At 38.5% G+C, this 72089-nt stretch overlaps 1 protein-coding gene across 1 annotated transcript; it reads left to right on the top strand.

Annotated features, from left to right (window-relative positions):
• Nucleotides 1-32259: 32259 nt before the first annotated feature.
• Nucleotides 32260-44419, top strand: LOC133298488 (GDSL esterase/lipase EXL3-like). Its single transcript, XM_061497781.1, has 6 exons — nucleotides 32260-32279; nucleotides 40150-40436; nucleotides 42042-42172; nucleotides 42288-42521; nucleotides 43342-43597; nucleotides 44229-44419. Exons 1-6 carry the CDS (start codon nucleotides 32260-32262, stop codon nucleotides 44417-44419), a joined length of 1119 nt encoding a protein of 372 aa, XP_061353765.1.
• Nucleotides 44420-72089: the final 27670 nt, after the last annotated feature.

The raw sequence follows: 72089 nt of genomic DNA, 5'->3' as shown, positions 1-72089 counted from the left end.
TAATTATTAGGTTCAATTATAGAATCATTTCCTATTTTCTCATAATTAATTAGTTAAATTCTTTATCTAACGGTGCAGGTTCTTACAAGTTTACCTTAGGGTTTGTAAAATCTGAGAAAGAGGGATCCTTGGATAAATTTTGACCACACCCAAACTACACAAAAGAAGGTGCACAAAAATTAACTCCCAAAACTAGGTTCTTTCTCCATAAAGATGACACCTTGGTACACCACTGTGTGTGTAAATGACTCAAACACAAACTCACAACTTTGACGGTCTCTCACTCTTCAAAATTAGAGACCTCAAGGCCCAAAGAGTGTATTTTTCTCTCACAAAACACAAGCTTTCAATGATTCAAGGTTGTACCATGGAAGAGGGATGAAGAAATCATGGTTCTTGGTTAAGTTTCATGGAAAAAGGATGGACTTCCATGGAGTACTTGAGTGGGCAGCCATGGGGTGTGAGAGAGATGTCTCTTAGGGTTTTAGAAATATGAGGAATGACTAATAAGAAGAAGAAGAAGACTAGATCTAGGTCTTTTTAAGTGATTCACTTAAACTTATGAGGAATAAAAAAATTTATAACATTCAATAATTAATTTTAATAGATCCGTTCTTTTTTTCTATCAAATTTTATATTGTTAACCTAGATTTTTTTTATAGAAATTATTATATTTTTATAATAATTTTTTGAGTTACTTCACCGGTATGCATTTATACCGCGAAATACCCGGTATTTGCACTTTTCTTCTGAGAAATATTTTATTACTCAAAATATTCCTTTATAATTATTCCAAGTCACTTATGAAATATTTTCTCTAAATTCATAATCTTTTATTATTATATTTATTTATTTCATTAATTAGTGGCGTGAGTTCTTACATCTTACATTGACCCACTAAGATATAATGGGAGCCCAGCAGGACAATGTTAAATGAACCATGAGGTTATAGTCCCTGAAACATCAAATTATACGGCAAATTCTTCCTGTCAAGACCCAATTTCGGATCATGAGCGCTGCACAAATTAAACTTAACATATTACCATTATCCTAAAAAGCCTAACTATTACTACTATACAGTTAGGTTTACTAAAATTTATAATTAATATTGCTTATAGAAGTAATGAAGAACTCTAGATTGACAATTGTTTTGTTTTAGGGAATGAGATGTCTAGTCAAAGATACTAGGGTTATTAATCTTGGATCTATAAGAGCTCTCTTAGATATTAGTGGACTAGATACCTTTGAGTTTAGCAGATTACTGTACACTAGGGTTACACACGATAACTAAAGGGGTGATGTGTGTGTATAGTGACAACATAACAGTAAGAGAGAAAGTAGTACGTACTTGTGGGTTTTACCTTTTATTTATAAGCTTTACCTATAGGTATGAGCATCCTGAGCCTGCATTGGCTCTTTAGAGGGCCTATATCCATGCTCATTGTTGTCTTTGCTTATTATTGGGCTTTGAATAACATGGGCCTATTGTATGGTCCATAACAGTTGCCCCCCAGCCCGATAGTCTAGTGTCTGGGCTGCTAGGATGATAACTATAACTGGGACCGACTGAATATCCATGTTGTTGTTATCTACTGCTAAACATTGACATTCTCTTTCATTTGAATCCAGCTATTAATGATAGTTTCCCAATCCCACTATTTGCTTTGCCAAATGTTGGTTCCAAGAATTAACTTACTTTCGTGAGTCAACACTGGGATAGTAATCCGGGTATACAAGACTGTAACCTTATGTCTTGCTGACTTGAATTGGCAATTTCTTATTTACATCTGTTTCCCCCTAATTGTAGAGATGTTCATCGGTCATGCATGCCATCATTGTGCACTGTGCGCATTCAATGTTGCTGTTCGAATGTCACTTCAACCGTCTTGTGAGTAGGTGATTTGACATTTTTTCCCCCATCTTTTCATTTCTCGTATCCCACATTTTGATTTTTGCTTTGGCACCTTCTCATTTTCCTATTTCATTTCCCCTCATCATATTATTTCTTTGTTTTTAATTGTTCGTTTTCCTCCTCATAATTTTCATATTCTCTGTCCTCGATTACTCTCGAAGTTCATTAATCTTGGGTCTTCTTCTTTTTCTTTCTACAGGTATTAGTTTGAACCTTTATCATCTTCGGTTAATTTTAGTTCTTACTTCTCCTTATGCTTTTCTGGTATTTTATTCATTAAATGAAATATCATACTTGTATTCTCTGCATCATCTCTGGTAACTAGCATATAGTGTTTCTTGCTTCTCGTTGCTAAATTATTTCTAAGTTGATTGGGTATCTTTGTGAGTATTGTTGGGTGGTTTGCTGATGGTGGAAAATTATAAGTTCTGATAGGGGACGTTCCTCTGTTCTTGCAGAACACAAATTCGTTCCCTTAGTTCCTACTCAAGTGCGCAAGTGCACGCATCAAGTAATAAAGGGAGTATTAATGCCCAAATTATCGTTCCCACGAGGATAGAATCCTAATTATTATCTTACATTATTTTATAAAGAATGAAAATGAGAAGAAAAGTTAGTAAATGAACTGTCTGGTCAAATATTCCCTACTGTCTTGACAACGTTCCTCAGGAACAGTAGGTTCAATTTGCTGGCAAACAATTACTCGCTGTGTTATGTATGTAATCCTTCCTATTTAGAAGAAGGTGAGATAATAATCATTGGAGTTGATAGTTATAATTATATAAAGTAAAAAAAACTACTAAAGCAAAAATAACTATAATCAAGAGACAACAAGGTGATGTTTTATAACAGTTAAACAGAAGGAACGGATTCACTGACTCACTCTTAAATAGTTGTTTTCTCTGCTCAAGACTTAGCACTTCTTGGCTTTATCCCAGTTTCTTGTCTGCCAACTCTGATTCCTCAGCTCATGAACTAGATGGCTCACAAGTTTCCATATTTCTACGGCTCCCTTGACTCCAACAGGTACTTAGTACAGAACCTTAAAATGAACGAGTTGGCCCCTTATTCCTAAGGTGATCAGTAGTGTTTTTTCCATAACACTACCTTCACCCAATGGCTAAGCTGTCTGAAATCCCTTCCGTACGGAAGTTTCTTTCTCAGTATGTGCCCAATTTCCATTGGTACACAATGAATATAGCTCACTTAGCCAAAGAAATACAAAAAGCTTCAGTCAAGAGTTTTGAAAATAGTTCTTTAAGAGTTTCACAAATTACCCGTTCCATAGATAGTTCAGCTCATGGCTGATATTTTAAACATAATTATTCCCAACTGAAGTCCCATAGACCCGAGATTCAATTGAGAGATAACGAATGGAATGAAGAGAAAAACACTTATTTAATTTGAAAGACAGTTTACAGAAGAAACAGAAAATAGAGAAAAATTGGTTATTGCTCGTGAGGAGTCTTAATGGTTGATACAGAGAAGAGAAGAGGGGTTATCACTTAACTATAGTTACAACTTAAAATAAATCTAAGCTACTAACTAATACTACTACTAGCTGATCTCTTCCTTTCGGACTTCAAACCCTCCAGGATTCGATGATGTTTTTTGTGTGTGGGTCGTCCTATTTATAGATGGAAGAGGAGTGGCAGTCTTGTAAATCCTTTAGAGCAAGTTGCTTGAATGAGGGGACAGATGGTGGTAGCAGTGTGTGGAAACTGCGCAGATTGCTGGATGGAACAGGTTTTAGTGATGATTAGTCGTTGTTTGCAGTCTGCCCCATGCCTTGCTTTCTTTTTTAGCCAATGAGAACTCTTGATTCTCTGCTCTTCACGTTTCCAGCTGCTCAGTTGGTGCACCACCTTGCTTTTAGAAGACTTTAACTCCACGTTACCTGCAAAGTGTACAAAGGCATTAAATGAGTGAAGCAGGTTCATTAAATGCGTCTCAGTCCGTTCCCCTTTTAATATATTTTAAAGGAATACGTTACCATACGTTCCCCCAATGTGTCTTTGTCACAAATGTGTAAAACAAGTGATTTTCGTGCTAAAGTTGCTCATCAGATGAGGGAACGTGTGGTATTTTGCCATCAAAATGGGCTTAGATGGGAACGAATTTACGTCTCATCAAGTATTTTTCTTCATTTTGTTTGTTAAGATCTTTCGTTTCTAAGTAGATATTACCCATGATCCTTTCCCACAAAAAATTTCCTACACGAGTATTTGAGAGTTAAGTGAGAGTGGTCGAGGTAAACCAACATGCCCAAAGGGATTTGGCCGTTGTGACGAGGTGGAGGGGACAAAATAGAGTTTCTTAAAAGGGCTTCTTCTACGCTAAAATTCTGGTTCTGGGGGATATATCGAACTGAGGAGAAGAAACAAGCGTTAATGCTTGGTGGTTATCGTGGTGGAGCGATCAATAAAAGATCAGGATCTCATCCCCTAGCAACTGGGGTTGTGGCCGAGGTCAAGATCATAACTCTGAAACCGTTGGTCGAGATATAAGATCATTGCTTCCTACTTTCAATTTTAGAGCAGGAATGAGTCGAACTCTCTCAGGATCTAGTCAATTAGGTGTTTCCAACCTTATCGAGAATCAACTGGGGAGAACAGACATATCTTCGTCGGTTCCCATTTTGGGTCCAGAAAACTCAGCCATAAGGGGCAATTTAGGCTTTTGTTTTTCTTGTGTATACCTGAGTTCTCAGTTTATTGAGCATGGCATAATTCTATAGCCGAATCCATTTTAACTAGTTGTCGGCATCAAAAAGGCATTTCGAGACCTAGTGGTGCAAGTCATCCCCTTGATATCTCAGATGGTGTGTCAAGCTCATCTAGTAGTAGTTTATTTGATTCAGGTATGTGTATATTTTGTTTTAATCTTTCACTTCCCTTGATCTAAGTTTTCATGAAGTCACCTTCTGTAGAGGTAGAAATTGAGGGTGCCTCTATGGACTCTGGGCATCAACCGCCTAATGCCGAGCAGATAGCCCGATATCTTTAGGACACTCGTAAAGTTTTGAGCATAAAATCTGACATGAGTGTTGAAGATATAGCTGGGCTTTTTGCTGCTAACCTGGTTGGATACAATGTCTTTCCTCCTAATGAGGATGGACCCGTGTGCATAGGGAGAAACTCAGAAGAGCCTTCTTTTTTCTTCTTTTACCGTGATCTGATTACTAAGGCCGGTCTTTGATTTTCGTTCACCAAATTCCAGATAGAGCTGTTGAACCATCTCCATCTTGCCTTCTCAGATTCATCTAAACAGCTGGGCATATGTGTATACGTTCAAACTACTATGTTAGTTTCTAAATTTACAATGCACAATGCCTCTCTTTCTCCATTTCTTTAGTGTATATACATCCTATACCAGGTCTGAACCACCAAAGCTGAAGGTTAGACCAACATCCGGGGTCAGCACAAGAAAAAACTATTTTATGTGTTTAGCGACTTCTTCAAAAAATGTAAGAGTTTATTTTTCAAGGTAGTGGCCGAAGTCAGACAAAAACCTTGGTTCCCGAATTTTGAGGGAATCGAAGGCAATTCCCTTTATATTGGTCTCAGAACTATCACTTGCTTGGGTCATCCGCACTCCGACCTAAACTCTCTACAGAAGAAAAAGTCATAGCCACCAAATTACTAGATCATGCAGTCAATCATGGCCATATTAGCTCTACTTCTCTTGTATCCAAAGCCAAGGCCGAGTTAAATCTTCAATTAAGTATACTATTGTTTGCCATTTGGTTTGATCTGCATTTGCTTTATTTGCTTAAAACCTCGATGCGAATAAGTGTTATTTGTTCTTCTCTGTATGTAATCAATTTTCCATCTATGCTTTTGTAGACTCAAATATGGTTGGTTGTTGTGCAATTGTGTACCCTTTTATCAATCACATATTAGTACACGTGTCAACAAGTAATAAAGTGGGTGTGTGAGTCCAGATATCGTTCCCACGAAGAAAACTATAAAGTTGGGATCAATGTGAAGCAATAAAAGTAATAATATTTATAAAAATTTTGTGAATTAAGAACTAAGGACTAAAGTAATACTAACTACTGACTAATAACTAAAAGCAAAGTAAAAATCAACTAAGAGTGTACTCAAGAACAAAGAAGTCAAGTAACAAAGTAGATTGGGACAATTCCCCAATATTGCAATTTCATCATAATGTAGTAGCAATGCTATAGCAATTATGCAATCAGTAATCAGAACACTCATGCATGCATGGGCTCTGATCAACAATACATGTAGTTCCTATATCTCTATGGCCAACATAGTTATAAATCCATTAAGTGCAAGTTCCATGTGATTTTGTGGTTTGAATGATCTCTTTACCCACGATTAACCAATTAAATTAGTCAAACCACAATGCTTAATAACTTTATGAGTTCACATATATCTCTATAGCCCAAACCCTAAGTATCTTGCAACTCTCTCTCAACAAGTCAACAAGAATAGAGAAAAATAAGCACTTTATTAAATAACTAAAAGGACATTCATATAGCAAATTTTAGGCAAACTGATTACAACATAATAAAGGTACTCTATCATCCAATTCTAATAATTTAGCTCATACTTGAATGGAAAGAAAAAACAAAGAAGGATAAAGATTCCATAAAGATAAAATAAAATAAACAGGGGCATTGCTGTAGCTCTGCTCTCGCAGCAACCGTGGGCTCCACCACCACCCACCGTATCTTAGCCGTCGTAATAGTGCAGGGATCCACCAGATTTAATGATCTCTTTATCAAACCCTAGCATCACCCTTTGATCTGTTGGATCTCTCTCAACAAACCCTCAAAATCTCTCTCAGTGGTTCACGACTTGGATCTCCTCCAAAAGCGCACCTTTTCTCTAAAAGTGAGGCTGACCAGCCTCAAAGAGAGACTCTCCAACCTATTTGATGTGTGTAAGCTTCCTCTTTTTATAGATTCTGATGAATTAGGCTCTAATTAGCTCTTCAAATCCATTACAAATCATGTTCAAATCTTCTCTGTTTTGCTAGTGATATGATTGAAGATACAACTCTATTTTACTATAGCTACAACTTGCTTGATTTGTAGAAGATTCTTTCTTTATTTGCTGAAGATATGGTTGAAGATACAACTCTGTTTTGTTGCAACTATGATTGACGATACATCTCTTTTTTGTTGCAAATATGATCCAGGGATAGATTATAACACCTTGCATTTCTAAATTATATATTAATATGTTAAACATGGATTAAAGGGAAGGATTAGTGAAAATCCTGAAAATCAGGTCAAAATACAAAGGAAGGGTAAAACGGTAATTAGCCAAACACGCAACCCTAGGAAGGTAAAATTGAGTAGGAGATCTCAGATGATAAAAATAACCCTGGAAATGGATTCATAACGAAAAATTAAGTGGATAGCCAAGTTTCAGAAAATTCTGTGAACAGTGTTTTTACCGGGTAAAAACACCGCGGTACGATTGCACCGTAAAACATGCAGATTGAATTTTGAGCTCTAGGTTTTGAATACAAGTTATAAATGGTATATAGGACTAGGAAATATGATTTCTGATAAAAATTGATGGAAATTAGTAAGTTTGGGGAAGCGTACCTACGGCGCGTGCAACAGCTTAAAACTGCATTTTCTCCGTACGAACGGAAAACTCCAGATTCACCTGATCAAGGGTAATTAAAGGACAATGGTTAATGTTAAAAATTAGAGTTTCTAAATACGTTATGAATTTATGGACGTTTAGTGGAATCAGAGAGAAATTCGAATTAGTTTGAAATCGCGTGAGGTGGAGGTGGGGCCCACCTCACTTAAACCACTTAAGCCACATGTCCAAGGGACTATTCATCATCATTTCTTTCTTCTTCTCTCTCCTAGGACCGAGCTTCTCCATGGAAATCGCGGGGGGGGGGGGGGGTTCTTCAAATTTTAATTTGCTTCTAACTTCCTCTATACACCACCAAATCAACCAAAGTTTGTGAGCAAATTTGATGGAAACCACCACCCGAACCCATTCCAACAATTAGTTTCCCTTGAAATCCTCACTATTGTGAGAAAATAGGCAAAGACAGCCACGAAATTTAGGGAGAAAATTGGGGTTTTTGTAGTTGTTGCTCAAGCTTTGCTTAAGGATCAATTGGAGGAGCCTTGTGCCTTGATTGTGAGTAACTGACAACACCTTTCATGGATTGATTTGACAAATTCGATTTTTTGAAGCCTAGGTCTTGTATGCTTGATTCATGGAGTTACAGAGCTCAAATTGAGATTGTGTATGAGATGATTATGTCTTAGAATGATGTGTTAGAGCTATAAATGCAATAAAATTTATTGGTGAAAAATGAGTTTAAATCCCTTGGTTTGATGTTCGGGCATTACGGACTTCCACTAGATAGGTCTCTGAGAGGGAGTTCCAGTTGACCTGGGGTCGTGGTGTGTGATCCGGATAGGAGCACACTATGAAGTCTCGGGTGGATATGGATTGGGGGTGCCTTGGTTTGATGTTCTGGGAACACGCCTTGGTTGAGACCCGTAGGCTTATATGCCGAGGCCAATAGGCTGGACGTTGGATGGATTTGGCATTGACCATTCCAGCTTCGTCGTATTTTGTATCCCTATGCTCCCCTATTTCTCTAAATCCCTTGCTTTATCCCATTTTTGGATGTTATGTTATGTTATTTATATGCATCGAAGTGAGCCATTGGGCAGAGTATTCTCCAGAACCTCTGGGTTACTGAGGTATATTCGTATATCTCACCCTGTCTTTGGGACTTTATTTCAGGAGGTAGTAGTAGAGCCGGAGCGGCGGGCAAGAAGTCTGCAGGCTAGCTGGGGGATTTACATATGTTTTTGCATTTTGGTGGCCGTTGGGCCTAGGCTAGACTTAGGTCATGAACAATGCATATGATTAGGAGAGTTATTATCATTTTGTTCATGACGTATATTTTGTCTAAGTTTAGTCTTGTGTACCATGTTTATTTTGGGTTATGTATTATGTCATTTGAAGGTTATAATTTGTAAAGTGTAATATGTCATTTAGAAGAATTCTAATTTGTACATGAATTGATGTAATCATGAAGTATGTAATATGATGAAAGGGCAATAGGCCTATTCTAGGATTGATTTATGTTTTATGATGTAAAGAATGCATGCAAATGGATTATGGTGATTGAAAGATATTAAGTTTGAAAAAATAAGTAAAGTAATAGAAATTGAGTAATTTATATAAACTGTGATGGGTTGTAAGAGCGCCAAGGCATTACTGCTCCTTGTGTGTGCCACCCAATGATTATTAGGTACAATTTGAGGTCATAGATCACTTTTGCAAATTTGGAGATTATTGGAAAAACAAAGGAAACTCTAGCGAATTTTTTAGAAATTGACAGAATTTAGACGAACTTTGAGAGAGCATATCTCCCTCCACAGAGGTCCGATAGGGAAGTTCCATATTCCGTTTTGAAACTTGAGATGTCCCCTATCTCGTGTCAAAATTTGGGATTTTTCTGGTTTGGACGTTGGCCTATAGAAGGCAGTGAACACCGACTGCCCTGTTGGTCCCTGCACATGGGGCTGTTCTGGACCGAAATTGGGAAATTTATTCCCGCTTCTTTTCTTGGTTAAATTAGGTGTATGATATATCAAATTGAATATTGAGGTGTCTAGTTAATTATATAAAATTTTTGGAGCAATTGGTTGAGTAGATTTTCTGCAGTAATTGTTCTAGTGAAGGATGTTTGGAGCTGTTTTGGGATTGACTGACAGAATTGTTTGTCCAACTTCAAACGGCGATATCTGGAGCAAACGAGAACTTTATGACTCGTACGATATCTTCCTAGAAAGGTAATTAAGTCTAGAACAATATACTAAAAGATGGGAGGCTTGTAGAATGCGGTTTGTCCGCAGAAAATTAATGATCGAACCATGTTTGGGTAGGTGGAAAACGTAAAAGTGAGATTTTAGCTAAGTGGGTTTATGGGAACCCCTTAGTGACTTGAGAGATGTAATATAAGTTATAAAAGTAGTTTAAATAATTATTCTGCAAAGAGTTTACAGTTACGATCACAAATTTTATTTATTACGCTTTTTATTGTTTTAAACACTCGCGTAATAAACGAAAAAAGTTTACTCGCATTTTTATAAATGAACTGCTGTAATTGTAACTGCCCTTAATATCATAATTAATGTTAACAATATCGGTGTACAACGGGCTATTACACAGAGCCTGATGCTGCTGCATATCTTCTCCAAATCTTTCCAAATATACTTCAGATTTGATTTGGATTTCTGGATTCTAATTTGTTGAAGATTTGATTAGGATTTGTTCAAGATTTGATTAGGATTTGTTCAAGATCTATGAGTGATCATTTAGGTAAGAACACTTTCATGTGCGCTAAGAACCTTCCCTCCATTAAGTTGGGCTTGGGTCCACAGCTTGCTGGTGATGATATCACCCAAACGCACTGCTTACCTCAACTTCAATGCTATAGCTCTGCTTTCCAATGCTACAGCATCCGACCTGCAATAAAAGAGCAAAGGTAATAAATGGTTCCAACACTCAAATTATCTTCAAATATCCACACTTAATATATTTCTCATTCAAATCATGAAAATATAGAATTCATACATTAATCATATAAAATCAAGAGAATTATGCATATTTATGGCACCAAAACAATACATATAAGCCTAAAAATAACTCCACCAGAGAGTTATCATTGGTCCTGGTTATTTTGTGGCCTTAAACAGGTTTAGAGCGGCTTCTACTTCTGACCCAAAAGCCAAGAAGCAAGAGACTTCGGATTCCCAAACCAAAAGGCAAGGGCACACCCGCTTCTTAACATACTTTTGGTGGTACCTCTTCTAAGGCGATTGTACTTCTAGGAAAGGTAACTTCTTCAGCCCCACCCCCATCTCCTGCTGGACTTAAGAGAGGGGTTCTTTGGGAGTCTGGGGTAACGCTCGAGCTTAGGGGTGTTACCTGTCTCCCTCATTCTTAGTATGCTGCAGAATTTTTAACTGAAGGTGAAGTTGATGAACTTCAAAAAATGGATTATTATACAATGAAGGCATCTTCCTTGTTGAAGTCATATTCCCAAATATGGGAAAAATATGTCGAGTTATTCTCCGAACTATCTGATCTGTGTGCTGAAAGGGATAAAGCGATAGAAGACCGCCAAACGTTGGTTGATTCTTCTCGCACTCTTGAAACTGTTTTGATGCAAGCCAAAGAATACTTAAAATCTATTGCTCATTCTTTAGGTTACGCGGCCGACATAGAATATGTTATTCATTCTATCGAGGATAAGGCTAATATTCTTCATGAGAAGGAGGCTACATTAGAGAAGTTACAGGCTGATCACAAAAAACTATAGAAGCATTATGACTTCTCTTAATATGAGCTTGAGAATACGGATGAAGATGTGTTCAAAAATGCTATTGAATAGGTGATGTTCTTTAACCCGGATCTTCCAATCAAAATAGAGAACCCACATCATATCAGATATATAGATGATGGAGAGTTTGTTCCTCCTGAAAGTAGAATTGGCCTTGAAGGCCAAAACATGCGTGAGGGAAAAACAAAATTTTTCGCAAGCGGAACACACATGCATATCAAGATACATACTTTAAGACGTATGTTATACCTTGTTCGTGAAAACTCAAGATGATCAAGGTAGGTTTGAAGGGTTCAGACCCTGTAACATTGATCCACACCACCCGCGTCTAGATACAGGAACTCCTTCCAGTAAGACCGCCGATTAATCACCACAATAAGGCTTGCTATGCGCTTAGTGTGTGATGCAGGAGGCTAGGTAAAAGTGTTTAGAAGAGTGAAATGTTCTAAGAGAAAACCTCACAAGGGGCGCATAGATGAGTAGAAAAAGGCTTGGCTTTTTCACAAAAACCTAAGGAGGAACTAACTACTACTTAAGCACACAAGAGGAGCCTTTTAAGTTTCAAAAACAAATCAGATTTTTCTCCCTAAAATCTGATCAAAGTGGCGCCCTTGGGGAGAGAATAAGTGGAGTTGTTGCATTTCAAAAATTGCCAACAACATCCCAGAATATTCTCATGAGACTAAGTTCAAAACCTAGTCAGAAATCTGATCATGAATCATCATATAATCAGCTATATGGTGCGCCTCATATAGCCTAAAAGGTGACCAGATACATTTGAGTTAGTTGCATTTCAAACTTAAATCAACTCACTCAAATATTCTCCCAACAGACCGTATCTTTTAGAGCTGATTTTGATGATCAAATCTAGCCAAAATTAGCACCTTATTATCCTTGGATTATGTCCAAAAGATCTCTTCCTGATATGTTCTAATAAGATCTCATCTTATCCTTTTGTTATGAAACAACTTTTCATAGCCAATTCAAATTCGAATTTCAAACATTTGAATTCAAACTTTCAAACACTTAAATTTTAAATTCAAATTCAAATTCTAAATTCAAATTCAAATTTCAAAATTCAAAATTCAAAATTCAAAATTCAAATTCAAAATTCAAAATTCAAAATTCAAAATTCAAAATTCAAATTCAAAATTCAAAATTCAAATTCAAATTTCAAATTTCAAAATTCAAAATTCAAATTTCAATTTCAAAATTACAAGGTTCAGACCCTGTAACGTTGATCCACACCACCCGCGTCTAGATACAGGAACTCCTTCCAGTAAGACCGCCGATTAATCACCACAATAAGGCTTGCTATGCGCTTAGTGTGTGATGCAGGAGGCTAGGTAAGAGTGTTTAAAAGAGTGAAGTGTTCTAAGAGAAAACCTCACAAGGGGCGCATAGATGAGTAGAGAAATGCTTGGCTTTTTCACAAAAACCTAAGGAGGAACTAACTACTACTTAAGCACACAAGAGGAGCCTTTTAAGTTTCAAAAACAAATCAGATTTTTCTCCCTAAAATCTGATCAAAGTGGCGCCCTGTGGAAGAGAATAAGTGGAGTTGTTGCATTTCAAAAATTGCCAACAACATCCCAGAATATTCTCATGAGACTAAGTTCAAAACCTAGTCAGAAATCTGATCATGAATCATCATATAATCAGCTATATGGTGCGCCCCATATAGCCTAAAAGGTGACCAGATACATTTGAGTTAGTTGCATTTCAAACTTAAATCAACTCACTCAAATATTCTCCCAACAGACCGTATCTTCTGGAGCTGATTTTGATTATCAAATCTAGCCAAAATTAGCACCCCATTATCCTTGGATTATGTCCAAAAGATCTCCTCTTGATATGTTCTAATAAGATCTCATCTTATCCTTTTGTTATGAAACAACTTTTCATAGCCAATTCAAATTCGAATTTCAAACATTTGAATTCAAACTTTCAAACACTTAAATTTTAAATTCAAATTCAAATTCAAAATTCAAATTCAAATTTCAAAATTCAAATTTCAAAATTCAAAATTCAAATTCAAAATTCAAACTTCAAAATTCAAAATTCAAATTTCAAATTTCAAATTCAAAATTCAAAATTCGAATTTCAAAATTCAAATTCAAATTTCAAATATCAAAATTCAAATTTCAAATTTCAAATTCAAAATTCAAAATTTAAACATTTGATAATTAATTTAACTAATTAAATTAATTAGTAATGTCTTGGACTATCCAAGCCCATTACTTTGATCCATGCGCCCTCCACCCTATCTGTGGAGTTCCAAACTACTTCTTGGGCTAATAACAATTGTTAGGCCCAATACCTTTAATGCTAGAGCATCTAGACAATTAGGTGTTAGTGTGTGACCCATTAGGTCCAACATAGCCACTAACATAAATGGGCTTGGGCCCAATAAGACCACAACCCATCTAATGACAACACAGAGCACTAGCAATGCTTTGTTGCCCCAGAACTAGTTAGATTAATGACGTGATCATCCTATTACACATATTTGGTTGCCGTATATATTTCCTTTCTTCTCGGTTACCTTCCCATAAAACCTAGGGTAAGGAAGCGTATCAACCCCTGCGGTTTAGGGTAAGCTTTATTCGAAATAGGGAATCTTCAATTTACAGACTCTAAAGGCATATCATCTCATGATCTCTTTTACTATGCATAGATTCCCGAGTCCCTGTAAATGTCATCCCGATTTCTCCGGTTTACAGATAACCTAATCTCTCACAGAGATTTGACGAATTCCTTCAGCTTATCACCCTACCCCTGTGTTCTTTCAGGACAAGCCCAACAGTATACCTATGAGTCTCCATGTTTCAGGCAGACGAGGTGCACAATCAAAGCATGCCTTCTAGAACACAGTCTAGGTAATAACTTCTGGTCTTAGGAAAGACATACCCAAATATAAAGAGACTACTCTAATGATACTCTCTGTGAGAGTTCCTCATAGAGTCTCTTTGTGGGTCTGTTCAATGTGAGCTATACCCTTATAGGTCCACCCACGACTTTAGCTAAGACATCTCCATATCTGTAGCTCATGAGGTCTTTACCTTACATCCAAATACAAGTAGATAAGTCGTGCTAGTCTTACCCGAGATCACTGATCCCCATTCTCAGTGTCTCTAGACTAGGAACATAAAATTAGGAAAAAACATGTAGTATCTTTGAATCCTTATGATCGTGATCTCATCACAGATACTCAAGAGATACCTATTTTATTCCAATGGGTTTATCCAGTTACTCATATAAATATTAATAGTAATATTGAGACAAAATATGAAACAGGATAAATAGTGCTTTTATTTGCGACAATATAAAAGGTCTACATATGTCCTAATCTAATCAAAAGATTGTCTCTAGGACATCCATATACTAACAAGCTCCCACTTGGCCTAGAGTCAATCAGACCTAAGTCGTATACCCAAAACCTCATAATGACTATCATGTTTTCTCTGAGAAACAGCCTTTGTCAGAGAGTCGGTCAGGTTATCATCTGTGGGAACATAATCCATCTTTACATCCATCCTATCAATGATTTCTCTAATCAGGTGATATCTGCGGAGCACGTGCTTAGATCTTTGATGAGACCTAGGTTCCTTTGACTGCGCAATGGCTCCAGTGTTGTCGCACAACAACTGTATGGGCTCATCCACGCTTGGAACCACCCTAAGTTCAGATATGAACTTCTTGATCCACACGGCCTCCTTAGCCGCTTCTGAAGCAGCTATATATTCAGCTTCTGTCGTTGAATCTGCTGTTGTCTCCTGCTTGGAACTCTTCCAAGATACTGCCCCACCATTTAAGGTGAATACGAACCCTGACTGTGACTTGCAGTCATCTTTGTCACTATGAAAGCTGGCATCAGTGAACCCTTTCACTGTTAGCTCATCAACCCCACCATAGACCAGAAACACATCCTTAGTTCTTCTTAAGTACTTAAGGATGGTCTTGACTGCCGTCCAGTGACCCTCTTCAGGGTCCGACTGGTATCTGCTCGTAATGCTTAAAGCATATGAGACATCTGGTCTCGTACATATCATGACATACATGATGGATCCAATAGCCGAAGCGTATGGAATTCCACTCATGCGATCCTTCTCAGCCTGTGACTTAGGACACATGGCCTTTGAAAGATGTACCTCATGACTGACGGGAAGAAAACCCTTTTTCGACCCTTCCATGCTAAACCTCTTTAGCATCTTGTCAATATACGTGGGTTGAGATAAACCCAGCAGCCTGTTTGATCTATCTCTATAGATTTTTATACCAAGTATAAAGGCTGCCTCTCCCAAATCCTTCATGGTGAAGCCTTTTGAAAGCCACTCTTTCGTTGTTTGTAATGCGGGGATGTCATTTCCTATTAACAATATGTGATCTACATAAAGTACTAGGAAGACGACATTACTCCCACTAATCTTCTTATAAACACAAGGTTCATCCTCGTTCTTGATAAAACCGTTACTCTTAACGACTTCATCAAAACGAATATTTCAACTCCTTGATGCTTGCTTTAGCCCATATATCGACCTTTGAAGTTTGCATACCCATATGCTCCTGATCTTTGATTTCAAAGCCTTCAGGTTGTGTCATGTACACATCCCTCCTTCAAGAACCCATTCAAAAAGGCGGTCTTGACATCCATTTGCCAAATTTCATAGTCGTGATATGCCGCTATTGCAAGTATGATCCTAATAGCTTTGATCATGGCAACAGGTGAGAAAGTCTCATCGTAGTCAACTCCTTGTCTTTGACGATACCCTTTCGCAACCAACCTAGCTTTGTAGGTCTGAACGTTGCCATCTGCATCAGTCTTTCTTTTAAAGACCCATTTGTTACCAATAGGAACTATTCCTTGCGGTTTAGGAACCAAGGTCCATACCTTTTTTTGATACATCGAATCCATTTCAGATTCCATGGCTTCAAGCCATCTAGAAGAGTCAACATCCTTGACTGCCTCTTCGTAGTTACTTGGTTCATCATCCTCGACGGTTTGCTGATTCTCAATCACAAACCCATACCTCTCAGGTGGATGGATGCCCCTCGTTGACCTACGGAGTTGTGTGTTTACTTCTCCATTGGAGAACGTCGCCTGCGGAGCAGACTTGGGTTCCTCAATCTGTTCATATGGTTCTTGAACTTCTTCAAGATCAATCTTACTCCAACTGGCTCCTTGAGAGATCAAATCCTTCTCAAGGAACTCAGCATTCTTTGACACAAACACTTTGTGTTCATCCATGGAGTAAAAGTAGTATCCCTTAGTACCTTTGGGATACCCCACAAATAGACATTTATTACTCTTAGCACTAAGCTTGTCTGATGCCAATGCTTTGACATAAGCTGGCGATCCCCATACCCTGAGGTAACTTAGGTTGGGTCTCTTACCATTCCATATCTCATATGGTGTGGTCTGAACAGATTTAGACTATACCCTATTTAGAAGGTATGCCGCTGTGTCTAGGGCATATCCCCAAAACGATGTTGGAAGTTGAGTCTCACTCATCATAGACCTGACCATGTCTAACAAGGTCCTGTTTCTCCTTTTGGATACACCATTTTGGTGTGGTGTGTAAGGTTCAGTAAACTGCGAGAGAATTACATTTTCTCTCAGATAATCCTGAAACTCGTGGCTCAGATATTCACCACCACTATCTGATAGTAATGTCTTAATCATCTTGCCACGTTGTTTCTCTACTTCATTCCTAAACTCCTTGAACTTTTCAAAGGCTTCGGATTTATATCTCATTAGGTACACGTACCCAAATCTTGATTTGTCATCAGTAAAGGTAATGAAATAGGAGTATCCTCCTCCAACCTCTATAGACATTGGCCCACAAACATCAGTGTGAATGAGTTCTAATAACTCACTAGCCCTATGACTCTCAAGCCCCTTGGGCTTGTGACAAGTCATTTTCCCCGCTAGACAAGATTCACATTGTCCATAGGATTCCAAATCCATGGAATCTAGGTATCCATCTGCATGCATCCTAGACAATCTTGTTTCGTTTATGTGCCCTAGTCTACAATGCCAAAGATAAGATTGATTATCTATCCTAGGTCATTTCACAGCTACATTGAGCACTTCAGTTCCCATTTCCAGAACATACAATCCATTTATTAATGAAACAGTACCATAAACAATATCATTCAAAATGATAGAAAATGTACCATTCTTAATACTAAAAGTAAAACCATCTTGTTTTAAACAAGAAATAGAAATAATGTTTCTAGAAATGATCAGAACATAAAGACAATTATTCAAATGCAATAAAAGGACCGTAGGCAAAATAAGGTCGGCATCTCCAACAGAATGAGCAGCAACCCTTGCTCCATTGCCAACACGAAGATCCACCTCGTTTCTCTCCAATCTCCTTGGGCTCCTAAGCACCTGCAACATATTGCAGATATGAGAACCACAACCGGTATCCAATACCCATGAAGTCGGATTAGCACAAGAATAATTTATCTCAATCATGAAAGTACCCGAGGCAGAAGCATCACCATGCTTCTTGTCCTTCACACTCTTCAGGTAGTCTGGATAATTCCTCTTCCAATGGCCTTTCTTGCCACAATGGAAGCACTCAGCATCGCCTTTGTCCTTGGATGCTTTCTTACCCTTCTTGTTGACCTTCTTCTTCTTGGATTTTCCTTTGGGCTTAAGGGAGTCACCTTTAGCAGGCTCCTTACCTTTACCCTTACCCTTGGCCTTGCTAGGCCCACCAATCAGAAGAGCTTGTGTCATATCCTTCTTGATAGACACTTCAGCAGTTGTTAACATACTTAACAATTCAGGCAAGCTCACAAGCATCCCATGCATGTTATAATTCATTATGAATTGACTGAAGGAAGATGGAAGTAAGGCAAGGACTAAGTCATTACTCAGTTCGGCATCCATCAAGAAGCCTAGATTTCCTAGCTTCTCAATCAGCTCGATTATCTTAAGAACATGACTACTAACAGACATGTTCTCAGACATCCTGCAAGAGAACAGTTCACTAGAGGCCTCATACCTCTCATGCCTGCCTTTAATGTCATACAACTCCTTGAGATGTAAGACAATGGAGGGAGCATCCATATGCTCATGCTGCTTTTGCGGTTCAGGTGACATGGATGCCAACATGATGCATACTGCCATCGTATTGTCATCCATGTGTTGTTTGTGGGCCTCGAAATCATATTCCGCGAACCCATCTTCCCTTTCCCTAGGAGCTACGGGTAATGCACCATCAAGAACGTAGGCAATCTTTTCGGCCCTAAGAACAATTCTCAGGTTCCGATACCAGTCCATAAAGTTTGAACCAGTTAGTTTATTCGTATCAAGTATTGAGCGCAGTGACAGTGGATTAGTCATACTAAAAACTGAAAAAAAAATGTAAAGAAAGATTAATTAATATATTGTCATGTTACAATTTATTAAAGACTTTAAATAAATTGCCCCTCCCACTATTTTATCTAAGTCAATGACCCTTACCATTTGACTTAGGGTTAATCTACTTTTAGATTTTACCTTAGTGAGATTAAGAGTGCAATTATTTATTTTAACCCTCGTCTGAGACCGCAAGATTAATTTAAATAATGGGTTGATCCTAATCAACAGTATCTCATACCCTCTCTTAACATTAGGTTGACAACTCCTTGTCACTTAGTGGTGCATCTCATGCAACCAACCTAGCATTATTATCCTAAGCCCATAAGCCCGGCTGGGCCTGCAACTTATGCCTCAGTTAAGCATTAACCAGCACCCTAAGTGTCTAACACTTCTAATACTACTCTTACTCAACGAAACAGTGGGTCCCAACTGAGTTGTGGAGCACCACTATGTAGAGGAGGTTCGAGTAATATTGGTGGTGGGAGGTAATCATATGCTTAATAATTTATTCCTTTTAAGGGTTCCTTTTATTTAGGGATTTTTTTTTTTTTTTTGATAACAATTTAGGGATTTTATTAGGTCTCATCAAACACATTAATATATTATCATGCTAGTCGTAACCTATGTCATACATCTATCGGTTTAGACTAGTCGAAATTGGACGTGCATAATAATCATACAAACGCGATTTGTCCAATTCATGCATACTAGACGTCATAAGCAATAAAGCATACATATCGTGATGCACTATCTCATGCATGCTAGTCATACAAAACATACATGCAAATAAAATAATTTATTTTGAGATAGTCATGGTGCTCGATCTTTTGTCTATCTTGCTTCTCAAGCCACGGCTTCTTGTCGTCTATACGCCATTAGCCTAAATTATCTAATTACAATTAAAGAAACTCCAAAACATTTTGGAGGGACAAAATTTAAAATACAAAATTTAAAAATCAAATTACAACTCTAATTTAAAGAGCAAAAATTACACATTAATTTTAAAATTCGAAATTTAAACTTCGGGCACCATGACCATCCCCTTCCTCTTTTGCACCTGAAATGTTAGACAACTCACAAGTACAAAATATTATCATATAAAATGTTTTTCACATATGTCTTGATATTTAACAATTAAACATCAAAACAAAAAATTAAAATTAAAATTTTCTTAGATTTCTCAATTGGCCGAATTATATACAACCATTAATATAACTCAAATTTTATTGACTCTTTCTCAAAGAACAAAAAATTTAAATCATGCATGTAGCCATCTACACTTGATGGCCGAACCATATAATAATGTATATGAGATTAATTTTCGAAAAATTTTATTACATGCTTTGCTCATGAAACAATTCATGAAAAATAAGAAAACAATCAAGGTGTTCAAAACACCTTTCATGGTCGAACTCCACCTTTCAAAAAGGTGTTTCCTTTTAAAAATTTCATAAAGAAAAGAATGATAACCATGAATACATATGGATATATGAACACAGCAATCAAATTAAGATGTTCATAAAAAAACAAAAACAAAACTTTAACCGTTTAAAGTATTGTAAATTAAAATCCATACATAAAAATGGAATCTTTAACTCTTTAAAGAAATTTTAACCGTGAGAAACAGGTTCACAAACAAGGTACCATCACCCGTTTATGGTAAAGTAACCCGGCTCTGGAACCAATTGAAAGTAGAATTGGCCTTGAAGGCCAAAACATGCGTGAGGGAAAAACAAAATTTTTCGCAAGCGGAACACACATGCATATCAAGATACATATTTTAAGACGTATGTCATACCTTGTCCGTGAAAACTCAAGATGATCAAGGTAGGTCTGAAGGGTTGAGACCCTCTAACGTTGATCCACACCACCCGCGTCTAGATACAGGAACTCCTTCCAGTAAGACCGCCGATTGATCACCACAATAAGGCTTGTTATGCGCTCAGTGTGTGATGCAGGAGGCTAGGTAAAAGTGTTTAGAAGAATGAAGTGTTCTAAGAGAAAACCTCACAAGAGGCGCATAGATGAGTAGAGAAAGGCTTGGCTTTCTCACAAAAACCTAAGGAGGAACTAACTACTACTTAAGCACACAAGAGGAGCCTTTTAAGTTTCAAAAACAAATCATATTTTTCTCCCTAAAAATATGATCAAAGTGGCGCCCTTGGGGAGAGAATAAGTGGAGTTGTTGCATTTCAAAAATTGCCAACAACATCCCAGAATATTCTCATGAGACTAAGTTCAAAACCTAGTCAGAAATATGATCATGAATCATCATATAATCAGCTATATGGTGCGCCCCATATAGCCTAAAAGGTGACCAGATACATTTGAGTTAGTTGCATTTCAAACTTAAATCAACTCACTTAAATATTCTCCCAACAGACCGTATCTCCTGGAGCTGATTTTGATTATCAAATCTAGCCAAAATCAGCACCCCATTATCCTTGGATTATGTCCAAAAGATCTCCTCCTGATATGTTCCAACAAGATCTCATCTTATACTTTTGTTACGAAACAACTTTTCATAGCCAATTCAAATTCAAATTTCAAACATTTGAATTCAAACTTTCAAACACTTAAATTTTAAATTCAAATTCAAATTCTAAATTCAAACTCAAATTTCAAAATTCAAATTTCAAATTCAAAATTCAAATTTCAAGATTCCAAATTCAAAATTCAAATTCAAAATTCGAATTTCAAAATTCAAATTCAAAATTCAAATTTCAAATTTCAAATTCAAAATTCAAAATTTAAACATTTGATAATTAATTTAACTAATTAAATTAATTAGTAATGTCTTGGACTATCCAAGCCCATTTCTTTGATCCATGCGCCCTCCACCCTATTTGTGGAGTTCCAAACTACTTCTTGGCCTAATAATAATTGTTAGGCCCAATACCTTTAATGCTAGAGCATCTAGACAATTAGGTGGTAGTGTGTGACCCATTAGGTCCAACATAGCCACTAACATAAATGGGCTTGGGCCCAATAAGCCCACAACCCATCTAATGAGAACACAGAGCACTAGCAATGCTTTGTTGCCCCAGAACTAGTTAGATTAATGACTTGATCATCCTATTACACATATTTGGTTGTCGTATATATTTCATTTCTTCTCGGTTACCTTCCCATAAAACCTAGGGTAAGGAAGTGTATCAACCCCTGCGGTTTAGGGTAAGCTTTATTCGAAATATGGAATCTTCAATTTACAGACTCTAAAGGCAGATCATCTCATGATCTCTTTTACTATGCATAGATTCTCGAGTCCCTGTAAATGTCATCCTGCTTTCTCCGGTTTACAGATAACCTAATCTCTCACAGAGATTTGACGAATTCCTTCAGCTTATCACCCTACCCCTGTGTTCTTTCAGGACAAGCCCAACAGTATACCTATGAGTCTCCATGTTTCAGGCAGACGAGGTGCACAATCAAAGCATGCCTTCTAGAACACAGTCTAGGTAATAACTTCTGGTCTTAGGAAAGACATACCCAAATATAAAGAGACTACTATAATGATTCTCTCTGTGAGAGTTCTTCATAGAGTCTCTTTGTGGGTCTGTTCAGTGCGAGCTATACCCTTATAGGTCCACCCACGACTTTAGCTAAGACATCTCCATATCTGTAGCTCATGAGGTCTTTACCTTGCATCCAAATACAAGTAGATAAGTCGTGCTAGTCTTACCCGAGATCACTGATCCCCATTCTCAGTGTCTCTAGACTAGGAACATAAAATTAGGAAAAAACATGCAGTATCCTTGAATCCTCATGATCGTGATCTCATCACAGATACTCAAGAGATACCTATTTTATTCCAAGGGGTTTATCCAGTTACTCATATAAATATTAATAGTAATATTGAGACAAAATATGAAACAGGATAAATAGTGCTTTTATTTGCGACAATATAAAAGGTCTACATATGTCCTAATCTAATCAAAAGATTGTCTCTAGGACATCCATATACTAACACCTCCAACGCCAGCCCCAGATATGGATATCAGTGATATAGAAATTCGAGATTTAGTAAACCAAGTTAACAGAATTCTCGAGGAGCCTGAGAATATCCCTTTTTTTGAGTGAAGAGCTGGGATGCCAGTGTCATTTTGTAATACTTCTTTCAATTTGGGGGCCATTGAGCCCTCTTTGGTTTTGTACTGAATATTGCCGGGTCTGTTCTTGGTCTTTTAACTTTTTGACTTGCATGGTTATTTTGAACATATATTTTCTTCAAAACTTAAGGTTTAAACCATTAAGGCTTTACCCTTAAGTACTTATATGAGGGTTCAAGTGCATGCATACCAGATTTTTATTCAAAACTTAAGGTTTTAACCCATAATGATTTTACCCTTAAGTATTAACTTGAGTTTTTAATCTTTTAGGCTTTACCCCCAAGTATAAACTATCAACCTAGTATATCACACCGTGGCTTTATTTCGACCTGGCCGAGATACTATTTGTACACGAATTTTGCGATTTTATATTAACTCGATCTAATTTACAATGGCTTATTTCTTTGAACTCAGCATATAAGTAGAGTTATATTCTTGAAGGTGGTTATTTATTCGTTCCTTCTATAACCTGGTTTTTTATACTGTGGTTATATCCTTTTTAGGCTTAGTTCATCTAGATCAAAGTGATTTCATCTTCTGCATAAACCCGGGTATGCCGTGGTTTTCACAGGATTTGACTTGATCAGAGTCATTTTGACAAAATGCACCACCAAATCTTGTTGGACGCGCCAAATTACTTTAGGTAATATTGCTATGGTAATCTTCAATAAATATTTCCTCGTCTTATCCATAAACAAAAATTTTCTTACATGAATTTGTTGATGTAGTCAACTTTAAATTATACCTACACAGAGCAAAATTCACCTAAGAATTGAAAAATAATAGCAGCAACCTTTCATGGAACTCAGATTCTAGTTGTAGTGTTGCTTCAACTTATTGCATTCTAAGTTCGTTTGATAGGCTTTTCCCCCAAATTTTCTAAGATGTAGCTCCTTTGTCGAGCATTTCTTTCACCTGAGAAGGGCCTTCCCAATTCGCTGCTAACTTTCCATCTCGCATTTTTATTTTCAATATCCGCTCTTTTGTTATATTTGGCCGCAGTTAACTGCTTTGTGGCCACATCTCGGTAATGTACCATTACTCATGTTTCATCTATCAAGTCTAGTTTCATAGTTAATGCCTTGCTATTATTTTCTTCTTATTCTCTAAGGGTCTTCATCCTTCTCCAAGATGGGTCACCTAACTCAACCGGGATAATAGCCTCACATCCACAAGTAAGTCCGAACGGAGTCTCTCACGTAGCAGTTTGAATAGTTGTCATGTATCCACATAAGACAAAATATAGTTTCAAAATCCAATTTGCTTTGGCATCATCTAGCCATTTTTGAAGCCCGTCTATAATTAGTTTATTTGCGGCCTCTGTGTGACCATTTGACTAGGGGTGTTCTACTAAGGCAAAATGGTGTTTAATATAGAAGTCAACCATCAACTCTCGACACTTCTTATCCATAACTATCTCTACTGGGATGCCAAACCTGGATAGATGTTCCTTTCTAAGAATCTCTGCACCCTTGCCGAGGTGATGGTTGTTACCGGTTCAGCTTGTATCCACTTTGTAAAATAATCAATAGCTACGATTAACCATCGTAATTGTCCTTCTGCCACTTTAAATGGGTCGAGCAAATTCATGCCTCATTTGTAAAATGGCCATGGAGCCGTGATGGAAGTTAGTTCTTCTGGTTAAACCAAAATCATCTTCGCATATTTCTTACAATTGTCACATCTTTTAACATTCTCCTTTGCATCTGCTTCTATTGTGGGCAAGTAATACCCGGGTCGAAGTGCTTTTCGGGCTAGGGCTTTTTTGCCCATATGTTGACCGTTGATCCCTTCTTGGATCTTGGACATAACGTATTGTCCTCTTCAGCCTTTAAACATGTCAACATTGGGGAATGCAAACCCTTTCTGTACAACTAATCCTCCACCACAACGTACATGACTACGTTATAGACCAATTTCTTAGCCTCTCCGAAGTCTTCTGGCATAATTCCTTTTTCCAAATAGGTAACAATTGGACGTCTCCAATCTTCCGCAGTTATGATAACCATGGTGCAAGTTGGCCTACAATACTCTACTGCACCTTTGTTTTGTGATTTCCCAGATTATTTGTACTTGCCAGTTTGGATAAAATATCTGCCCTACTATTTTCGCTTCAGGGAATGTGGCTGATAGTGGATTCATCAAATTCGGATATGATTTATCTTATTTTGTTTAAGTATTTGATTAACAATGGTCCCTTACCTTAGTATTTTCCCTCAATTTGTGAGGTGACAAGCAGTGAATCACTAAAAACTTTGTTCTCCGGGCTCCGTGTTCCTTGGCCTGTATCAATCCAGCTATTAAAGCCTCATACTCTACCTGGTTGTTTGAGGTAGGGAAGTTCAAATGTAGGGAATGCTCCACTAATATCCTTTCTGGACTTTCTAGGATCATCCCAGTGCAATTTCCCTTTGTATTAGATGAACCATCAACAAAAATCTTCCATATATTTCATTGATGATTTTCTTCGATGGACAAAGTGAGTTCCATCATAAAGTTGACCAATGCCTGAGATTCGATGGATTGCGGAGCTTCAAAATAATATCAAACTAGGAGAGCTCGATTGCCCAATTAGTTATCCGCCCTGCTATATTCGGCTTATGCAATACTTGTCGGATTGACTGGTTGGTTCTCACAATGATTTGGTGCCCCTGGAAATATGGATGGAGTCTCATTTTCATGTTAAGTAAGGCAAATTCCACCTTCTCCAATTTATGATATCTCAGTTTGGTTCACTGGAGTGCCTTATTCCCTAAATAAATCGGCATCTGACCACATTTTGTATCCTATACCAACAAGGCGTTTACCGCCTCTTCTCCAACGACTAGATATAGTACCAAAGTTTCTTCAAGTTTTGGTTTTGATAAAATTGGTGGTGCAACTAAACATTTTTTTATCTCGTCAAATGCTGCTTCACATTCTGAGTTCCATCTAGATCTAAATTTTGCTTATTTCTTCAAAAGCCTGAAGAATGTGAGTGTTTTCTCCGCTGATCGCGGCAAAAATCTTGTAATGGCTGCGAGCCATCCCATCAACTGTTATACTTCTTTTTTGTTTTTGGAATTCTTCATCTCATTCATAGCTTTGCATTTATCTGGGTTCACCTCGATCCCCATATGAGTGAGCATGAATTCTAAGAATTTTTCTGTTGGAACTCCAAATACGCATTTTGCTGGGTTCAGCCGTATCTTATGGATTCGAAGCTTATGGAAAGATTTCTCCAAGTCTTGCATATGTGTTCAGGGTTCTGCCATCTTGACGATCATGTCATAAATATAAACTTCAACATTCTTGTCGATCTGGTCTCCAAAGACTTGATTCATCATTCTCTGATACGTTGCCCCTGCATTCTTTAATCCAAATGGCATAACTTTGTAACAATAATTTTCCTTCTTCGAGATGAAGGGAATATTTTTGGTCATCCGGGTGTAATGGAATCTGGTTGTATGCAGAATATGCATCCATAAAGGATAACAAACGAAACCCGGATGAATTTTCCACCAATTGATCTATACTTGACATTGGGAGTGAGTCTTTAGGACACACCTTGTTAAGATCAGTGTAATATGTACAGACTCTCCATTTTCTATTTGGTTTCTTGACCATAAATACATTTTCCAACCATGTAGTATATTGGATTTCCTTAATGAATCTAGCTTTCAACAGTTCTTTCACATGGTCTTCCAGCGCCTGTCTTCTTTCGGGTCCCATCTTTCTTTTCTTTTGTGCCACCGGGTTGGATCATGCATATATAGACAGTTTATGGCAGCAAAACTTTGGATCAATCATGGGTATTTCAGACGAATTCCAAGCGAAAATATCTCTGTTGTTCTTTAAGAACTCTAACAACTCGACTTTTACATCTGGATCCAAAGACTTGTCGAATTTGGTGAATTATCTGGGTTCTTCTCCTAAGACAAAATCTTCCAACTCCCTATCTGGTTCTAGCCTCGGCATCAATGTTTCTTATCATATATCTAGTTCCACCATATTTATTGGTTTACCTTGAAGGTGAGTTACACTCTTTTTTCCTACTTTATCTCCTTGTTGAATCCTTAGTAGGGAGGATGGTCTACCTTAAATTTCCTTCATAACCTCGAAATAACATTCCCATGATTCCTTCTGATCTCTCTTAATGGTGACCACTTCATCCTTACTACTCACCATCTTCAGCTTTTGGTTCTTGGTGGACACCAACATATCCTATTTGTGAATGGTTGGCCTCCCTAAAATTATGTTGTACGAGGATGGAAAGTCGGCTATAATAAATGTCACTCATTTCGACTTAAAGGCTTCATTTGTTCGCATAGTCAACCTGAGATCTATGTATCCTCTTGGTTGGGTATTTTCTCCATTAAGGGCTATCAATGTCGTCTTGTATGACTTTAAGTCTTCCTCATCTAGATTCATCTTCTTAAATCCCTCTCACTGGATGATATCTGCATAGCTGCCGGGGTCTACAAATATCATTTTGACCCGATAATTCACTATTGTGCCAATGATCACTAACCCATCTTCATATCCTGGCACCACGTCCTTTAGTTCTTTTGTGAAAAAGAGAAGTGGGAGTTTCGGTTTGGAAGAATATTCCTTAAACTTTGGTTGGTCTCAGATTGAAAGTGTAACATCCTGAGCGCTGACGAGGACGGGGAGTGATCGTCGATGCGAAAAGGCATGGACAAGGAGAGGCTCCTGACAGGTTTTCAGCAGGGGGTTACATGAATGAATCAAATCGACACCCCAAAGAGAGAAATTCCAAAGAATGTGCAGGTATGAGCCTGCAGAGTTTGGGATAGCTTATAAGAATTAATTGGTACTACCTATACTAACAAGATGCATATACTTTTCGGTAGCCCGGAACGAAAGAACTCCATAGTTAAGCGTGTTTGACTTGCAGTAATTTTGGGATCGGTGACCTAGGAAGTGTACGAGTGAGGAAAAAGTAGACTGAAAAGTCTTGTGTTAGTATGTGGGGATAGTCATTGATTCATGAAGTAGTCGGAAGTTACAGAAAGTACCTCCCTGAGGTACTTCTTCCTAGCACTTCTTGTGTCTCGTCCACCATCCAAAGCTCTACTTATAAAGTTACATCCGAACTCAATTTCAGGGAACTCTTCATTATTTCTATCTTTCTTTTTGTCATCATCTTTCTTCTTCTTGTTCTTTGGTGAGCTTTGACTACGACCTTTTTGCTTTATTTTTTCGCCCTTCCTCCCTTGTGTCTTGATCACCTACTGTTGTAGTTTACCATCTCTGATGTATTTTTCAATTGCATCTTTTAGGTCTTAACAATGGTCAGTGGTGTGTCCAGGGCCATCATGGAATGCACAATATTTGGATTAATCCAACCCGAATTTTTGGGATCGAGGTATGTAACACCACGTGTATACCCGATTTGTTATCATATCATCGTATTAAGCGTTGCTTAATTAAAATGCGGAATTTACTTTTTCTTTTCAATTATGACGTCATTAACATTAACCAAGTTGATTACTTAATTCTTTTTCAAAACATTGTCTGTATGTAAATTGCAAATAAACAGCTATCTACACTGAATAACCTCATATATAAATAAGTGAGTATCTAAATCACGGAACTACAATACGTAGTCCGAACCATAATCCTGATACATTGCACAACTTGAAACTAAATCGCCAAAGTAAAGTCAATGTGGCATTGACAACCCCCTTGCTCACCAAATAAGGCAACAAAGCCCAACAGAGTCTCACATCAAATAACATGGTAATAAATGTAAAGCATGTCAGAATCCAGCACATCATCATAAAAGCATAAATCTCAACTCAGCTCCGGTCTCCTGCCGCCCGAGTTATCTGAACCTGAAAATGTGCCCTAAACGTGGGGTGAGATCTCTAAACAGAAATCTCAGTAAGGCAAAGGATCCTCAAGGATTTCTCCACCCAAGCTCACTTACATGTGCAATATAAGTTCTAAAAGCAGTAAAACAGTATAAGTTCCAAAATCAGTGCAATGCGGCAGAATAATCATGTCATATGTGTCAAAATATTCTACTGGCCAGAGATATGTAGGATTTACATACGTCTATTACCTACAATCAGTGCAAGACACCACTTGCTCCCACCCACAGAATCACCCTATTGTATGTCTCCTACATACTCAGGGGCTTACTGTCTAGGTGGAACAACACATGCATATCATAAGGCACTTGCACATAAAAGCTCAACAGCATTTCAAATATCAATACATGAAAACACATCATGCATATAAACCATTCCCCCATGGGGTATAGTGGAACACCAGAAGGTGAAGATAGAACACCAGAAGCCGTCTGGTAAGCTTCAACTTCTAGAGATTCCAGAATGGAAGTGGGAGAGCATTTCCATGGACTTCGTGGTGGGTTTGCCGAAGACTCAGGTTGGCTGCGACTCTATCTGGGTCCTTATGGACAGACTGACGTAGTCTGCCTATTTTCTTCCAGTGAAGGTGAGCTTCACTACTGAGAAGACAACCAAACTTTATGTTCGCGAGATTGTGAGACTTCACGGGGTGCCCGAGAGTATCATCAGTGATAGGGACCCGAAGTTCACATCTCGGTTCTGGGAGGCGCTGCAAAAGGCTTTTGGTATGCAGTTGAGACTGAGTACAGCCTATCACCCTCAGACTGATGGACAGACTGAGCAGACCATCCAGACATTGGAGGACATGTTGAGGGCTTGCACTTTGGAGCAGGGTTCAGCATGGGATAGGTACCTGCCATTGGTTGAGTTTTCATACAACAACAGTTTCCATGCTAGCCTGGGCATAGCACCCTACGAGGCGTTGTATGGTAGGAAATGTCGGACTCCTACTTACTGGTCTGAGGTTGGAGATAAGGAGCTGTTTGGCTTGGACTTTGTCCAAGATACTACCCTGCAGATCCAGTTGATCAGGGAAAAGCTGAAGCAGGCGCAGAATCGCCAGAAGAGTTACTACGATGTCTAGCATCGTCCACTGAAGTTCAGTGAGGGTGAGCACGTGTTGGTGAGACTATCACCTGTCACCGGTGTTGGTCGTGCACTCGGAGTGAGGAAGCTGAGCCCGCGATTCTTTGGGCCATACCAGTTACTTGGTAGAGTAGGACCTGTTGCCTTGCCTCCGAACTTGGCCAACACCCACGACGTGTTTGACGTGTCTCAACTTCGCAAGTTTGTAGCGGATCCTGCGCACGTGATGCAACCGGATGTTGTGGAAGTTCAGGAGAACCTAAAGACTTGCGTTGGACTACTGAAGATTCTCGATCGTGGCGAGAAGCAGCTGAGGAGCGAGACCATTCCGATGGTCAAAGCGCAATGGACGGGAAGAATTCCTGAAGGGTATTTCTGGGAGCGAGACGACGAACTTCTCCGGCAGTATCCCGAGCTTCGAGACAGGTATGTTTTCTGATTTTGAGGGCAAAATCCTAAAAAGGTGGGGTGAATGTAAGAACCTGCACCGTTAATTAAGGAAAATAATTAATTAAATGTGTGAAATTAGGAAATAATTCCATAATTGACCTTAATAATTATGAGAAGGCTTAAATAAATATAGAAAGTGATTAAGAATGCTGAAAGTCGCTTTTCGGACGAAAAGTGCAGATACCGATTCTGCTACTCGGTATAAATGTGTACCGATGAAGTATCCCGAAAAATTATGAAAAATGTGTTTATGTCACTAGAATAATATATAGGACTTGTAAAACAAGTTTCAAGTTAAAATAATGAGAACTGGTGCCAGAACTGATATTGGCTATGGAAAAGCGCGTACTGGAAAGGTGCTGCGAAAAATATAAGAAAAATATGACAAATCTTAGAAAAATGAGTAGGTTCAGAATCCTAAGTTTGAGATTAAAATGCTAAGCGTAGCTATTAGCACTAATATAGTGCGTTTAAAATTTAAGTGGCCTATATAAGGCCGCACATGATCCTAGGTCTATTTTGGTGCCTCCTTCGTAGGAATTTTTTGAGTTTGAGCTCTCCTTGCTGCCTTCCTCTTCCTTGCTTGGGAACTCACCAAAGAAACTACCTTTCTTCCATTTCTCTTCACCTAAACACCTAGGGTGTGTGTGAACAATCATTGTGGGTGGGAAAATGGCTTCTTTTCTGAGTGTGGTTGCTGTCTTGTGAGGGTGAGTGTGCTGCCTTCTGGTTTTGGTGAGGAGGGAGCCTTTATCTTGGTTATTGTAGCTCCAAGAAGCTACCTTTGTGAAGAAAGGACCCATATTTGTTTGCCATTTTTTTGCACCTTGGGAAGTCAGACTTGAGGAGCTGTTGGTGAGCTCCAAGAGCACCTTCTTGCTCTGTTTTGAGCTTGGGTAAGTGCCACCCACCTTGATCATGAGTTTTAATGGTTAAAAGTGGAACCTTGATGCATGTAATGAATTAAAGTTAATAACTTGGGGTTGGGTAAGCTTAAACACACCTAGAAATGCATGATTAAGCTTCTGTAATCTGTAAAAGTCGAACCTTTGGATTGATATCTCGCGAAATGCAGAATTTGAGTCCTGCCGCGAAATATCCGGATATGGATATCTGGATATGGATATCCAGATATGGGGTTCTGAATATCCGGATATTGATATCGGGATATTGCAAAATAGATATCCGGATATGCCCCAGACAAATATCTAGATATTCTGGGTTTTCGAGAATAGTAACGGTATTGTTCATACAGAATTGTGTTATGGGTTTATGGACCCTAGTTTGATGAAGTGGGACTTCTGTATTAATTAATCTAAGTCTGAATCAAAGTGATTTAGGGCTTATGGCTTTGTGAGAAGCCTTAAGACATGAAACGTAAAGGAAAGGCGTTGTCTTTATGTCATATGTTTGTAGAGTATGAATATTGATGTTATGATTGGTCCAAACAGATTGTGATTGTGCTGTGTGTGGACTTTGAGCTTGGTTGGACTCTTGGCTTGGATAGTTAGCTTGTAAGGTAAGCTTTTGTGTCCTCGGTTTAGCCATTGTTGGTTCCACCATGTCCCATGGGGGGATTGTTTATATGCATGATGTGTTTTCATATATTGTTTTATTGAAATGCTATTGAGCTGTTAAGTCCAAATGCCTTATGATATGTATGTGGTGTTCGCCTAGACGGGCTGTAACCCTGTGGGCAGGTACGGCTTGGGGCGCGTACTATGTGGGTAATAGACGTATTCCTGTACTTCTCTGATCAGTAGAATAGCTATAACACACATGACATGATTATCTGTTGCATTGCACTGGTTTGTAACTTATATTGAATGACTGCTTTTAGAACTTATATTGCACATGTAAGTGAGCTTGGGGTGGAAGATCCTTAAAGACCCCCTGTCTTACTGAGATTTCTGTTTAGAGATCTCACCCCATGTTTGGGGCACATATTTCAGGTTCAGGTAATGCGGGGGTTGAGACCTCTAGCGGCAGGAGGCCGGAGCTTAGCTGATATTGCTGTTTATATGATGATTATGCTTGGATGCTGGATTATGCTTGTTGCTACTTGTTGTTAGCTTTATGATTATATTGCTATTGTTGTTGAGACCTTGTTTGGCTATATTGCCTTATTTGGTGAGCATGGGGATTGTCCATGCCACATTGATTGACTATGTCTTAGTTAGATTTGAGTTGTAATAATGTATCAGGATTATGTCTTGACTACGTGTTGTAGTTTCGTGATTTTAGATACTCACTGTTAATTATATATTGAGGTATTTCAGTTAGCTGTCTTTTGCAATTTACATACAGACAATATTTTGAAAGAGGATTTTAATAATCAACTTGGCTAATGATAATGACGTCATAATTGAAAAGAAAAAGATATTCCGCATTTTTAATTAAGCGTGGCTTAATACGATGACATGTTAACAAACCGGGTATACATGGGGTGTTACAACTTACGTCACCATCCGTTCCCCACTGTGTTTTTGTCAAAAAGATATTAAACATGTGCTTTTAGTGCTAAAGTTGCTCGTCAGGTGAGGGAACTGATCAAAATGGGCTTAGATGGGCACGAATTTTCGTCCCATCAGACCTCTTGTCTTACTGAGATTTCTGTTTAGAGATCTCACATAACGTTTGGTGCACATATTTCAGGTTCAGGTAACTCGGGAGTTGAGACCTTGGGCGGCAGGAGGCCGGAGCTGAGTTAGTTATATGCTGATTACGATGATATGCTTGGATGCTAATATGCTATTTATTTATTATCATGTTGTTTGATTTGAGACTCTGTTGGGATTTGTTGCCTTATTTGGTAAGCATGGGGGTTGTCCATCCCACATTGATTTCTGTTATGTTTGAGTTTATCTGAGTTGTATAATGTATCAGGATATGGTCCGGACTACGTGTTGTAGTTTCGTGATTTAGATACTCACTTATTTATATTATGAGGTTATTCAATGTAGTTAGCTGTTTATTTGCAATTACATACAGGCAACATTTTGAAAGCGATTAAGTAATCAACTTGGTTAATAATGATGACGTCATAATTGAAAAAAAAGTTATTCCGCATTTTTAATTAAGCAACGCTTCATACGATGACATGTTAACAAATTGGGTATACATGGGGTGTTACACATTTATACCGTGAGGCAGAATCGGTATCTGCACTTTTCGTAAAAAAACGACTTTTAACATTATTAATCACTTACCATAATTATTTAAGCCTTCTCATAATTATTAGGGTCAATTATGGAATTATTTTCTAAAATCACACTTAATTAATTTAAATTCCTAAATTAACGGTGCGGGTTCTTACAAGGTACGTTCAATGTGGCATATTTATCGTATCTTACCACATGGAATTTATCATCCGAGTTTTTACCTCGGAAGTCTGGTTGCCTTTGCCCTCCATGTTGCTCTTTTTCTTTCTTGGCCGGATTCCTTCTTTGTAGACTTTGGCCCCTATTTTCTTTACTCGGGACATTTGCTATCTCCATATGTTCCAACTCTAGATACTTCTGTGATCGGGCTCTAAACTCGGCCAGCATTTTATTAGGGTCCTTGTAAATTGATTTTGCCAATTTGGATAAGCCATCCAATCCAGATACAATAAGGTGCACGTGAACATTCTTATGTAATCCCAAAACTTGTAATGCTTCAGACGTGAAACGATCTAAATATTTTTGAAGCATCTTGCATGGTTGCTATTTAATCTTTCTAAGAGCGAACTTGGGCTTTGGATGCTTATTTCTTGTAGCGAAGTTCAATAGAAACTTATCTTCAATTTCCTCGAATGACCCAATTGAGTTTGCCGGCAATGTGGAGAACCACATTTGCCCGGCTCTGGTCAGAGTTGTTGCGAATATGCGGGAAATAAGAGGCTTATCAATTTCCCTTATATACATATCCGTGTCAAAAGTGTCTATTTGAACCTGTGAGTCCTGACTTCCATCGTACTTCGGCATATGTTCCAAACCAAATTCTTTTGGGAAATGCAAGTTTACGATCTCGTTCGAGAAAGGACTATTGTTGTAGTATCCCTTGCTGTACTTTCTTTTATATGTACCCGCTTTAGCACGACCTTGAACATGGATATCTCGGTTTTATTCTATATTTTCGGCTCTTTCATCAATGTGATATCTTCCTATATTCACCATTTGGTTTTGATCACCTGAACCTCGGCCTCGATTACCTCCAAGTCTGATATGGTCATTCGCCGCATTAGCATTTATGGCCTCGTACTGAACATTGTTGTTGGCATCTCGGGTATAATCTTTGTAAGAACCTGTACCGCTAAATAATTAATTAAATAATATTATCGATGCTGGTGCATGGATTTGATAAAGATTATGCATAATTATGATAAGATAATTATTTAGAAGGTTAAATAATGCTTAAATCGTTTTTCTGATGAAAAGTGCAGATACCGGCTTTACTTCGCAGTATAAACGCGTACCAATGGAGTGTTCCAAATATATTATAATAAAAATATGATAATTCCTAGAAAAATATCTAGGTTAAGAATATGAAGTTTGGAAGAAAAATAATTAGTAGAACTATTAGAACAAATACCGATGGATTAAGTGAGTGCACCTATAAATAGAAAATGTGCACAAGACCCTAGGTCAGATTTTGTCATTCTACGTAGGTGCATTCCTTGGTCTCGTGGCTGCCACCTTCTCCCACATAATTCCATAGCCTTCTATGCAAGGAAAACCCTAAAGACACCATTTTTACTCTTGATTCTTCCTTTTCCACCTTGTGAACACTTGAGAGTAACCCACTGTTTTGAGAGGTTAGTTGGCTGACTTCTTGGGTTAGTGGTGTGGAAGCCATTTTCCTTGCATTTGATGCTTCAAGAAACCATTTTGTGGAGGAAAGAACCTTTCTTGTGAACCAAATTCATGGCCTTATGGTGATAAAGTTGTAGGATGGTGTAGAGAGCTCTAAGACAACTCCTTTTCTCTGTCTTGATCATTGGATCTGTGACCTTGCTGGACACTGCTATTACTTGTGACCTTTTGGACACCAAGTCGTGAGGGAGGGTGTAGCTTGACAGGTAAGCTTTGGGTCCTCGGATTGATCTGTTGCTTGTTCTACCGACCTCCATGGGAGGGTGGTTTACGTGCATGGTATGCTTTAATGAAAATGATGTGTGCATTGTTATTTATCTGAGATATGTGGATATTCATGTTGATGTAATGTATGGATGTGATGTTGAGTACTCACACGAACATGCAGCGACCTTGGTGTGTAAGGCATGAGGCAGCGACCCTCATATTTACGTAGGTCGTAGACGTGTGTAAATTCTATCCTGTTCTTTGGCCAGTTGAACCACACTTGCATACATCACATGAGATATGAACTATGGTACATGATTTTATGAGGATTTAGATATATTTTCTCAATTATATTGCTTTAACATGAACATGCATTGTATTTAGTGTTTATAACTTATTATATATATTTGTAAGTGAGCTTGGGGTGGAAGAGTCTTTGAGGATCGCTTGTCTTAGTGAGATATCTGTTAGAGATCTCACCGCGTGTGGGGCACATTTTTAGGTACAGGTACTTATGAGGTTGAGACTTCTGGTGGTATGAGGTCAGAGTTGAGCTGATATTATGCATGCTTCCTTGTTTCTATAGATAGATATCATTATGCCTTGTTATTTATATATGGCTATTGTACTTAAGACATGATTTGACTATATCATTTTATTTGGTGAGCATGAGGGTTGTCCATGCCACATTTGAATAATTTGTGTTTATTGGTTCTGGAGTTGTATTATTGCATCTGGATTTGTCTGGTCTACGTGTTGTAGTTCCATGACTTGATACACTATTTATGGTATGAGGTTATTCAGTTTAGTTATTTATTACAATTTACATACATGCAGTTTTTGAAAAAGATTCACTGAGTTAATATGATAAAATTCATAATTAAAATTTTTAGCTTCCGCATTTATCAGAGTTGTGCCTATTACTATTTATATGTTTAATACACCAGATGCACACAGGGCGTTACAATCTCGGATCTGATTCTGGCGCAATCGCTCTTCTAACTCCTGGATCCTCCTAGCATGCAGCTGATCTTCAAGTTCTAAGATCCTTCGAGCATCCTCCTATCTCTGGAGATTATTGCAGTTTTCCATTTCATCCATTTGTCGTAAGATCGCATTGAGAGTAGTATACGCGATGTGGTTATCTGTATCCTCTATGGTAGGTTGTTGACCTGGAGGTAGAAAAGAGATAGGGGCAGGCTGACCTGGAGCCTAGTAACCCAAATCTAGCTATCGCTGCAGTTTAGGGGTGTGGATGCAATGTCTGAAACAGCCTCGTCGACATGCACTGCATTATGATCGATTGTATTATTACCAACTGGGTAGTTGGGAGGCTGGTCTATATCCATCAAAGCGGGATTTGCAGGCGGTGGCAAGTGGCTGTTACTTCTTGTATTCACCATATCTGGCTCCAATGTTCTATCTTAGGGACTGAGATGTCTAGTTAAAGAGACTGCGATTATTAATCTTGGATCTATATTGGCTTTCTTGAATATCAATGGACTAGATACCTTTCACTGTATATTAAGGTTACCAGCGATAACCAAAGGGGTAATGTGTATATACAGTGACAACATAACAGTAAGAGAGAAAGTAGTACCTTCCTATGAGTTTTACCTCTTATTTATAGGTTTTACCTATAGTATGAGCATCCTGGGCCTGCATTGGCTCTTTAGAGGGCCCATATCTATGCTCATTACTATCATTTCTTATTATTGGGCTTTATATAACATGGGCCTATTGTATGATCCATAAACAACATATAAGTCTTCTAAACAATTTAAAATATAAATATTGCCCACGCAAAATGATATGTCGGGCTCACGCATAATAACCAACCAAAAACCTTAAATGAAAACGAAGAAGTAAAATCAGAAATTAACTTTTTACTTGTACCTGCAAAAAAAATATTAAAGCAAATAATGAAAACTATATAATCGAACTTGACAATATATAAGAAGGAAAATCTACTTCTCCTTTCATTGCACAATTTTTTTTCTGCAGCAACTAATTTTAAGTATGTACTACAGGTAGTACATAGTTATAATGGTAAAATTATTTTTCTCTCTCCGTCACGTCAGCCGACAATGTGTAGGAAGAGAGAAAAAATAACTTTATTATTATAACTATGTATTATGCATAGTACGTAGTTGTAATCGATTCTTGCAACAACAAAAAATTTACATCAACAATAGAAAAAACGCACCCATATACAAATTGAGAATGTGGCGATTGATATCAAAAAATAAAGGTTAAAGATCAAGCCATTGCAATAGAGGTAGGTAGGGTTTCATTTGGTTTATGCTCTTCAATGATCCAATATGATAAATATGATAGTCTTCTCCATAAATTTTAGCATTTAAAATCTATCAATTGGTATTAAAGTCACTTTATATTAAGTCATATTGGGGAATTGTTTTTATTTAAGGTTTATACGTTCAATTCAGTTGCATGCGACACTCGTATAATCAAGTTCTTTTGAGCAAGTTCTTTTTCTTCCCTCATCATTTCGAATTAGACCCACTTAAGATGCAAATAAATTTAAATGTGTTGATTGTCCTTCAACGTTTTTTCTTTTCTTAGATAATTTTGTGTAAATGACAAGAAGGAGAAGTAATATTTATATAATAAAGATATGTGATGGAAAATTGATCTAAAATAGTCTACAACTAATAGTTGTAAAATATGTTGTACAATAGCTCAAGGATCATATTATACCCGCGTATATTGATAAATAAAGCAAAATTTTTTAAATATTATTCTCAAAATAATAAATTACGAAAACGTAGCAATTTGAAACCAATTTACGAATTTATAGCATCCAGCGCGACTGGTCACGCCTCAAATAGGACGCAACTGGTGCTGGGTCGCGCCTCATTTTGGGAGCGACCAGTTTTGGGCGCGACCCAGCACCAGTTGTACCCTGCTGAAGGCATTACCACTCCCCTTACTTGTCCAATTTTGAACGCGATTGGCTTAGTTGTCCCCTATTTAAACCCCTATCCTCTCCACACTCTTCACATCTCATGTTCATCATAAACCCATACTCGTAGATACATTATGACTTCCTTATTCATACTCTCTTTTGCATTTTTTGTTTATATATTTATAAATGAGTTCGCATTCTGATTATTTTCATATTGTTCTATATTATAATGGTAGGAAAGTAGAAGGCTGACGTGATGTAGTTTTTGAAGGCGAGAAAATATCAACACGTATCAAACACAACTCAACAATTGACGAACTGCATCAGAAAATCTGTCAAAAATTAGGTCTCGAAGGTAAGCAATCTATCACTCTGGTCACGGCAAGATTATGGTCCAAAGAACAATACATTAGTTTGCAAGTTGTGGATGATGAAGACGTGGATATGGTAATGGAAGAATTCTTTAACCAGTTAAGGAAAGATTTCATAGAGTTGTTCTAGTAGAATGGTCAAGGAAGAATATGTGTGGTGGGATCGGTAGGCTCAAGCTCATGCTCAGATAAAGACCGAGGAGACTCAGATGAAGATGACTTAGCCATAATAAATTTACAAACATATTGTTATAATTTATTTGATTGCATATAATTTACATGTCTAATACAAGATTTAAAAATATATTAAATTACAAATAAAATAGGCATACAAAATTTATTATTTTTAATGCAAAATCACTATGCATAATAAATTTGTTATGTATGTCCTAAATCACTACACAGAATAAATTAGATTAACTAAGATCAAAATTAATAGGCATCTTAAAAGTATCTATGCATAATATAAATTATTAAGTGTGAATAAAATTCCTACGCATATATTATTATTCACTATAATTGTCCTAAGTCATTAGTCATAATTTAAGTCACTAATCATGTTTAAAGCCACTAAATATGTTATAAGTCACTAACCATGTCGCAGAAGTATATCCTAGGTCACTATTCATACAATAAGTCTCTAACAATTTTCTAGGTTACTAACAATTTCCTAAATAATTAGTATACATATCTATTGTTGTAATACTAATATATTCACATGTATAAATTTTTACGTATAAATCCTGTGCATTCATCCATATTTCATATTTTTCATCTCTAGCTTCTATTTTCATTTCTTTCCTCAACATAATGAAGCCAGGGTTAGGTAGATGAGAAACTTTTGCATGAACACAATGTTTAGGAGCACATCACTGCTCACAATGGGAGACCTACTTCAAGACATATATATTTGTTAGTATACTTATTGGTTATGTCCCCGTGAACAAAAATTCCTTATATATATATATATATATATATATATATATATATATATATATATTCTTGGTAACCTAATTTACTTTACCGAACAACAAGAATTTTAAATCTTATATTATGATTTGAGATTTTTTTTTTATCAAATACTAATAATATCCTAAAAATCAAATGAAAAATCATTTTTTACCGTACATTCATTTATGTTTTAAGAAAAAAACTACTCTTATGTTACATGTGATAACTTTCTCTCCTACACACCCTTCGATAATTGTGCCACTTTTTTATTTTTATTTATTTTTTAGATGATAAAATTCACAAATTTATTTCTATGACATGAAATAACTTATCTTCTATAACGTGAGATTAATAATATCGTAACTTTTAACAAATCATACGTACAGTAAACCATGGTGCTAAGATCCTTTTAGTAGTGCTTTTACAGTCTTTATTTGAATTGACTTGTCAATACACTCACAAGTCGGTGGTGGAATCGTTTGCAATAAATGAGGATTCGTACGCTCTGATATTTTGGTATAGCTCTCGAATGCCGAGCTGATTACATATAAGATCTGAATGAATCACATATCGTTCACATTCCAGAAAAGGAAGAAGCACAACCAAAAAGCTAAACAAACTAGAGCAGTTTAGATATTATGAATCACATCTCTTTTAGGAAGCTCCCTTCTTTTTCTTCTCCTTACTTTCTTCCTTCTTTATTGCTTCGTTTCATATTATTATTATTATTTGTTTCGTGCAAAACAAAGGCTGTGGTGAAATTGCCACCAAATGTTTCAGTCCCAGCAGTGTTAGTGTTTGGAGATTCGATCATGGATACGGGCAACAACAACAACAACTTGCTAACAACTGCTCGGTGCAACTTCCCACCATATGGTCAAGATTTTGAAGGAGGGATCCCAACTGGTCGATTTGGAAACGGAAAGGTTCCATCAGACCTTATAGGTATGCTCTTTTTCTTAATTACCCGTGTCCTAATATGCTACCTAAGACGAATGGGAAGTGTGGAACTAAGTGGGACTTCAATTTTAAAAAAAAAGGGAGCTCATGGCAATACCAATAAAATAAGAAGTTTGTATTTATCATTTAATCGTCACACAACAAATTTTTCTACACACACAATATTTTGTGGAGTCCACACTTTTTGAAGAAAAAAAAATTACAGCACGCAAAACGAATCTCTATAACATTACACAATCATTTTTCCTACAACATAACTCTTATAAAATTCATAAAATAATAGTGAAATAAATGCAGTTATACGAGGAATATTTTTCTATTGTTAATGGGTGAGTGCTAAGTTCTATGAAAAAAATTTCATCCAATTGAATCTTACAAAGTTGTTACTATAAGAGAACAAAAGTGATAAGTTTTTTTTTACTATTAACTTTTAAATACACTTTTCCCCCTATTTACAGTTATTTCACTAAATCTTTGGGTCTACTAGTAACTAGTTCTACATAAAGTGCCTTTTCATGTTAACAAAAAAGAGTTTAATTGGCAATTTTAAGCTTCAGTTTTTACTTTTATACAAATATTTAATCATTTATTTGTACGTAGGTATAACTGATGTAATTTAATGGGCCTAGGCCTGTTTATGTTGCCAAAAGAATTAATGTGATTTGAAGTTGCTTTTTTCTTTGGTCAAATGAAATTAAAGTCATATCAACGGTATTATTAAATTCGACTCCGTCTACGTAGTCAGTGTATCATTAGTTTAATTTGTGGGTCATTAATTGAATTGCATGATCCACATAAAAATATATAAATTTATATTTTATATTTAAAATTCCTTCGTAGTAATTTCTATATTGTCTAACAAAATCTATAATTATGTCTATTTAGAATTATCCAAAATTATGTCTAGCAACAAATACAAGGATTAATTTGAGAAATCAGGCCTTGGGCATGGAAGATCATCTTATCATCTTCAACTAGGCTCCTCCTCAAACTATTAATTTATTGAATGAGAATTTATTTGTTTTTCATAATTATAGAACTCTTGTATTTTTGTAATTTATTTTTCGGGCTTAAACTCTCCCTAAATACAGAAAAAACGAATTATCTATAGGGTCATTATTAAAAAATAAAATTAATATCACTTTTCAAATATCAAATTAGCTCTCCTTCTTGTCTTCTATGCTTTCAAATTTCAATCCAACTTACATAGTATTTTCATTTTTCATTTCAATTTCATTTTTCTTAACTTTAAATGTTTAATCGTGTTTTGTTTTTGGTGTGATTGACATGTGCATTTGTGAATTGAAAATGGTGCACTGCAACTTAGAGATTTTGCATTTGGTCATTGCTTAATAAAATCAGAATGGATCATCAATTTTGATAAAAACCAACGGAGTCAAATGTGTTCTCACATGGTCAGTTGTATGACCGATCCGTTGGCTAACCCAAACCAATTAGGTCATCGATTCACTGATTTTCAGATCAACCCGGTCGGGTCGGGTCGGGTCGAGTCAGATTTAATAACACCGCATACAAATGGGGTCATCTATTAGCTTTAATTAGTATAATTCAATTTTTGTGTTGTATCAGTTGAAGAATTAGGCATCAAGGAGCTTCTACCAGCATACTTGGATCCAAATCTTAAATCTAGTGATTTGGCCACTGGTGTGTGCTTTGCGTCCGGTGGCGCCGGATACGATCCTTTGACATCACAATTAGCGGTACATATTTTCAAACTTCAAATTTAATTTCTCCAAAAGTATGGTAATATTTTGTATTTTATTTTTTTCATTTTAGCATTCCTTTTTTGTAACTTTGTTACATTGTTATAATCAGTCGGCTATACCTTTATCCGGTCAACTAGACCTGTTCAAAGAATACATAGGGAAGTTAAAAGGACTTGTTGGAGAGGACAGAACAAACTTCATCTTAGCCAACAGTCTTTTTTTTTTGGTATTAGGCAGCAACGACATTTCCAACACCTACTTCTTGTCTCGTGTTAGACAACTGCAATATGATGTTCCTTCTTACACTGACCTTATGGTCAGATCAGCTTCTAATTTCTTGAAGGTATGGTTAAGCTTCATCTCTCACCAGCACATTTTTATATTTTCAATATTCCTATAATATGGTAATGTATTATTTAACGTTAGAGATATATAAAATTATTAATGTAGCATCACTCATTAGCTTAAGCTTTTGGATTGAATTGATTCTTTACATGATATCAGAGTCTCGGTGTCACGGGTTCGATCCTCACTGCCTTCCACTTTCTCTTGTGAAATTTCTGTGTATTATCCACCCTTCAAGTTCAGTGAACTCTCGTGTGAGGGGCGTACTCGAGAAGTAAAGATATATAAAACTATTAATGTAACCTAACTCATTGGCTTAAGTTTTTGGGCTGAATTAGTTCTTTATACTTAAAATAAAAAATAAATAGGAGTCGGGTAATATTAACCTTAAAGCAAATGATAAAATAAATATTAATAGGTGGATTATTATTATTATTTTTAAATTTTAATAAGTGATATATCGAGCCTTCAGTATTAATATTTAGTATTACGGAGTACTAAATATATTTTCATAAATCTTAACCCTTAGCCTTGATTTAACTCCTTAATCACAAGTTAATAGGGGATATTTTATTAGCCATTTATTAAACATACTTAACTTATAAATACCTATAGAGTTAACCAATAAATTTAAAATACACTGTGTCATGAATTTACAGCTTAAATTGGTTAATTACATTATATCAAGTCTGTGTAAAAACTTATCTGTGCAACTATATTTTTCTCGTCACAAAACAAGCAAATTCACGTTTCTATAGTTCTAATGATTAATTACCTTATATGTATTTTTTTTTTTTCCTTTTCAATGCAATCGAAAGGAAATTTATCAATTAGGGGCACGAAGGATTGGAGTGTTCAGTGCTCCACCAATTGGGTGTGTGCCATTTCAGAGAACCGCGGCTGGAGGAATAGAAAGAAAATGCGTAGCACAGTACAACGACGCAATAGAATTATTTAACAGCAAATTGTCAAATGAGCTGGATTCTCTTAACCAAAATTTTCCCAACAGCAGGATTGTTTACATTGATGTTTACAACCCTCTCCTTGATATCATTGTAAACTACCAAAACTATGGTAATTCCAAGTTTCAATTCTCTTTGCTGATAGCAATTAGGCTTTTATATATATATATATATATATAGTGTTTAACAAAGTACACTTATTTTTTATTTAATTTTCATATGTGTAAATATTGTCATTGTCATTCCTACTATTCATTACTGTTATAATACTGTGTCATAAGCATAAATTATTATAAAATATAGGAAGTAATTTAAAAATTTAAGTGAATAGTATTTTTTTTATTTCTATATACTTATTTTTTATAACTTATTATAGTATAACTTTAATGAATAACACAGTGATAGCACTAGATGGCGAAAATTAAATTAAAAACGATTGTACGTATAAAGATTAAATTAAAAAAATATTACACAACATTTAAATTAAAAATAAGTATCAATATAAAAATTGAAAATGTATTTTGACCTAATAGTTACCATTTATTCTCGAGCATTTGTTAAAAAATTAGTTTTGACAAAGTTACTAGGTCAAACTTACGAGTGAATTACCATTTCTAATACTTTCCGTTGGTTTCAAGCATGTCATAAATGTTTTGACGCTTAGTCATATTCGTCACTTCAACTGTTGCATTTTTTAAAAAGTTCCTTATATAAACTTGTAAAATGTTTCCTTGTCACTGCAGGCTATAAAGTCGGAAACAGAGGGTGTTGTGGCACGGGCACAGTAGAGGTAGTATTCTTATGCAACCTTTTGGTTCCCCGGTGTCCAAATGTTTTGGAGTATGTGTTTTGGGACAGTTTTCATCCTTCGGAAAGCGTTTACAGAAAGCTCGTAGCTCCTATTCTTCGAAAATATATGTACGATTTCATATGAGCATAATGACTGTTTCAGTCTTTATAAATGTATAATTGCATATCATGATAGACTTAAAACATTGTAAAATAACTTATGTGGTGTCTATTTAATATAAGTTTTTCTAGCTAAAAAGTTAAGTATGTCTTGATGTTTTAAGTTCATTGTAAGTTCTAACTGATAGGATAGATTATCATATATGATTTTTATCCATTGTTTGGTGAACCAACAAAATATAATAAATTTATTCTATTGGCTTATTTCATCATGTCCGCGATTGGACATGATATCCATCTCATCCCAATTATAGCACTTTGCTCTTCTCTTATGAGCTTTACAAGACACATGAGGGTCAGCCCTGCCATCGTCATTGGCCCCATCGATCATCTCTACCACTCGTTGCTATCACCATTAGCCATTACACACCCACTTTCATCGCTATCGGCCATCACCATGAGCTACCACTCACCATCCTAATCACCAATGCCCTTAAAATTGCCACCAACCACCATCGACGTCTCCACAATCCCCATAGGCCACCACCACCACCATCGTCGTTGTCACTATTCGTCACCGCCTACCACCACCACCTCGAGTCCCCGCCATTTCCAACCACAGGCACCATTCATTATCGCCATTGCCATCCACACTAGCCACCATAATTGTAATTGGTAATCATCGACATCGTCACCACCACCTATTGCTATCAGCCACCACCATCAACCATTATCAATAGCAATGACCATAAATATTGACAATCAATTTTAAACTTACTTTTTAAAAATTTATTTGGTAGGGATATAATTTTTTTATTTTGAAAAATTTTGTTAGTTATTTATGTATTTTAATATTTCTTATTTAAAATTGTGATTTTCAAAATTATTTAAATATTTAAAATAAGAAGTAATGTGTGGATAAGTGTAAGAACCTGCACCGTTAATTAAGGAAGTTAATTAATTAATTATGAGAAATTAGGAAATAATTTCATAATTGACCCTAATAATTATTATGATGCTTAAATAATATTGGTAAGTGGTTAATAATGCTGAAAGTCGCTTTTCTAACGAAAAGTGCAGATATCGGCTCTGCTACTCGGTATAAACGCGTACTGATGAAGTATTCTGGAAAATTATGAAAAGTGTGTATATGTCACTAGAATAATATATAGGACTTGTAAAACGAGTTTCAACTTAAAATAATGAGAACTAATGCCAGAACTGATACTGGCTATGGAAAAGCGCGTATCAGAAAGGTGATGCGAAAAATAAAATAAAAATATGATAAATCTTAGAAAAATGAGTAGGTCCAGAATCCTAAGTTTGGGATTAAAATGCTAAGCGTAGCAATTAGTGCTAATAGTGTGTGTTTAATTCTTAAAACACTATATATACAACTTTTGGCACATAACCCTAGGCATGCTCAGTTTCTCTACGTGAGATTTTCTGAAGTTTGAACAGCCACCTTGCCACCTTCATCCTCCCTTCACCTTTGGAGCCAAGAGACCTCATTTTTTCTTGGTTCTTTCTCTAAAACTCATTGTGTGAGTGTGCATTGGCTTAAGAGAGTGTAAGGTGCTCCCTTTTCTGAGTTTAAGGTGCTGTTTTCTTGTGTTTGGGGTGCTGACTTGTTGGGTTGGGTTGTGAGAGCCTTTGTTCCTTGCTTGTTGAGCTTCAAGGAGCCACCTTTTTTGGGAAAGGACCTTGCTTTGTAGTTATTTTCGTTTCCTTACGAAGTCAGAACTGTGGGAGCTGTTTGGTGAGTTCCAAGAGCCATTATTGCTCTGTTTTAACCTTGGGTAAGTGTTAACAACATTGATCATGAGTTTTAATGGTTAAAAGTGGAACCTTGATGCATGTAAGGAATTAAAGTTAATAACTTGTGGTTGGGTAAGCTTGAACACACCTTAAAATGCATTTTAAGCCTCTCGAATCGTAAAATGAACCACCTTTAGAGTGATATCTTCGCGAAAATGCAGAACTACATTCTGTCACGAAATATCCGGATATTGATATCCGAATATGGGATCTTATGATATCCGATATGGATATCCGGATATAATATTCGGATATCATATCCGGATATGCATATTGCATATCCGGATATGATATCCGGATATGCCCCCGACGACTATCCGGATATTCTGGGTTTTCGAGAACAGTAACAGTACTGTTAATACAGAACTGAGTTATGGGTTTATGGACCCTAGATTGTGGAAGTTGAACTTCTGTAATGATTAAGTTAAGTCAGAATCAAGGGATTAAGGGCTTGTGGCTTTGTGAGAAGCCTTAAGACTGTTAGTATATGGATGTCCTAGAGACAATCTTTTGATTAGATTAGGACATATATGTACCTTTTATATTGTCGCAAATAAATTATAAGCACTCTTTATCTTGTTTCATATTTTGTCTCGATATAATTATTAATATATTATATGAGTAACTAGATAAACCCCTTGGAATATAATATGTATCACTTGAGTATCTGTGATGAGATCACGATCATGAGAATTCAAGGATACCGGATGTTTATTCCTAATTATATGTTCCTAGTCTAGAGACACTGAAAATGGGGTTCAGTAATCTCGGGTAAGACTAGCATTGCTTATCTACTTGTATATGTCTTAGCTAAAGTCGTGGGTGGATCTATAAGGGTATAGCTCGCACTGAACAGACCCGGAAAAGAGACTCTATGAGGAAATCTCACAGATAGTGTCATTAGAGCAGTCTCTTGTTATTTGGGTGTGTCTTTTCTTAGACTAGAAGTTTTCGCCTAGACTACGTTCTATAAGGCATGTTTTGATTGTATACCTCGTCTGCCTGAAACATGGAGATACATAGGTATACCTTTGGGCATGTCCTAAAAGAACACAAGCCTAGGGTGATAAGCTGAAGGAATTCGACAAATCTATGTGAGAGATTAGGTTATCTGTAAACCAGAGAAATCGGGATGACATTTACGGGACTCGGGAATCTATGCATAGTAAAAGAGATCATGAGATGATCTGCCTTTAGAGTCAGTAAATTGAAGATTCCCTATTTCGAATTAAAGCTTACCCTAAACCGCAAGGGTTGATACATCTCCTCACCCCAGGTTTAATGGGAAGGTAATCGAGACGAAAGGAAATACATACGGTAACCAAATACATTTAATAGGATGATCATGTCATTAACCTAACTAGCTCTGGGGCAACAAAACATTGCTAGTGCTCTGTGTTGTCATTAAATGAGTTGTGGTCTTGTTGAGCCCAAGCTCATTTATGTCGGTGGCTATGTTGGGCCTAATGGGTACACACTAACACCTTATTGTCTTGACATTATAGCATTAAAGGTTTTGGGCCTAATAATGGTTGTTAGCCCAAGAAGAAGTTTGGAAGCCTACCTAAGAAGGTAGGGGGCACATGGATGGTGATAATGGGCTTGATAGTCCAAGACATTATTAATTAATTTAAATAGTTAAATTAATATTTAATTTCATAATTTAAATTTTGAATTTAAATATTTGAATTTGAATTGACTATAGTAGTTTTGTTTCATAACAAAAAGGAGAAGATAAGAGCTAGATTTGAATTTGAATTCAATTAGCATCTTATCATAATCATGTCCTTTATTTTATGAGAGAATTTTATGGCTGAATGGGGCGTTCAAATAGGCTAGCCATATGATGGTTGTTAGACCAATAAATTGACTTGGTTGTTAGCCTTATTTTTCTCCATGATTTGTGCGCTTCATGATTTGATTTTGGAATGATTTTATGACTCAAAATCAGCATGATTTGTGCGCTCCATGATTTTTGAATTTTAAATTTTGTACATTCTTTTGTCCCTCCAAAGATGTATTGGAGTTTCTTTAATTATTTTGTAATTAGAGAATTAGGCTAGTGGCGTTTAGACGAGAAAGAGTCGTGGCCTAAGGAGCAAGATGGAAGAATGTGCGAGCACCATGACCGTCTCAAATAAAACTGTTTTGTTTATGCTTGTATGTTTTAAAACGACTTGTATGCATGAGATAGTGTATCGCGGATGTATACTTTTATGGCTTAAAACGACTAGTATGCATCAATTGGACAAATCGCGTTTGTATGCTTTATTATGCACGTCCAATTACGACTAGTGTAATCCGATAGATGTTTGACATAGGTTACGACTAGCATGATAATAATACATATGCGTTTGATGAGACTTAGTAAACCCTAAATAAAAGGAACCCTTAAAGGAATCAATTATTAAGCGCATGATTACCTCCCACCACCAATATTACTCAAACCTCCTCTAAATAGTGGTGCTCTACAACTCAGTTGGGACCCACTGTTTCGTTGAGTGAGGGAAGTATTAGAAGTATAAGACACTTAGGGTGCCGGTTAGTGCTTAACTAAGTACATGAGTTGCAGGCTCAGTCGGGCTTATGTGCTTAGGGTAATAGTTCTAGGTTGGTTGCATGAGATGCACCACTAAGTGACAAGGAGTTGTCAACCTAATGTTAAGAGAAGGTATGAGATACTATTGATAAGGATCAACCCATTATTTAATTTAATCTTGCGGTCTCAGACGAGGGTTAAAAATAAATAATCGTACTCTTAAAATCCCACTAAGGTAAAATCTAAAAGTAGAATAACCCTAAGTCAGATTTTAAGGGTCATTGACTTAGATAAAATAGTGGGAGGGGCATATTATTTAAAGTCTTTAACAATTTGTTCTTATTTCATGACAATATATATTAATTAATTTATCTTTACATATTTTTTAGTTTTAGTATGACTAATCCACTATCACTGCGCTTTATACTCGATACGAACAAACTGACCGGTTCAAATTTTATGGACTGGTATCGAAACCTGAGAATTGTTCTTAGGGCCGAGAAAATTGCGTATGTCCTAGAAGGTGACTTACCTATAGCTCCTAAGGAAGGGGAAGCTGATTATGAAAGTTTCGATTTCGAAGCTCATAAACAGCACATGGGTAGCAGTCTGCATTATGTTGGCATCCATGTCGTCTGAACTGCAAAAGCAGCATGAGCATATGGATGCTCCTTCTATTATCTTGCATCTCAAGGAGTTGTATGATATTAAAGGCAGGCATGAGAGGTATGAGGCCTCTAGAGAATTGTTCTCATGCAGGATGTCTGAGAGCATGTCTGTGAGCAGTCATGTTCTTAAGATGATCGGGCTCATTGAGAAGCTAGGAAATCTAGGCTTCGTGATGGATGCCGAGCTAAGTAATGACTTAGTCCTCACCTCACTTCCACCTTCCTTCAGTCAATTCATTATGAATTACAACATGCATGGGATGCTTGTGAGCTTGCCTGAGTTGTTAAGTATGTTAACAACTGCTGAAGTGTCTATCAAGAAGGATATGACACAAACTCTTCTGATTGGTGGGCCTAATAAGGCCAAGGGTAAGGGCAAGGAACCTGCTAAAGGAAACTCCCTTAAGCCCAAAGGAAAACCCAATAAGAAGAAAGGCAAAAAGAAGGGTAAGAGTGCACCCAAGGACAAAAGCGATGTTGTGTGCTTCCTGTAAGAACCCACACCGTTAATTAAGGTATTTAATTAATTAATTATGCAAAAATAGGAAATGATTCCATAATTGACCCTAATAATTATTTATGAGGCTTAATAATCATAATAAGTGATTGAGAATGCTGAAAGTCGTTTTTCGGAAGAAAAGTGCAGATACCGGTTCTGCTAGTCGGTATAAATGTGTGCCGAAAAAGTATCTCGGAAAATTAAAGTAATTGCATGATAATTACTAGAATAATATGTAGGACTTGTAAAACGAGTTTCAAGTCCAAATAATGAGAACTGGTGCTAGAAACCGGTACTGGCTTTGAAAAGCGCGTACCGGAAAGTTGCTCAGAAAAATATAAGAAAAAATATGTTAATTCTTAGAAAATTATGTAGTTTCATAATCCAAAGTTTGGGATTAAAATGCTAAGCGTAGCAATTAAAATTAATACTGCGTGCTTAAGTGAGTTTTGACTATAAATACACTTACTAAGGGCACATTGCCCTAGATACCAGAAAACCAGCGTGAGTTCTCCTTGGTGGCTGACCTCCTATACTGTTCCATTGCCATTTGCTCCATTTTGAGACTTTGTGATCATTTTATGCTTGTTTCTCCTTAAAACCTTCTTCCTAAACACTTGTTCTTGTTTGAGTGAGCCTTGGGAGGTTGGAAGACACCATTTTTCTGAGTGATCAGCCACTGTTCTTGTTTGTTTGGGGGCTGACCTTGGTGGTTGGGTTGAAAGAAGCCTTGTCTTGGGTTTTTTGGTGGTCCAAGTGTTGATCTTTGGTGCTAAAAGGTCAACTTTTCTTACCATTTTCGTGCATCCTCTTGTGACAGTAGCTTGAGACTGATTGTGAGCTCCAAAAGGCAACCTTTCCTTCTGTTTTGAGCTGGGGTATGTGTACCAACCTTTAACTTGAGTTTTAAGGCTTAAAAATGGAAGCTTCATGCATGTTAAGGTTAAAAGATGATAACTTGTTGTTGGGTAAGGCTTAACACACCTAGAAATGCATGATTAGGTGTTTAAAATCGGTAAAAGGGAACCTTTTTGGGATATCTTCACGAAAATGCAGAAACTGCATTCTGTCGTGAAATATCCGGATATCTGCCCGTGGAATATCCGGATATGATATCCGGATATGTGTATTCGAATATGGGGTTTTGGGATATCTGGATATTGTATATCCGGATATGTGAATCTGTATATCCGGATATTGCATATCCGAATATGGACAGTGAGATATCCGGATATTGCATATCTGGATATGGTCCGGAAGAGTATCCAGATATTCTGAGATTTCGCAGAACAGTAGCTGTGTTGTGCACACAGTAGGCTATTGAGGGTTTGTAGACCCTAGATTGATGAAGTTGAATTTCTGTTTTTAATGGACTAAGCCAGAATCATGGGATTAAGGGCTTGTGGCTTTGTTAGAAGCTTTAAGACTTGAAAACGTAATGAAAAGGCGTTGTCTTTAATTTGTATGCATGTGGTACATGTTTATTGATTTATATTTGGTCCATATCAGATTGTGATCTGCTGTGATTGGACTTTGAGCTTGTGGCATTGGATAGCTAGCTTAGAGGTAAGCTTTCGTGTCCTCGGTTTAGCCATGTTGTGGTTCCACCATGTCCCATGGGGAGATGGTGTACACATGCTGTGTTACATGCTTTTGATGTTTTGGAAATGTTGTTGAGCTATTATATGTTAGTGCCTTGTTGATATGCATGGAGGTGTTCCACCTATACGGTAAGCCTGAGTATGTAGAACATACAAGAGGGTGAGGCTGTGGGTGAGGTGCAAGCGGTGTTCCTTGTACTACATGTAGGGAATAGACGTATTCCTACATTTCTCTGGCCAGTAGATAGTGATTACACACATGCCATAGATATCTGTTGCACTACATAGTTTTGGAACTGATAATGATATATATGCTTTTTGAACTTATATTGCACATGTAAGTGAGCTTGGGGTGGAAGATCCTTGAGGACCCCTTGTCTTACTGAGATTTCTAGTTTAGAGATCTCACCCCACGTTTGGGGAATGCTTATTTCAGGGTCAGGTAATGTTGAGACCTCAGGCGGCAGGAGGCCGGAGCTGAGTTAGATTGCTGTTATATTATGCTGCCATGATTGGATGCTGGATTTGCATGCTGCTTTTATGCTTATAGCTTCAGTTTATGCTTTGGAGTTTTATGTTGAGACTTGTTGTTTACTATGTTTATTTGGTGAGCATGGGGATTGTCCATGACACATAGTACGGATATGTCTTGTTTATGTTTTGAGTCTTTTGGAGTTGTAATAATGTATCAGGATATTGTCTGGATTACGTGATGTAATACCGTGATTTAGATACACACTTTACCTATATATTGAGGTATTTCAGTAGATGTCTTATTGCAATTTACATACAGGCGATATTTTATGAAATTGATTAAGTAATCAAGTTGGTAATTGATAATGACGTCATAATTGAAAAGAAAAAGAATATTCCGCATTTTTAATTAAGCACCGCTTAATACGATGTAATGTTAATATTTCGAGTATACACGGGGTGTTACATTTTATGGTATTAGAGCAACGGTCCAAGGGAAAAGCCTGTATGTATTGCAATGATTAGGATGTTTGGTTGTGTCTGTTTTGCGTGTTTGCTCCGTCAAGTATTATTATGATAATGCATATGTGACCACATTGCGTGGGCCTGATCAACTCATAATTTGTGCAACTTGTGCAGAATCATGGTAAGTCCCGGGAGAAACCGCGAGACTTCAGAGGATCGGCCCGATCCTGTCCTGGCTGCATTAGCTGAGATGCATGCGTCTCGAAAAGCCGACCAGGAGGCCATGAGAATGGAAAACCAGGCCATGCTGGACGCCGTCAGAGAGGCGAACAGGAAGGCCACTGAGGATGTGTTGGAGGCCAACCGTCTGGCAAACATGACGATGTTTAGAGTCATGTTGGAGGAGATGAGGAATGGCCCTGATGTTGGTCATGCTCCACCGCCACCACCACCACCAACTCCACCCAGTCTGCAGGATGACTCTCCGAGTCAGATGGGAGATGGCAGTCATCTTACGGGGGCCATGCAGACCGTCCCTGTTTTCGTTGAGGATCGTGATGAGATCGATCGCCGGCTGAATGCTTTCCGTAAGCATAAGCCACCTGCCTTTGATGGATCCTTTGATCCTGTTGCTACGGCACGTTGGCTTCAGGCGTTGGACAAGATTTTTCGGGTCATGCAGTGCACAGATTCGCAGAAGTTGATGTTCGCTACTTACATGCTGGAGGGTGATGCCCGTGAGTGGTGGACAAACCTTTCTCATGTCTACGAGATGCAGGGTCATGTGATGACTTGGCCTATGTTTGAGGACTTCTTCTTGGGTCAGTACTTTCCATATGACGCTCAGGAGAGGCAGCAGGAAGAGTTTGACAGATTGGTTCAGGGCTCGTTGTCTGTTGACGAGTACCTGGCCAAGTTCAACCAGTTGGTAAAGTTTGCACACTTCAGGATGGCGAGGCCTACTCCTACATTTCTGGCTGCTAAGTTCCGCAGGGGACTTAGTGAGGATATTGCTGGTTACCTAGCTGGTTCTGCTTCTAGAGATTTTGGGACATTGGTTCAGCAGTGTCGTGATATTGAAGATTACTACAGCTCGAGTAAGGCCAAGAAGGCCAAGGTTGCTGAGGCGACGAAGGTTGCAGCTGGTAGTTCCACTTCTTGGCGAGACAGGAAGTTTGGGAACAAGAACAAGGGTAAACAGTTGGCAGCTCGGCAGGCGCCGAGTCAGTTCAAGAGGACTTCTGTTCAGGGGAGTGCAGCGAGACCTCCTGCTCCCAGGTGTTCGGGATGCGGGAAGACTCATTTTGGGTCGTGCTCTACTGGCCAGTTGATTTGCTTTCAGTGTGGCAAGGAGGGCCACTTCTCCATAGACTGTCCGTCAGCGACAGCGAGGGCTATTGCAGTGCAGGCAGTGCCACTTCAGATGGTTCCCCTTCCACCTACTTCGGCACGGTAGTGCCACCATCTTCTGGGAGAGTTTATACTCTGGATCGTCAGCAGTCGGATCGAGCTTCGAACCTTGTCAGAGGTACTGTTACGATTGGTTCATCAGCTGTTGATGTGTTATTTGACTCTGGAGCTACGCATTCTTTTGTTGCTACCCCGATTGCTGTGGGGCTTGAGTTAACCAGTGATGTGCTTTCTCCACCGATGCGGGTGACCACCGCCACCGGAGAAAGATGTGATGCTACCACTGTTCATCGCGATGTGGCGTTTCAGTGGGATGGCCGTGAGTTCTCAGTAGACCTGATAGGGTTGCCGATGGCCAACTTGGAGGTTATTCTGGGCATGGATTGGCTGTCCAGGAACTGTGTGATGATTGATTGTTGTGCCAAGCATGTAGTGTTGTCTCTGTGTGATTCCACAACCAGTTCCTCGCCGTACATTTCGTTGCTGCAGGCTAGGAGAGCCTTGAGAGCAGGGGCATTTGGTTATGTCATGTTGGAGGTTTGGTGAGTGGTACACAAGAGGACATCACTGGCATTCCTGTGGTGAGGGAGTTCCTCGAGGTGTTTCCTGAGGAGATTCCTGAGTTTCCGCCACAGAGGGAGATAGAGTTCTCCATAGATCTGTTGCCTGGTGTGGGGCCGATTTCTTTAGCTCCATACCGGATGTCGCCACCGGAGTTGGCATAGCTGAAGAAGCATATTGAGGATCTTTCAGCGAAAGACTTCATTAGACCGAGTGTGTCTCCTTGGGGAGCACCAGTTATCTTTGTGAAGAAGAAGGACGGGATAATGCGATTGTGCACCGACTACAGGCAGCTGAACAAGGTGACAATCAAGAACAAGTATCCCCTTCCTCGGATTGATGATCTGTTGGATCAGCTCAGGGGTGCTTGTGTGTATTCCAAGATTGATCTCCGGTCCGGATACCATCAAATTCGGGTGAAGCCGGAGGATGTGGTCATTTTGAGTACTTGGTGATTCTGTTCGGTCTCACCAATGCACCTGCTGTGTTCATGGATTACATGAACCGGATTTTCCAGCCGTACCTGGATCAGCTTGTGATCGTCTTCATTGACGACATTTTGATTTACTTCAAGACGGAGGAGGAGCATGTGGGGCATTTGAGAATTGTTCTGCAAGTGCTAAAAGAGAAGAAGTTGTATGCGAAGCCTTCCAAATGTGAGTTCTGGCTCAAGTCTGTAAAGTTCCTTGGGCATGTTATTTCTGCTGAGGGAGTTGTAGTGGATCCGAACAAGATTGAGGCCGTACTGGATTGGGAGAGACCCAAGACAGTTACGGATGTGAGGAGCTTTCTGGGTTTGGCCGGTTACTATCAGAGGTTCATCAAGGGATTCTCCACCTTGGTTTTGCCATTAACTCGCCTTACTCGGAAGGAGACTCCATTTGTGTGGACTCACGAGTGTGAGGTCTGTTTTCAGGAGTTGAAGGAGATACTGACTACTGCTCCTGTGTTGGTCCTTCCTGATCCTGCGCTTGAGATTGAGCTTTACACCGACGCCTCCGGGAAGGGGCTAGGTTGTGTGTTGATGAAGTTGGGCAAAGTGATCGCCTATGCTTCGAGGCAGTTGAAACCTCATGAGGAGAACTACCCTACTCATGACTTGGAGTTGGCTGCTATTGTGTTTGCTTTCAAGATTTGGAGGCATTATCTTTTTGGTTTGAGGTTTGTGGTGTTCAGTGACCACAAGAGTTTGAAGTACCTGTTCGACCAGAAGGAGTTGAACATGAGGCAGAGGAGATGGATGGAGTTCATAAAGGACTACGACTTTGAGCTAAGGTATCATCCTGGCAAGGCCAATGTGGTAGCTGATGCTTTGAGTCGGAAATCCAGTAGTTCATCCAGTTTGCTACTTGGTAACTTCGATGTGATTGAGAAGTTCCGCAACTTGGCAGTGACCGCTCCGTGTGAGAGTGTACTTCTCGGATTGGAAGCATATGATGTTGTGAACGAGCTGCTTGAAAAGATTAAAGAGGCACAAGTTCAGAGAGTGTCTGGATTATGTGAAAAACCAAGACGGTGTGTCTTGGAATGATGATGGATTGCTTTTGTTTCAGCAGAGGATTGTAGTTCCTCGAGGCGCGTTGACAGAGGAGGTTATGGCAGAAGGCCATAAGGGTCAGTTTTCTATCCACCCTGGTGCTACTAAGATGTATCAAGACTTGAAGAAGAACTTCTGGTGGTCGGGCATGAAGAAAGATGTTGCTATCTTTGTGTCCAAGTGTTTGATTTGCCAGAAGGTGAGGATTGAGCATCAGAGACCGTCTGGTGAACTTCAACCTCTAGAGGTACCACAGTGGAAGTGGGAACGTATTTCCATGGACTTCGTGGTGGGATTGCCGAAGACTCAGGCGGGTTGTGACTCTATTTGGGTCATTGTGGACAGACTGACGAAGTCTGCCCATTTTCTTCCAGTTAAGGTGAGCTTCACTACAGAGCAGTTGGCCAAGCTTTATGTCCGCGAGATTGTGAGGCTTCACGGGGTTCCCGAGAGTATCATTAGTGATAGGGACCCGAAGTTCACATCTCGGTTCTGGGAGGCGCTGCAGGAGGCTTTTGGTACGCAGTTGAGATTGAGTACCGCCTAACACCCTCAGACTGATGGACAGACTGAGAGGACCATCCAGAACTTGGAAGACATGTTGCGAGCTTGCACGTTGGAGCAGGGCTCGGCATGGGATAGGTACCTTCCGTTGGTTGAGTTTTCTTACAACAACAGCTTTCATGCTAGCCTGGGCATGGCGCCATACGAAGCACTGTATGGTAGGAGGTGTCGGACTCCTACTTGTTGGTCTGAGGTTGGGGACAAGGAGCTTTTTGGCTTGGATTTTGTCCAAGATACCACCTTGCAGATCCAGATGATCAGAGAAAAGTTGAAGCAGGCGTAGAATCGCCAGAAGAGCTACTATGATGTCAAGCATCGTCCACTGGAGTTCAGTGAGGGTGAGAACGTGTTTGTGAGATTTTCACCTGTCACCGGTGTAGGTCGGGCACTCGGAGTGAGGAAGCTGAGCCCACGATATATTGGGCCATACCAGATCCTTGGTAAGGTAGGACCTGTTGCCTACCGGCTTGCCTTGCCTCCGAACCTGGCTAACATCCACGACGTGTTTCACGTGTCTCAGCTTCGGAAGTATATAGCAGATCTGTCGCACGTGGTGCAACCGGATGATGTGGAGGTTCAGGAGAACCTAAAGACTCCCGTCGGACCACTCAGAATTCTCGATCATGGCGAGAAGCAGCTGAAGAGCAAGATCATTCCAATGGTCAAGGTGCAGTGGACCGGAAGAACTCCTGAGGAGTGTACTTGGGAGCGTGAGGACGAGCTTCTCCGGCAGTACCCCGAGTTTCGACCAGGTATGTTTCTGATTTTGAGGTCAAAATCCTAAAAAGGTGGGGTGAATGTAAGAATCTGCACCGTTAATTAAGGTATTTAATTAATTAATTATACAAAAATAGGAAATGATTCCATAATTGACCCTAATAATTATTTATGAGACTTAATAATCATAATAAGTGATTGAGAATGCTGAAAGTCGTTTTTCGGAAAAAAAGTGCAGATACCGGTTCTGCTAGTCGGTATAAATGCGTGCCGAAAAAGTATCCCGAAAAATTAAAGTAAGTGCATGATAATTACTAGAATAATATGTAGGACTTGTAAAACGATTTTCAAGTCCAAATAATGAGAACTGGTGCTAGAAACCGGTATTGGCTTTGAAAAGCGCGTACCGGAAAGTTGCTTAGAAAAATATAAGAAAAAATATGTTAATTCTTAGAAAATTATGTAGTTTCATAATCCAAAGTTTGGGATTAAAATGCTAAGCGTAGCAATTAAAGTTAATACTGCGTGCTTAAGAGAGTTTTGGCTATAAATACACTTACTAAGGGCACATTGCCCTAGATACCAGAAAACCAACGTGAGTTCTCCTTGGTGGCTGACCTCCTATACTGTTCCATTGCCATTTGCTCCATTTTGAGAATTTGTGATCATTTTATGCTTGTTTCTCCTTAAAACCTTCTTCCTAAACACTTGTTCTTGTTTGAGTGAGCCTTGGGAGGTTGGAAGACACCATTTTTCTGAGTGATCAGCCACTGTTCTTGTTTGTTTGGGGGCTGACCTTGGTGGTTGGGTTGAAAGAAGCCTTGTCTTGGGTTTTTGGTGGTCCAAGTGTTGATCTTTGGTGCTAAAGGGTCAACCTTTCTTACCATTTTCGTGCATCCTCTTGTGACAGTAGCTTGAGACTGATTGTGAGCTCCAAAGGGCAACCTTTCCTTCTGTTTTGAGATGGGGTATGTGTACCAACCTTTAACTTGAGTTTTAAGGCTTAAAAATGGAAGCTTCATGCATGTTAAGGTTAAAAGATGATAACGTGTTGTTGGGTAAGGCTTAACACACCTAGAAATGCATGATTAGGTGTTTAAAATCGGTAAAAGGGAACCTTTTTGGGATATCTTCACGAAAATGCAGAAACTGCATTCTGTCGTGAAATATCTGGATATCTGCCCGTGGAATATCCGGATATTGGATATCCGGATATGATATTCGAATATGTGTATTCGGATATGGGGTTTTGGGATATCTGGATATTGTATATCCGGATATGTGAATCTGTATATCCGGATATGGTCCCGAGGAGTATCCGGATATTCTGGGATTTTGCAGAACAGTAGCTGTTCTGTGCACACAGTAGGCTATTGGGGGTTTGTAGACCCTAGATTGATGAAGTTGAATTTCTGTTTTTAATGGACTAAGCCAGAATCATGGGATTAAGGGCTTGTGGCTTTGTTAGAAGCTTTAAGACTTGAAAACGTAATGAAAAGGCGTTGTCTTTAATTTGTATGCATGTGGTACATGTTTATTGATTTATATTTGGTCCATATCAGATTGTGATCTGCTGTGATTGGACTTTGAGCTTGCGGCATTGGATAGCTAGCTTAGAGGTAAGCTTTCGTGTCCTCGGTTTAGCCATGTTGTGGTTCCACCATGTCCCATGGGGATATGGTATATGCATGCTGTGTTACATGCTTTTGATGTTTTGGAAATGTTGTTGGGCTATTATATGTTAGTGCCTTGTTGATATGCATGGAGGTGTTCCACCTATACGGTAAGCCTGAGTATGTAGAACATACAAGAGAGTGAGGCTGTGGGTGAGGTGCAAGCGGTGTTCCTTGTACTACATATAAGGAATAGACGTATTCCTACATTTCTCTGGCCAGTAGATAGTGATTACACACATGCCATAGATATCTGTTGCACTACATAGTTTTGGAACTGATAATGATATATATGCTTTTTGAACTTATATTGCACATGTAAGTGAGCTTGGGGTGGAAGATCCTTGAGGACCCCTTGTTTTACTGAGATTTCTAGTTTAGAGATCTCACCCCACGTTTGGGGAATGCTTATTTCAGGGTCAGGTAATGTTGAGACCTCAGGTGGCAGGAGGCCGGAGCTGAGTTAGATTGCTGTTATATTATGCTGCCATGATTGGATGCTGGATTTGCATGCTGCTTTTATGCTTATAGCTTCAGTTTATGCTTTGGAGTTTTATGTTGAGACTTGTTGTTTACTATGTTTATTTGGTGAGCATGGCGATTGTCCATGACACATAGTACAGATACGTCTTGTTTATGTTTTGAGTCTTTTGGAGTTGTAATAATGTATCAGGATATTGTCCGGATTACGTGATGTAATACCGTGATTTAGATACACACTTTACCTATATATTGAGGTATTTCAGTAGATGTCTTATTGCAATTTACATACAGGCGATATTTTATGAAATTGATTAAGTAGTCAAGTTGGTAATTGATAATGACGTCATAATTGAAAAGAAAAAGAATATTCCGCATTTTTAATTAAGCACCGCTTAATACGATGTAATGTTAATATTCCGAGTATACACGAGGTGTTACACTTCCATTGTGGCAAGAATGGCCATTGGAAGAGGAATTGTCCAGACTACCTGAAGAGTGTGAAGGACAAGAAGCATGATGATGCTTCTACCTCAGGTATTTACATGATTGAGATAAATTATTCTTGTGCTAATCCGACTTCATGGGTATTGGATACCGGTTGTGGTTCTCATATCTGCAATGTGTTGCAGGTGCTTAGGAGCCCCAGGAGATTGGAGAAGAACGAGGTGGACCTCCGCGTTGGTAATGGAGCAAGAGTTGCTGCTCATGCTGTTGGAGATACCGACCTCATTTTGCCTACGGGCCTTTTATTGCATTTGAATAATTGTCTTTATGTTCCTAGCATTTCTAGAAACATTATTTCTTTTTCTTGTTTAGAACAAGATGGTTTTGCTTTCACTATTAGGGATGGTACATTTTCTATCTTTTTGAATGATATTGTTTTTGGTACTGCTTCTTTAATAAATGGATTATATGTTTTGGAAATGGGAACTGAAATGCTATGTTGGGCCTAATGGGTCACACACTAACACCTTATTGTATTGACATTATAACATTAAAGGTTTTGGGCCTAATAATGGTTGTTAGCCCAAGAAGAAGTTTGGAAGCCTACCTAAGAAGGAAGAGGGCGCATGGATGGTGATAATGGGCTTGGATAGTCCAAGACATTGTTAATTAATTTAAATAGTTAAATTAATATTTAATAATTTAAATTTTGAATTTAAATATTTGAATTTGAATTGACTATAGTAGTTTTGTTTCATAACAAAATGAGAAAATAAGAGCTAGATTTGAATTTGAATTCAATTAGCATCTTATCATAATCATGTCTTTTATTTTAGGATAGGATTTTATGGCTGAATGGGGCGTTCAAATAGGCTAGCCATATGATGGTTGTTAGACCAACAAATTGACTTGGTTGTCAGCCTTATTTGTCTCAATGTTTGTTCGCTCCATGATCTAATTTTGGAATGATTTTATGACTCAAAATCAGCATGATTTGTGCGCTCCATGATCTGATTTTGGAGTGATTTTATAATTCAAAATCAGCAGCATATAATTCTCCTTTAGTCTTCTTTTAAAGTGGAGTTCTCCTAAGGGTTTTTTCTATGATCGAAAAACCTGCTACTTCTCCTACAATTCATGCGCCACTTTTTGTGTATTTTCTTGCTGAAAATTCAGTCATCTAAACACCTTGAAACCTTGCCTCCTTCCTCTCCCATAGGGACGCCTAACTTGCTTCCTTTTGGGTTTTCGATTGGTGGTTTTCAAGAACGGTTCTTGCATCTTGACAAAGGGTGGTGTGGATCAACATTAGAGGGTTTGAACCTTCAAGCCTAACATTGATCATCTTCGAGTTTTGAATTACAAACAAGGTAACATTCTGTCCTAAAGCATGTATCTTGAATTGGTATGTGTAATTCCGCTTGAGAAAAATTTTGTTTTTCCCTCTCACATGCCTACGGCCTTCAAGGCCCTTTCTTTCAAAGACTTATAATGCAAAGGAAAGGCGTTGTCTTTATATCATATTCTTGTAGAGTATAAATATTGATGTTATTAATGGTCCTAACAGATTGTGATTGTGCTATGTGTGGACCTTGAGCTTGTGTGGACTCTTGGCTTGGATAGCTAGCTTGCAAGGTAAGCTTTTGTGTCCTCGGTTTAGCCATTATATGTTCCACCATGTCCCATGGGGGATGGTTATATGCATGATGTGTTTTCATGTACAGTTTTATTGAAATGCTATGGAGCTGTTAAGTGCAAAATGCTTACGATATGTATGTGGTGTTTCGCCTAGCCAGGAAGCCATGGGGTGGTCCTGAGGGCGAGTACAGCATGGGCTGGTACTGTGTGGGTAATAGACGTATTTCTGCACTTCTTTGATCAGTACAATAGTTATAACACACATTACATGATTATCTGCTGCATTGCACTGATTTTAGAACTGATATTGAATTACTGCTTTTGGAACTTATATTGCACATGTAAGTGAGCTTGGGGTGGAAGATCCTTGAGTACCCCTTGTCTTTCTGAGATTTCTGTTTAGAGATCTCACCCCATGTTTGGGGCACATATTTCAGGTTCAGGTAATGCGGGGGTTGAGACCTCTAGTGGCAGGAGGCCAGAGCTTAGCTGATTGCATGCTATTATGATGATTTTGCTGGATGCTGACATTGCTTTATCTTTACTGTCATGTTATTTGAATTGAAACTGTTGTTGGGCATTGTTGCCTTATTTGGTGAGTGTAAGAACCCGCACCGTTAATTAAGGTATTTAATTAATTAATATGCAAAATTAGGAAATGATTCCATAATTGACCCTAATAATTATTAAAAGGCTTTAATAATTATGGTAAGTGATTAAGAATGCGGAAAGTCGTTTTTCGGAAGAAAAGTGCAGATACCGATTCTGCTAGTCGGTATAAATACGTACCGAAAAAGTATCCCGGAAAATTAAAGTAAGTGCATGATAATTACTAGAATAATATGTAGGACTTGTAAAACGAGTTTCAAGTCCAAATAATGAGAACTGGTGCTAGAAACCGGTACTGGCTTTGAAAAGCGCGTACCGGAAAGGTGCTCAGAAAAATATAAGAAAAATATGATAATTCTTACAAAATTATGTAGTTTCATAATCCAAAGTTTGGGATTAAAATGCTAAGCGTAGAAATTAAAGCTAATACTGCGGGTTTAAGTGTGAGTTGGCTATTTATACACTTACTAAGGGCACATTGCCCTAGATACCAGAATTCATGCGTGAGAGAGGTTGACCAGCTGCTTGAGCACTGTTCCATTGGTCTCCTTCACCTTCTCTTGAGCCAAGTTGGGATCTTTGGCATTGATCCTTCTCTTTTCTTCTTGTAAACACTTGAGAGCATCATTGTTGAGTGAAAGGAGAGCCTTTTGGTGAGAGTCTACCTGCTGTGAGAGGTGTGAGGGAGCTGTGTTTTCTGTTCTTGAGGGGTGTGACCTTTTGTTGGCATTTTGATGCTCTAAGGTGCCTTCTTGTTGAGTAAAAGAGTCATCTTGTGATACATTTTCGTGCATCATCCTTGAGTCAGACTTGAGGGGTTGTGTTGAGCTCCAAGAGCATCTCCATTCTGAGTTTTGAGCCTGGGTATGTTGTACCAACCTTTAACTTGAGTTTTAAGGCTTAAAAATGGTACCTTGATGCATCTAATGACTAAAAGATGATAACTTGTTATTGGGTAATGTTGAACACGCCTAGAAATGCATGATTAGGTGTTTAAAATCGGTAAAAAGGGAACCTTTAAGGGATATCTTCATGAAAATGCAGAAACTGCATTCTGTCGTGAAATATCCGGATATCTGCCCGTGGAATATCCGGATATTGGATATCCGGATATGATATCCGGATATGTGATATCCGGATATGGGGTTTTGGGATATCTGGATATTGGATATCCGGATATGTGAATCTGTATATCCGGATATTGCATATCCCGATATGAACAGTGAGATATCCGGATATTGCATATCCGGATATGGTCCCGAGGAATATCCGGATATTCTGAGATTTCGCAGAACAGTAGCTGTGCTGTGTGTACAGTAGGCTATTGGGGGTTTGTGGACCCTAGATTGATGAAGTTGAACTCCTGTAATTAATGGACTAAGTCAAAATCATGTGATTAAGGGCTTGTGGCTTTGTTAGAAGCTTTAAGACTTGAAAACGTAATGAAAAGGCGTTGCTTTAATTTGTATGCATGTGGTACATGTTTATTGATTTATATTTGGTCCATATCAGATTGTGATCTGCTGTGATTGGACTTTGAGCTTGTGGCATTGGATAGCTATCTTAGAGGTAAGCTTTTGTGTCCTCGGTTTAGCCATGTTGTGGTTCCACCATGTGCCATGGGGATATGGTATATGCATGCTGTGTTACATGCTTTTGATGTTTTGGAAATGCTGTTGAGCTATTATATGTTAGTGCCTTGTTGATATGCATGGAGGTGTTCCACCTATACGGTAAGCCTGAGTATGTAGAACATACAAGAGGGTGAGGCTATGGGTGAGGTGCAAGCGGTGTTCCTTGTACTACATGTAGGGAATAGACGTATTCCTACATTTCTCTGGCCAGTAGATAGTGATTACACACATGCCATAGATATCTGTTGCACTACATAGTTTTGGAACTGATAATGATATAAATGCTTTTTGAACTTATATTGCACATGTAAGTGAGCTTGGGGTGGAAGATCCTTGAGGACCCCTTGTCTTACTGAGATTTCTTGTTTAGAGATCTCACCCTACGTTTGGTGAATGTTTATTTCAGGATCAGGTAATGTTGAGACCTCGGGCGGCAGGAGGCCGGATCTGAGTTAGATTGTTTTTATATTATGCTGCCATGATTGGATGCTGGGTTTGCATGCTGCTTATATGCTTATAGCTTCAGTTATGTTTATGGAGTTTTATGTTGAGACTGGTTGTTTATTATGTTTATTTGGTGAGCATGAGGATTGTCCATGACACATAGTATTGTTATGTCTTGAGTCTTTTGGTGTTGTAATAATGTATCAGGATATTGTCCGGATTACGAGATGTAATACCGTGATGTAGATACTCACTTTATTTATATATTGAGGTATTTCAGTACATGTCTTATTGCAATTTACATACAGGCGATATTTTATGAAATTGATTAAGTAATCAAGTTGGTAATTGATAATGACGTCATAATTGAAAAGAAAAAGAATATTCCGCATTTTTAATTTAAGTACCGCTTAATACGATGTAATGTTAATATTCCGGGTATACACGGGGTGTTACAGTGAGCATGGGGATTGTCCATGCCACATTGACTTGACTTTATGTTTTTAGTTGTTTCAAGTTGCATAATTGTATCAGGATTATGTCCGGACTACGTGTTGTAGATCCGTGACTTAGATACTCACTTGTTTATTTATGAGGTATTTCAGTTAGCTCTCTATTTGCAAAATACATACAGGCAATGTTTTGAAAATGAATTAGGTAATTCAACTTGGTAATGATAATGACGTCATAATTGAACCGAAAAAAGATATTCCGCAAATTTTAATTAAGTGTGGCTTAATACGGTGACATGTTAACAAACCGGGTTAACACGGGGTGTTACATATTATGGTATCAGAGCACGTTCTAGGGAAAAGCATGTATGTATTGCAATAACTTAGGATGCTTGGTTGCGATTCTGTCTTGTGTGTTCTCTCTGTTGGATTTTGCTATGATAATGCATGTGTGACCACATTGTGTGGGCCTGATCAACTCATTCCTTGTGTAACTTGTGCAGAGTCATGATACTATCTAGGAGGAACCGTGAGACCACTGAGGATCAGCCGGATCCTGTCCTGACTGCATTGGCTGAGATGCAGGCGGCTAGACTAGCCGACCAGGAGGACATGAGAATGGCAAACCAGGCTATGTTGGACGCCGTCAGAGAGGCGAACAGGAAAGCCACTGAGGATGTTTTGGAGGCAAACCACCTGGCGAACATGACTATGATGAGGGTCATGTTGGAGGAGATGAGGGTTGGTCCTGCTGTTGGTCAGTTCCCTCCACCACCACCTCCACTGCCACCACCACCTCCACCTAGTCTGCAAGACGAGAGCCAGAGTCAGAGTCATGTTGAGGGTACTGGTCAACTCATTGGGGTAATGGAACCCTATGTGGAGCCTGCTGAAGACCGTGATGTGATTGATCGTTGGCTTAATGCTTTTCGCAAGCATAAGCCACCTACCTTTGATGAGTCTTATGATCCTATTGCTGCAGCGATATGGCTTCAGGCATTGGACAAGATCTTCCGGGTCATGCAGAGTACTGATCCGCAGAAGCTGATGTTCGCCACGTATATGCTGGAGGGCGATGTCCATGAGTGGTGGATGAACACCTCTCATGCTTTTGAGATGCGGGGTCATGTTATGACATGGCCTTTCTTTGAGGATTGCTTTCTGGGTCGGTATTTCCCTTATGATGCGCAGGAGAGGAAGCAAGGGGAGTTCGACAGGTTGGTGCAGGGCTCGTTGTCTGTTGACGAGTACCTGGCAAAGTTTAATGAGATGGTGAAGTTTGCAGACTTTCGGATGGCTATGACTATTCCGACCTTCTTGGCTGCTAAGTTTCGTAGGGGACTTAGCAAGGAGATAGTTGTTCCTCTTACTGGAGCGGCTTCGAGAGATTTTGAGACACTGGTGCAACCGTGTCGGGACATCAAGGATGTCTGTATCACGAGTAAGGCCAAGAGGGCCAAGATTGCTGAGACGAAGGGAACGAGCAGTTCCACTTCCTGGAAAGACAGGAAGTTTGCTGGTAAGGGAAACATGAAGCAGTTGGCGGCTAGGCAAGCGCTAAATCAGTTTAAGAAAACTTCTGCTTAGGGGAGTACAGCGAGACCTTCTACTCCCAGATGCACGGGATGTGGGAGGGTTCATCTGGGGCCGTGTGCTACCGGCCAGATTATATGCTTCCAGTGTGGCAAGGAGGGCCACTATGCTAGAGATTTTCCATCGTCGAAGGCGAGAGCTGCAGCAGTTCGAGCAGTTCCATTACAGATGGTTCCCATTCCACCTACAGCGGCACCTGTTGTGCCACCTGCCACGGGGCGAGTTTACACTTTGGATCGGCAGCAGTCAGACCGAGCTCCGAACCTTGTAAGAGGTACTGTTTCCATTGGTGGATCTTCGGTTGATGTATTGTTTGACTCCGGGGCTACGCATTCCTTCATTGCTACCCCGATTGCTGTGGGGCTTGAGTTGCCCATGTCTGTGCTTTCTCCACCATTGCGGGTGACCACCGCCACTGGAGAAAAGTGTGATACCTCCACTGTTCATCGCGATGTAGCGTTTCAGTGGGATGACCGTGAGTTCTCAGTAGATCTGATAGGATTGCCGATGGCCAATTTGGAGATTATTCTGGGCATGGATTGGTTGTCCAGGAATTGTGCATTGATTGATTGTTGTGCCAAGCGAGTTGTGATGTCTCCGGGTGATGCCACAGCCAGTTCCTCGCCTTTTATTTCATTACTACAGGCTAGGAGTGCCTTGAGAGCAGGGGCTTTCGGTTATGTCATGTTGGAAGATTTGGTGAGTGAGTCACAGGAGGATATCGCTGGCATTCCTGTGGTGAGGGAATTCCTCGAGGTATTTCCTGAGGACATCCCTGATTTTCCGCCGCAGAGGGAGATAGAGTCCTCCATTGACTTATTGCCTGGTGTGGGGCCCCTTTCTTTGGCTCCATATCCGATGTCGCCACCAGAGCTGGTGGAGCTGAAGAAGCACATTGAGGACTTTTCAGGGAAAGGCTTCATTCGACCGAGTGTGTCTCCATGGGGAGCACCGGTCATCGTGAAGAAGAAAGATGGGACTATGCGATTGTGCACCGATTACAAGCAGCCGAAAAAGGTGACAATCAAGAACAAGTATCCTTTTCCGCGTATTGATGATCTGTTGGATCAACTGAAGGGCGCTTGTGTGTACTCAAAGATTGATCTCCGGTCCAGATACCATCAGATTTAGGTGAAGCCAGAGGATGTCCCGAAGACCGCGTTTCGTTCGACATACGGTTACTATGAGTATTTGGTGATCCCGTTTGGACTCACCAATGCACCCGCAGTGTTTATGGATTACATGAACAGGATTTTCCAACCGTACCTGGATCAGTTTGTGATCGTTTTCATTGACGACATATTGATTTACTCCAAGACTGAAGAGGAGCATGCAGAGCATCTGAGGATTATGTTGCAAGTGCTGAAGGAGAAAAAGCTTTATGTTAAGCCTTCGAAATGTGAATTTTGGCTCAAGTCTGTGAAGTTTCTTGGGCATGTGATTTCTGCTGAGGGAGTTGCAGTGGATCCGAACAAGATTGAGGCTGTTCTTGATTGGGAGAGGCCCAAGATGGTTACCGAAGTGAGGAGTTTTCTGGGTTTGGCAGGGTACTACCGGAGGTTCATCAAGGGATTTTCCATGCTGGTTTTGCCATTGACTCGCCTTACCCGCAAAAAGACTCCATTTGTGTGGACTCACGAGTGTGAGGAATGTTTTCAAGAGTTAAAGGAGAGACTGACTACCGCACCTGTGTTGGTCCTTCCAGATCCTGCTGAGGAAGTCGAGTTGTACACCGACGCCTCCGGAAAGGGGCTCGGATGTGTGTTGATGCAGTTGGGCAAAGTGATTGCCTATCTTCAGGGCTGTTGAAGCCTCATGAGGAGAACTACCCGACTCATGATTTGGAGTTGGCTACTATTGTGTTTGCTTTCAAGATTTGGAGGCATCATCTTTTTGGCATGAAGTTTACCATGTTCAGTGATCATAAGAGTTTGAAGTATCTGTTTGATCAGAAAGAGTTGAACATGAGACAGAGGAGATAGATGAAGTATCTGAAGGACTACGACTTCGAGTTGAAGTACCATCCTGGCAAGGCCAATGTGGTAGCTGATGCTTTAAGTCAGAAATCTGTGAGTCTATCCAATTTGACCATGGGTGATTATGACATCATTGAGCAGTTTCGGGATCTGACGGTGACTTCCTTGTTTGGGAGTGCACTTCTCGAAATGGAAACCGTGTAAGTTGAGAATGAGCTCATGGAAAAGATCAAAGAGGCGCAAGTGCAGAGGGAGTGCCTAGATTATGTGAAGAACCAAGACGGTGTGTCTTAGAATGAGGATGAATTGTTGACCTTTCAGAAGAGGATTGTGGTTCCTCGAGGTCTTTTGACGATTGAGGTGATCACAGAGGCTCATAAGGGCCAGTTTACTGTCCACCCTGGCTCTACAAAGATGTATCAGGACTTGAAGAGAAATTATTGGTGATCGGGCATAAAGAAAGACATTGTTGTTTTTTTTTTTTGATAACAGACATTGTTGTTTTTGTGTCCAAGTGCTTGATTTTCCAGAAGGTGAAGATAGAACACCAGAAGCCGTCTGGTAAACTTCAACCTCTTGAGATTCCGGAATGGAAATGGGATAACATTTCCATGGACTTCGTGGTGGGATTGCCGAAGATTCAGGCTGGTTGCGACTCTATCTGGGTCATTGTGGACAGATTGACCAAGTCTGCCCACTTTCTTCCGGTGAAGGTGAGCTTCACTACTGAGCAGTTGGCCAGACTATATGTTTGCGAGATTGTGAGACTTCACGGGATGCCCGAGAGTATCATTAGTGATAGGGACCCGAAGTTCACATCTCAGTTCTAGGAGGCGCTACAAGAAGCTTTTGGTACGCAGTTGAGACTGAGTACAGCCTATCACCCTCAGACTGACAGACAGACTGAGCGGACCATCTAGACATTGGAGGACATGTTGAGGGCTTGCACTTTGGAGCAAGGTTCAGCATGGGATAGGTACCTTCTATTGGTTGAATTTTCATATAACAACAGTTTCCATGCTAGCCTGGGCATGGCACCCTATGAGGCGTTGTATGGCAGGAGGTTTCGGACTACTACCTGCTGGCCTGAGGTTGGAGACAAGGAGCTGTTTGGCTTGGACTTTGTCCAAGATACTACCCTGCAGATCCAGTTGATCAGGGAAAAGCTGAAGCAGGCGCAGAATCGCCAGAAGAGTTACTACGATGTTAGGCATCGCTAAAACATGACTTGGAACTCGATGAGAGCTCTAAAGCGCCTTATTTTGACAACAAGAATATTGTTTCGTATTTTTGACATAACTTAAGCTATACTTGTCCAATTTATTTGATCCTGGTCTCGTTGGAAAGATATAAGTGAGATCTAAAACTTTCCTGAGAACATAAGATCTAAATCCATCATCTTGGATACAAAAAATTGTCTAAAAACAACTTCAAGAAGATTTTCACTAATTGGTTGCTCTTTATTTATCGCTTTAAGTCCTTCTAGCTTAACCATTGCTCCAATTCAACTTAATTATCCTACAAAATAAGTAAAAGTCATTAACATAAATCAATGATCCAAATTCCATGCTTTTTATTCAATTAACCTTAAGTTCTCATGGTTTTGACTAGATAATACATGTAATTTTAGTCCTTAAAACATGATAAGCTATGGGTTTATCAATAAGACCTTACTAGATATAGTTAGGAGTATGTTAAACAATTCATCTCTGGTAATTTCATTGTTTTGCTCTTAAGACTGCTATGTATTTGTTAAATCGGGTTCCCAATAAGGCAGTTCCAAAGACTCCTTTTGAGTTATGGACTGGAGGATACCTAATCTAAGGCACCTATATGTTTGGGGTTACCAAGAAGAAAATAAATATTATAATCCATAAGAAAAGAAATTGGATGCAAATTAGATGCAAGACCTGTAACACCTCATTCTGGACTGGTTTGTTAGCACACATTATGGCATTAAATGCATTATAATTAATTAATAAAGCAGAAACTAAAATATAAGAGTCACAATTAAACCTAAGTAAAAATGTGAAATATCTTTTTCTTCCTTATGTATTGCAATGTATCATCATTATTTCATTCTCGTTCCCAATAATTACTACATTTTTCATTCTCGTTCCCAATAATTACTACATTTACTTAATCATATCATTTTTAACATACTTTAAGCTATATCATTGCTTAAGGTATGATTAATCACTTTGAGACCTTGAATTATGTTGGGAGTAGTTAAACTAATCTTCTTAAGTCCATTAACATTTATCTAGGCACCATAATCAATTAGAAGCGGATTTAGGCCTTCCAAAGCAGGAGTAATCGATTGAAGCACGAAAAGTAACAGATTACTCCACTGTCTCAACAAGTAATCGAGTATCTTCATACAAGTGATAGATTACTGCCAGAAGTAATCGATTATTTTCTTGAAAGTAATCGATTACTTTCAAGACAATGGCTTAGGTTGAGCTACTGCCAGAAAGTATCCAAATACTCCATAAGAGTAATCAATTGCTCCTTGGGTAGTAACCAAAAATAGCCTTTTGGCTATATCCTTGCATATCTATACCCTTCATGGGTTCATTACTTTACCTAATTGACATTTAATAATATATCAACATAAATTAAGTCATTTCAAGGCTTAAAGCATCTAATCCATCCATGAATTTTCTATATAAATCATCTAACCATGACTTTAAAACAAATACTCATTCATAGACACATTTCTATGAAGATGTCATAAAATTCATATCAAAATTACATAAGTTAAAGTTGAAATACTTAAAGGGTTCACATGCCATAATTTACAAGGCTTCATAAAAATTATACAAATTTGTCTCATAATACAAGGCTATCCGAAATATATGTCTATACATCATATCCCTCAAGTTATATACATGAACATCATCATAATGCCATATCCCAAAATATAGGAATCCTTAAACTTTGCATAGGCTTCTTGCCCTGTGAAGCTCTAACTCCATCAGTAGAAGTACCTGAAATATAATCCCTATCACGGGGTGAGATGAAAATCTCATTAAACCAAGGGTCCTTGGAGGATCACTCCACCCTTAAGTTCACTGCCTGTGCATACACAATAATAAGAGCATAATATAACATACATAATTTCATATCCCATGGAACTTCCAAGAGAGATCCGCATATGGTTGTTTCTCTTAGGTTTTTACCACAGGGAGATTCAGATAAGGCTATTTCCAAGGGAAGTCTATAATATAATATATCATTCAAACATCACATGGAGCTTCCAAGAGGATCTGCATAGGGCTATTTCTCTTAGGTTTTTATCACAAGGATATCTGCATAAGGCTATTTCCAAGGGAAGTCCATAATATCATACATTTCTACTGGTCAGAGAATAATTTGAATCATACATTCACATAATTCATCATTTCTCATAAATGCATTATGCCATGTACTAGTACTATTATGTACCACACACCAAATGGGACTAACTCCAAGATCCAAAAGTTTGCTTTAGTAGACTTCTTTTTTTGAAGCTTTCTTCAAGCCCAAGCAACCTAATCAACAATCCTTCCAACACCAAAATCACCTATTTAAAGGTTGTAAATTCAATCAATATTATGTATTCTATAACAACCATCAAACTAATGGCTATTATATCAATAAGAACACATATTCACAAACTTACCCAATTCTTGATTATTCAAGAATCTAGGCTTTCACCAATGGATTGATCCAAAGGTTGCTCCTCCACCAAGATATCACTTGGTTCTAAACTACATAACCAAAAAAACAATATCCATCATCAAAATCCATCTCCAATCATGAAATAAAACATTCATAATTTTATCCAAAATCCTAGTTTATGAATCTTCATAAAACTTAAAGGAAATTTAGTTATCTCATCATAAAGTTCCCTA

The sequence above is a fragment of the Gastrolobium bilobum genome, unplaced genomic scaffold, assembly GCF_033153095.1.
Source record: "Gastrolobium bilobum isolate Gb01-03AN ecotype WA unplaced genomic scaffold, APGP_CSIRO_Gbil_v1 utg19833, whole genome shotgun sequence".
NCBI lineage: Eukaryota > Viridiplantae > Streptophyta > Magnoliopsida > Fabales > Fabaceae > Gastrolobium > Gastrolobium bilobum.
The sequence above is the reverse complement of the archived record's forward strand: the minus strand, read 5'-3'. Positions and strand labels throughout refer to the sequence as shown.

Coding starts and splice junctions, on each gene's coding strand:
- LOC133298488 (XM_061497781.1), top strand. CDS start 32,260: ATGATTATATTGCTATTGTT. Junction 40,437..42,041: donor GGTTCCATCAGACCTTATAG/GTATGCTCTTTT, acceptor GTGTTGTATCAG/TTGAAGAATTAGGCATCAAG. Junction 42,522..43,341: donor CAGCTTCTAATTTCTTGAAG/GTATGGTTAAGC, acceptor TGCAATCGAAAG/GAAATTTATCAATTAGGGGC.